General features: G+C 35.8%; 1 protein-coding gene and 2 long non-coding RNA genes across 3 annotated transcripts; all 3 read left to right on the top strand.

The window, feature by feature from the left end:
• Positions 1-15,594: 15,594 nt before the first annotated feature.
• On the top strand, positions 15,595-48,936 carry LOC121254558 (putative UPF0481 protein At3g02645). The gene is made up of 4 exons (XM_041154653.1): positions 15,595-15,674; positions 29,373-29,387; positions 34,074-34,093; positions 48,013-48,936. The coding sequence occupies exons 1-4, from the start codon at positions 15,670-15,672 to the stop codon at positions 48,867-48,869; spliced, it is 897 nt and encodes a 298-aa protein (XP_041010587.1). The 5' UTR covers positions 15,595-15,669; the 3' UTR covers positions 48,870-48,936.
• On the top strand, positions 43,101-46,864 carry LOC121254572. Its single transcript, XR_005938664.1, has 2 exons — positions 43,101-43,181; positions 46,792-46,864. It is a non-coding gene; the product is annotated as an uncharacterized LOC121254572 (long non-coding RNA).
• A 1,150-nt stretch (positions 48,937-50,086) lies between the features above and the next one.
• LOC121254590 lies at positions 50,087-50,645 on the top strand. The gene is made up of 2 exons (XR_005938668.1): positions 50,087-50,211; positions 50,323-50,645. It is a non-coding gene; the product is annotated as an uncharacterized LOC121254590 (long non-coding RNA).
• Positions 50,646-72,089: the final 21,444 nt, after the last annotated feature.

The following is a 72,089-nucleotide window of genomic DNA, read 5'->3' as shown; positions in this document are numbered from 1 at the left end:
CACATGTGTGATGGGAATTTCATCATTTTTTTTTTTTGCGCGGTCTTTGTTGACCCGTTGTCATGATTATCCTCCCTCGGATAAAGTAACCTCTGTTGGTTCCCTTTTCCCCACGTTCTTTCAACCTGCTCGTTTTGCAGAATCACATGTCTCCTCTTGTGGCTAGTGAAACGTGTAGCCCTAGGGGGAAGCGTAGGTTCCTAGTCGTCGCTTTCCTTCCTTATCTTGCTTGCTCTGTACGGTCACCTATTGTTCCTCTCTGTCGGTCCCACTAGCTCATGCGCATACCTCCATCCTGTCTTTCCTTCTGTACTCTTCATAGTTGTCTTTCTTTTTTTCTTATCCTTTCAATATTGCACAACCATAGATGCCCTCTCATCGTACCTCCATCCTGTCTTTCCCACCTCTCGCCAAGTTCGTGGTCACCGACTACCCTAACGATGCGGGTTCTTCCGAATAGGGTGCTTTGCGGTGCACTTCTAGTCCACGCCGCCACTATGTTAGACCTTAAATCTATGTGAGATCTACACGGAGTCCTAGAGTCTATGGAACTAGTCCTGCCTGATCCGTATCAGAGCGTTATGGACTTGGAGGGGTTTGTTGAGCAAGTGGACCTTTACACCATCATGTTCTCGATGGGGCTACAACTTCCTTTTTGCCACCCCCTCGCGAGATCATGGACTTCTTGCGTCTAGCCCCGTCCAGGCTTCTTCCAAACGCCTAAAGGATACTGGTGTCATGCTGCTTGGTGTGGCGCTTGACCCTAGAACCTACAAACGACAAGTACCCAAACCTTACAACTCACAAATTCCTTCACTCCCAAGCATTGGGCCGCAACAAGGGAATTTGTGCAGTTTCTGTGCGCAGACGGGCCTCTGGGTGGCACACCTAGAGTGTTGCTTTTCACACATCAAGGATTGAAGTAGGAGGTTTGCTTTGTTTCTGGGACTGACAAGGAGTGCCTTGTAGGTGAAGTGAGGAGAGGTGAGTTTCCAGTACGTACCATTTGGGGAGTGGTTCTCCCGAGGTGATCCCCTCTACTCACTAAGTTTACTGTTTGGCTTTCATTTACTCATGGGTTAAGGAGAACCCATAGGCGACTTGGTATGATGCCCTTCTCACCTAGGTGAACATTGACCGCTTCCATATTTCTCCAGACCAATCACGATTCATCGGACGCTTGTCCTTTAGAGTTTGGGAAGAAGTCTTGTCTCATGATTATAAGAGGCTTGCCTCCCCCTCTTTAAAATGGGAATAAAAGAGATCTCAACCCTAATACCCAGGTTCAAGCATACAGGAGTGGTCCACAGTTGGATGCATTCGGAGGTTGGTGCTGCCAGTTCCCGTAGGATCCCCGCATCGCCAAGGCCGCCCTTCGTACCTCTGCAGGTGAACGCATCCCTAGCTCGAGCCCAACCCTCTTTTGCTCCCCGTCGTCTCTTCTCTATTGAGGCATCAAGGGAGGACACACTCCTTCTGTGGTCCTTTTGGTGATGGAGCTAGTCCCAAAATGCTCCTCCTTCTCCCTCAATTTTAATTATTATTCCATTGTTTTCTATTAATGGTTATTAAGTTCTTGTTTAAGTTAAAATGCTTTGGTATTCTGATTTGATTTTATTAAGTGTAGAATACAATCAAATAACAAAATAGTTCTTCTGAGCTTCATTGTATCCTGTAGACATTTTGTCTTAATGCAATGCACACCAATCAATTTAAATTAGAGGAGGCAAAAATTGTCTCAAGGAAATCTGTATTATTACATGCCTTTGAAGCAAAGATCCAATTTCATTTTCGTTTCAATCTTTTCCAACAAAAATTACAACCTCTTTCTTGACAACCCTTTCAATTGTCAGATTTATCCATTACAAATATAATTCTCAATGTGATTTGCTTTGTTTTGCTACGTTACATCAAATGATATCTTAATTGTTTTCAACAAACTTGCATTAAAACTAAAGGAGAGAATACATGTTGGCGAACATAATGGTGGGACCCGTGTGGCTGTCTAAAGACTGAAAGGCGACGAATGGGCATTTCCAAACTAGTGGAAGAAAAAGAAAATAGAAAAATAGGAAACCAGATAAATAGATTGGAGAAGGCTAATTAGTAGTGGTTGAGGAGTTGAGCTCCTCCCTCCCTTCTAGCGAAGATTTTCAATGGAGGTTTTTGTGACATATTAATCTATATATCTATAACATTTAATTCTTCAAAACAAAAGCTTTTCCTCTACAATTCTTTGTCTCCTTTCTATACATTTTATATATTATGACTAGTAATCAAAGAAGGCCAAATTTCTTCAGCTTTTCACATTTCGTGGCAAACTCACACCGTTCTTGGCTAATGACTACTTGGGAGTTTGCCTTGCTCTCTATCTCTACCACTCCCAGTATTTTGGCCGTCGCCAATCCTGCCAGTAACGCTTCATACTAAGTTTCATGGTTGGTTGTCTTAAAGGCAAGCTTGATTGTGTAGTTGTGTTCTTTGTGGGACTCCGTGACAATATGCACCCCTACTATGATACCCCATATTTTAGTGTATTTTAATTGAAGAATTATTTTAATTAATTTAAAATATTGGTTCTGTTGTTTTAAATTTATCAGATTTCTTGTTGGACTTATTTTATGATTTGTAAGTTGTGAAAATTTATTATGATGTGCTTTCTTGATATTAATTATTGTTTTGCATTTAAATTGCTCTTTAATTTAAATTAGATTAATGTTGGACTTTAAAATTATTGTAGTGTTGGATTTTTATTATTATTTTATTTTAGCTAGTCATTGCGTTTAAATTATTTTATTCTACTTATTATTTTGAAATTCTTTTCGTTGGATCAATTTTGTGACCCAAGTTGTGAGGATTGGATCTCATTTCTTTTATTCACTTTTTCTTTTTCCCTTTTTTCTTTTTCCCTCTTTTTCTTTTCCTTCTTCTCTTTCTTTTTATCCTTTTTTCACTGCTTTTTCCTCCCATGCTAAACCCTCTCCTCCTGTCTGTTTTCTTCATCCTCCCAGAGCGCCGCTGTGGGCCGTCAGTGGCCATCACCGCCCCTCCCAACTTTCTCCCCTTTGGCCGGCAACCTTCCCCCTCCATTTTCAGCTCCTCCCTCGCCGCCGTTAGCCGCCACACATGGCTTCAAGTCGAGCGGTCTTCATGTTCTAGCGCCGTCGTGGCTCCACCTTTGGCTACCATGCTTTCACCACCTCACCGGCGACCTTCCAGCTACCTAACCCACCATTCCTTAGCCCCGTTCCGCCACCCTTTGGCCTTCAACCGCCGCCTATGCCATCACCCACGGCCAACCACCAACACGCCTAAGCTCTTCCATAGCCATCCCAAGTCTTCGTTTATCCCTGTTCCAAAATTGGGTTTTTGTGACCCATGACCATAGTCCAAATTACATTGTTATGTTGTTGTGCCGCCACCTCTTGCACCTCTTTGATAATTTAAAAATTATATTTTAGCACTGTAAGTAATCTTTCAAAGAATTTCTTGAGATTTAAATATATTTTTACACTAACAAATCTTCTATAGCCTAGTTGGTTGTGCCGGAGATTGAGTCCAAGGAGTATGAGGGTCGGTTGGATATAAGGATGGATTATTTATTGAATTGAATTATGCTTGCGTGCATTTATGTTGTGTTTGGCATCATGACATTTATTGCATCATTTCATGTATGCTCATGTGTTGTGAACGAAAACTGAGTTTTCATGTAAGAGATGATTTTGGGTATGTTTTAAATGAATGGATTGAACGGTTTGAGAGAAAGGAACTGTAGGGATGTTGGTAAGCATGGATGGTGGTAGAGTCCCGCCTACAGTGCATGCGGTAGGGATGGTGGTAGTCCCGCCTATGATTCTCGCCTACGGTGCACACGACAGGGAAGGTGGTACGCAGGGATGGTGGTAGTTTCGCCTGTGATTCTTGCCTACGGTACACGCGGTAGGGAAGGTGGTATGTAGGGATGGTGGTAGAGTCTCACCTCTGAGTCCCGCCTATAGTGTCCGATAAATGATTATGTTGGGCCATTTTCTGGGAAAATGACGGTTTATGATTTAATGGTTACGAGCACAAATTTCTGGTAAAATGGTTGTTTTATGTTTGGATCATTTTTTGGGAAAATGGCGGATATTATTTATGGTGTGTTTTGGGTCAAATGGGATTTTTTACGTGCATTGAAAAATGATCATTTTAGGAAAAAATGAGAGTTTTGGGTCACATTCATATTTCGTCATGTGCACACATGTTTGTTGGATGCATTAATGTATTTTTATCTTGTGGGTTGTTTAGATTGTGACTTACTGAGATTCACGTCTCATTCGGTATTCGATACCCTGTGGTTCCTTTTTATGAAACTGTAGACTTTGATGCAGATGAGGACGACGAGCCTGAGGCTTTGGCTTCGCTGGAGGAGTGATCTGGGGTTGCTCTCGTGTATCGAGATTTATTTTCCCACTTGTTATGTATTATGCCCTTTGTATTATATTTTTGGGATAACTGTATAACTCCTTTCTGTACTACTTTTATTTTGGTAACTTTGTATTTAAAATTCTGGTACTTAGTTGACTTATTTAATTTATCCGCTCTATTTTTGTTGTACACTTTCTGCATGTACACACACTTGGCACTTATCGTTGGGATGCGTGACCTGTATTATCATCATCCCGACGTCACGATTCCTGTGTTTCCGTACGTAGGAGTTGGGGCGTCACATTTGCTCCCTCGCCAACTCAGCAGGATGAACCGTCGACGAAGACCTGCTAGAGCTTTCCTATGGGTGTTGTAAGTACTTCCACCAGGAAGTTGGCAAACTCAGCTACAAAGTCCACCAGCACTTGTCCCTTCACTACAATACAAGGGAGGTACTTTGTATCAAACTTGCTCAATTCGACAACACAATTCATTAGGCAGCCCAAGATGTCTGAGCTTTGCAAGACCTTCTCGAAGCGTGTATCAGTGAGCATCTTCATCGAAAGGGCTTGGAAGTATGGCCTTAGTCGCTTGGCTTCGATCACCAACACGAACACGAATGCCATCATGTCCATACACAGGTACCATGCCTCGGCTCCTCAAAATGCTAGGCTCTTGTAGTATACTGGCTACTGCCAGCCCTCTTTATCCCAAACCAAAACTGCCGGATAGCGTGTCTGGATACTGACAAATACACAACTAGGTTTTCCCCCAATTCTGTTTGGCTGAGGAGTGGGGGGTTAGCCAGATATTCCTTCAATTTACTGAAAGCTTAGTCTCATTCGACAATCCAGTTTTGTGCCTTCCACAAGACGTTGAAGTACGGTAAATGAGAGATGAACCGAATAGGCGACCACTCGCTCGGCCACCTTTTGCACCTCATTGATGTTTCGCATGGGGCATGTTCATTATTGCTTCGACCTTTTCTGGGTTGGCTTCAATTCCCCGTTTAGAGATCGTGAAGTCCAGAAACTTTCCCGACTTTACCCAAAGGCACACTTCAGTGGGTTGAGCTTCATCTTGTACCATTGTAGGACCGCGAAGGCTTCCCGCAAGTCAGCTAGATGATTCTCGGGCCTTTTGCTCTTGACTAGCAAGCTGTTCACGTATACCTCCATGTTGCAACCTATTTGATCCTTGAACATCCAGTTGACTAGTTGTTGGTGCGTTGCCGCCGTATTTTTTAGCTCGATAACAATAGAGTGCTTGGTCTTGCTTTCTCCTTGTCATCCGAGTTCATACGGATTTGGTTTTATCCCAAGTAGGCATCTATGAAACAGAGCAATCGATGGCCTGCTGTGGAATCGATAATCAAGTCGATATGGGGTAGCGGGAAGCTATCCTTAGGGCAAGCCTTGTTTAAATCAGTAAAGTCAATGCACACTATCCACTTGCCATTTGGTTTCTTCAGCAGCAAGGCATTGGATAGCCATTCAGGGTTGTGTGCCTCCCAGATAAATCCCACCGCCAGGAGGCGATCAACTTCTTTAGCTATAATGGCATACTTTTTAGCAGTGAAACTCTTGCATATCTGTCGAACTCTTTTGGCCTCAAAATCGATACACAGGCGGTGTTCAATGATCGCGTGGTTGATTCCTGGCATCTATTCATAGCTCCACGCAAACACGTCTCGGTGCTCGAAGAGGTGTTGTTTCATAGCTTGCCTTATCATGGGCACCATCTTGGTCCTGACTCTTATGGTGTATTTAAACCACACGGGATCTACGAGAATGAGTACTAAGGGTTCACTCATCTCGGACCTCTTCCTCCTAGTCAACTCGGTGGGGTGGCGGTGGAGGTCTTGCGAGGTGGGTTGCTTCCTCAAGTGCTCTCATGTCTTTCCCTCCACATTTTAGTTCATGGGCATAGCATTCCCGAGTGAGCACTTCTTCCCCTTTAACTTTTCCGACTCCATCATTGGTGGGGAACTTCACATTTAGGTGATAAGTCAACTTTATCACCTTCAGCTTGTTCATGGGTCATCCCAATATTGCATTGTATGATGATGGGGCTTTCGCCGCCAAGAAGTTTGTCATTGTTGCAAAGGTCCTGTGGGCCTTCCCGGCTAAAACCGACAAGGTGATTGCACTGACCAACTAGACCACGTCTCCGGAGAACCTTTTGAGTGGCATTGGGGCTGGGTGCAAATGATCAGGGTTGATCCCCATTTTGGTGAACGTGTTCCAGAACAGCATATTGGCCGAGCTGCCGTTATCAATTAGGATCCTCCATGTCACAAAGTTGGTGATCTACATGGTCACTACTACAACACCATTGTGGGGGTGGAACACCCCTTCATCATCTTCCTCGTTGAATGTAATAACGGCACCTTTTATGCACCATCTCTACCTTGTTGGGGCTTTTTTGGCCGCGAATACATCTTCATACTGGGCCCTACGAGCATGGGCCTTCCGTCCTGAGGAGGTCATGCTGCCACCTGTGTACCCACCTACTATGGTGTGGATTTCGCCTAGAGGGTTGTCCGGAAAGGTTGGGACCCGACGAGGTGGGCTTCAACGTGTCTCTCTCATCGTTCTGCTCCTTTTGGGACTCTCACTCTGCTAAGGTCTCATGCGACGTTGGTCCCTTGTGTGGCATTGAGCCAGCAAGTTTTCTAGCTCTTCCATCCTCCACTTCAAGGTGCAGCAGTCTTGAATTCAATCTTGTTCTGTCTATTGGTACGTGCAGAATCGCTGGTCTTTTCAAACCTGTTAAGCGGTTCCCCACAGGATTGCACATGTTCCTTTTCTATGGCCATACTAGTGTGGATCCATCTTGTGTCATGCACTCTAGCTGTGGTATTATCTTTTTGCCTGGTGTCCTATTGGTTCTTCTTGGGTTTTTCATGGGTCTTTCCTCGTGCCAACCCATTGGCTGTTTTGTTAGCCTACTCCAACTCGGTTTTCCTATGGTCCTTCAAGGACCGCGTCTTCTGCATTGGTGAAGCTATGTGCACGGTCCTTGAAGGGTCAAGGGGAAAGCTCATCTTGCAATGTTAGGGGGATAGCTTAGCTTGCAATCTCACCCAAGAACCTGTGAAGGGTCATGTGAGCTTTAAACGTCTCCAAATGCTTGAAAGGATCCTTAGATCTGTCATACATCTCCATTTGAGGGACCTTAAACTTAGGTGGAAGAGGTGCAGCCATGATTTTAGCGTTGCACGACAAGTTTGTGCTATTGAGCAAGGATGACGTGCCCATCTTCTTGGCCATTTCTGTGTACTTGTCAGTGAGGTCTTGTAGCTCGTGATGCATCTATCTTCTCTCTTCCCCAGCTACGTCTACTTTCGCAACACTCCACAATTCAGCGTGCTAGTTTTGGCTTGGTCTGTCATTTCCCTTTAGCTCGCCATTCACTCTCTACAAAGCTTCATTTTCCTACCAGAGACTTCTCACCTCTGTTGTCAGCTTCTTTATCATGTCCTCCATTTAGACAAGCCACGCTTCCATGTTTCTTGATGATTCTTCTGTCTGCATTTGGTTTGTGAACACGTTGCTATTGGCATACGAATGACACGTTATTCTATCGATCCAATAGATGGTACCACTATTGATGTCCTGTTTTGTACCTTGGTCAGCTCCTAAACTCTACTCGTTGGACCTGCAAGAGTCACTAGAGTGGAGGCTTGTGGTGGTGAGAAACACTTCCGATGCCTAAGTTAGTATATGGGTCTTAGTGACTCGACTGGGGAGAATTATTGTAGGAAGTGTTCAAAGATTGTTTACTTGAGCTCAGGGTAGGTTTATATACCTCGGTCGGGATGGTCTCAATTGTTGCTAGTACCTGCCATGCCAATCGTCGTTCTGCCATTTCGTGTGTGTGTCTGCATCCCTCCCACTTCTGTCCTCTATGGCAAGTGAGGGGATGGTGCGCGCACTCTTGCGACTTTAAGGACAAGAGAGTGGTTGGCTCTGGATATTGCTTGCTGTCCTTTCTGACCACCCTGTGTGGCATGTTCCTTATCAAATTGCACGGCTATGGTTCATGCAGGTGATATGACTGTTCCTCTTTCCTCCCTAGATACGTGTTTCGTGGGCCCTACCTGGCCCTTCTTCTGGGTAGGGATGTGCAAACCCTCCGCCCACTCTGACTCCGTTCGACCTTTGCTCCATTTCTGACTCCGACGGCGTAGGAGTTGTCAGAATTTGGAGTCAGAGTTGGAGTCGGAGTTCAAAGCTTCATGGAGCTCCGAACTTTGACTTTTTTTTTTCAAAAAAAAAAAAAAAACCAATGTAGAACAACGTTGTTTTAACTGAATTTAAAAAAAAATAAAAATAAATGACACCATTTCACTTTATGTGGAACGACGTCGTTTCTTCACATGGGGGTCCAAAACGAGGTACCCCCTTCTTCCGTCTTCTTCCCCACTCTCTCCCTTCTTTTGAATCTTCTTTGTTCACAGAATCCCACTTCCCACTTTGAGTCTCTGTTGTTCCATTCCTATTTGCCGTCATGATCCAATGATCTTGTTGTAGTTTGTGCTGTCTAGCCTTTGTCGTCGTTTGCATCGTCTGTTTGCATTCACTTCCATATACATCATGCCCGAAAATTGCATGGTAAGTTCACATTATAGCAGTTGTTTTGGGTCTAGTTGTTGCCTGTTGGGTTGCTTGTAAATGTAAAATGGAATGGATTACGGTGGAGTGAAAGTGTATGCATGGAAGGTGTTTTGAAATGGATTGCTTGTAAATGTTGGGTTGCTTGTAAATGTGGAACACTATGAAATCACTGAAATGACACCAGTGTATGCAGGGAAGGTGTTTTTGAAAATAAAACTGTGAATTGTTTTATTCTAAAGGATACAATAATGCATGAATGATAACATTCAAGGAGCATAATTTCATGAATTGGTATTCATGGAAAACTTCATCTATCTATATATCTAGGAATATATATGATACAAGGCATTTTGAGCCCCTGAGCTACCTGGTTAGATAGACCTAGGACACACATGTCACGTGCACAAAGCAATATGTGATGTTTCTCCAACCAGCAACAACTCATACAAAGATTTGATTTCTCTATTTCCATCTAGCTAGGCTTTAATTAATTTTGATATATCTTCAATTAATCTTTAGTTTGAATTGGTGTATATATATATATGAATTAATTGGAAAAATAAGTTCTAGGCTTCTTGCCCCATATATATGCATTCACCATCTACACTACTGTTTAAGTCCTCGATCTTGTCTATAAATTACTGATAATTAATTTAATTGTCTCCAACTACAAGTAGTTAACTACTTCTAAAATTTTCAGACGTACAGCTAGCTAATCAGTGTATCTTAGCCACAAGAAATCATGAGATGGGTGCTGAGTAGGCCATTGATCAACGTACTCATAGTCATAATATGTGAACACGAAGCAAGTTTTTGTCCACAAATTAGCTAGTTTGGTTGACAAAATGATCAACAAGTTGGATTTCAATTATCACATATGTAAGCCTAACAAGCATTAGATTGGATCCTCAATTAACCTATAATTAATCTACAACAATTTTTCGTGTTTTGCTTTTCTTGGAGTTATGCGAAGGAGATGGTGGAAATAAAGGAGATGTTTATTACCACTAGCTAGAAAATATCATTTACAATTAATACATGGACGTCCATACAGAATGTCAGCTACTTGTGTATCACAACCTATTTTGTAGATAGTGAGTAGATGCTACAAAATCGGGTTATTGGATTTAAAGAAATTATTAATGACAAGGGTGTATCCATTGGTGCGGCGATGGATGACTGTATGAATGACTGGGGAATCCAAAAAGTCCTTTGTATCACAATTGATAATGTCAGTGCCAATGACACTGCAATTGAGTGGTTCAAGCTGAATACGACGGTAAAAGATGATATTATTCATGAAAATGAGTTTATACATGTTCGATGTTGTGCTCATATCATCAACCTTATAGTTGCTAAGGGGTTGAAGGACATTGATGATTCCAATACCAAAGTCCACAACCTTGTGAGATATGTGAGGGCTTCCCCCCAAAGACTTGGCAAGTTTAAGGCGATAGTCGAACAACTTCAAATTCCATGTTCTGCCATGTTGCTTGGACATTCCGACTCGACAGAACTTGACATATATGATATTGATGTACCGTAGAAGTACCAAAGAGCATTTGGGCGGATGGAGGTCAAGGATGGGGGCCTGAGGTATGATTTGCTAGAGTCAGTAGGGGAGAAGGGGGCTCGGTGCGCTGGACACAGTTGATTTGGTGGTTGTGATGTATTTTGTTGATTTTTTGAAGTTGTTTTATGATATAACTATGCGGATATCTGGATCTAAATATTGTATTGTGAATTCCTTCTTTGACGAGCTCTCGGGGCTTCATGACCACTTGAAACCAAATTGTGCTGACATTTTGGAATTGCTATTTGCTATAGCTACAAGGATGTAATCCAAATATAATAAATGCTGGGGGAATATTGAGAAGATAAATAGGTTATTATTTGTGGTTGCAATCCTTGACCCCCAATATAAGTTAGAAATTATAGAATTTTGGATTAGGGATGTCCTCGAGGAAGAGAAAAGAGTTTATTAGCGAGTTGAGAAATGATATTGATGACTTATATAACCACTACAACAACAATAGTCAACCTATTCCAACAAGTAGTAGTCGTAGCTCCTTACGCCTGACCAGCTCGACATCTTCCTTAGATGACAAAGGTGCAGATCTTGGATCATCACTAGTGCGACGGTATCATCAAATCCGTGCATCGAGGAATATTATGCAGTGTAGATCTGAGTTTGAGCGTTATTTGATAGAAGATGTCAAGACACCTAGTGATACATTTCATTTACTAACTTGGTGGAAACTTAATTCCACCAAGTTTCCTATTCTTTCTCGAATAGCCCGAGATGTGCTAGACATTACTATCACTACGGTTGCCACTGAGTTGGCGTTTAGTACCGAAGGTCGCGTCTTGGATGCTTATTAGAGTTTATTGTGTCCTTCCACCATTAAGGCCTCGTTTGCACACAGAACTGGTTAAGTTCAACGCCCATTGGACTAAATACCATTGATGCCGAGAGCTATAAGTTTGAATCAGGTAACTTTATGATTTTAAATGATTATTTACACAATTTTAATATTTTTCTTATTTATTTATAATTTATATGATTTTGTAAACCTCGCTGTGAAGCCCAGGCTAATTGTGGATGACTTAGAGTTTGAGACTGACGCAACGTGGGATGATTACCATCATGCAAAACTCGTCAGAGTTAGAGGTGGAGGTAAGTTCATAATATCACTTGGAGTCTTGGCTGATGGTTTAGAAGTCTATAATTAAATGACTAAAGAAAAGATAGTGCATCTCATCAATAAAAATTAATGGAATCATGCAAGAAAATTAGAAATCACTATCGAGTATCGAGTCATCGTACTCAAATGCATGGATTATCCAAGACTGATGCAGGGCATTGGCCATTGTGACTATTTCACATTTGAATGAAATTTACGACATTATTCAATATTTTGGTATTGTAAATTTAAATTTATTCTGATTTGTTGTTTTAAATTTAAATTTATGAGTTGGGATTTGACGGATTTGTAATTTGATTTAGTTATTGCATTTAAATTTAGCATTTAACTTATTTTTTACAGTATTTTAGATTTTTTTATATTATTAAACAATGGTTAACACTGGGCCAATCGGAGATGTCAGAGCCCATTTTCTCAATAGGACAACTAGGCTTGAGTTGGGCAACTAGGTCTGAAAAAGATCAGTTGCTAAGATCAGTTGCCACTCTGATTAGAGCTCTGAGCTCTGACTCTGAGTTTCAAACTCCGGTCGAAGGCGGACTTTGACTCGGAAAATGTCAGAGTGCGTTTGGATGTTGAAGTGAGTTGATTTGAGTTGATAAAATATTATTAGAATATTATTTATTATTATTATTATTATTTTGGGACTTGAAAAAATTGAATTGTTTATTATATTTTATGTTGGAATTTAAAAAAATTATAATGATGAGTTGAAATGAGTTGAGATGAGTTGTATTTTCGAACGAAGCCTCACACTGCTGACTAGGGCTACCAAAGTCTACGTCAAGGTTCGCGCTAATTATGTGTTGCAGAAGAAGGCTGCTGCATCTATATAATATCTCCTTTAGGCCTTTTCCGTTCAGCCGAAGACAATCATCTGCAGGCCGTTGAGCAACAAAACAAAGTACGTTCCATTTCCTTCTCTCTCCATCTTCGTAGTCTGCCTAGTCTTGTTTCTTCTTTTTTGCTTTCTCTTTATGCTAAAGTCGTACTGTTTGAGAACTCCACGGTAGACGCCTTCTGAAAAGTTAGAAGATTATATGGTACATGGATTTTCCAGTTTTAATAGTTATTTTTGGTATTACCGTTTCAATAGTTACTACATCGATCCTTAGTTTATTAATACCAAATCGTTTCTTTATTTTTTTTAATACATAATCTACATAACCGGCGCGATCCCAATAGCAAGGTTAGAGTTCTCACCCTCCTTTTAACAGAGTAAATTAATAATATTCTCACTCAAGTCAGCTTCTTTTATACCCAGTGTTTGTACTTTGTACCATTGCCCAGGAAATAGGAGAGATCAAGCATAAAAGAGCTAGAAGAGCATCTTAAAACTCTCCCACCCACGGAGGCCAGCTAATCCGGGGTTGCCTTCCGAAATACTATCCATGTTTGATTTAATTTTCCCACAGGAGGGCCCAACCACTTAATTAAGAAAGGTTTTCCTACCACAACAATCTGTTGTGTTATACGAGATCAGATAAGATAGAAATATTGGTTCTGGATGTTAATGATTTGGGCTTAAGGAGAGAGTTCAACTCCCTAAGCCATTTCTTCTGTTTTCTGTAGGGCCTTTATTACCAGCAGGGCCTTTCTGCTATCTCAAGTTTATAAAAACCACTCTTCTGTTCATGTAGTGCCAGCTAATATTTATCCTTTTCAGTCTCTGACAACTAACCCAGTGCCCATCAACTGATTTTTAGCATCTATTGCTGCATCGAAATTTGCCTTGAGATAATCCTTTTCTGGGCTCTTCCAAGTTTGAAACTCTCTTCTTGTCATTCTACGATCTGTTCTGCCCATCTTTTAATAACTGAGCTTGTTGAAACTCCTCCAAACTATCATTTGCTGTTTGCATCACCCTTTGGGGACATGTAAACTGATATTCCAAGATGAACTTATTCCTTCTATGCCAAATATTTCTCATGATTACCACAAGACTACTTGATAAGTACTATACTAGTCAAGAGTCGTGTTTGACCAACCGAACATTGAATGAATAAAAAAAGGCTTTAAATCATAAAGGGATTTCTCAAAAGTAAACTTGCAAAATCATGTATGGCTGGTTATGTTACATTATATTGTAAAGTTACTTAAATTTTTATTATAAATTAGATCTAATATATCATATAAAACTATATTCACATGGAAGTTTTTTTTATAATATTTTTGTAAATCTCTTTGTAATTATAACGTACACTTCTCAAAGGTAGGACTTTCCTTTACAGTAGTGGCATGAATTCAACAAGCAATGGAGGGCCAATTAATAGCAAAACTAGCTCCGATAACTAGCTTCTAAATTTAACTTCCTGTTTATTTAATAATTTCTTCTGTTACATGTACACTAGCTTACAAAGCATCATTCTTGGCTTTTGTTATAGGAAATGAATTATATAGTTTTAAAGAGTGCAAGTCTTGTACAGTCTTTTTAAAAAAAAAAATACACCTTGAACCTAAATGAAAAGTCTAGTTTCTTCTTTTATGGTGGATCCCACTTTTAGTTGAATAACTACACAAAACTTGCATACATGGACATATTAGGCAGATGAAGAACGTATTCCGCTTCTTTATAAATCTTATTAGCTCTAATGTCTTTGCCATTGAATTGTAGTTGATTCATTCCTCACCTTTCTAATTACTTATACTATCTACTTGTTTTTGTCCTTTTTAAGGGCATGTTTGGATGATTATAATTATCTCAAAATTTTATGAATAGTAGTAAAATGATTTGAGTAAAAATATTTTATTAGGTTTTGGGAAAGGTGTGGTGCCCTCGACCCCCACATGTGATTTGGTAGGAGTCGCGACACACACCCCATCGCCGAGTGTAATTGTGTGTGGACCTGAGCAGTTACGTAACGTAAATGAGAAGGCTTACAAGCCTGTGCTGCTTGCCATCGGTCCTTACAACTATCAAAGCAAGGTTGACCAGGGGTTTATTGAAGTGCATAAATTGCGATATCTACATCAAATGCTTAAAAGAACAAAAGGAAATGTAGAAACATACATTGCCACCTTGAAAGAATTGGAAGAAAGAGATCGTAACTGCTATGGAGAACACATTAGCCACACGCTAAAGGAGTTTGTAGAAATGATGGTACTTGATGGGTGTTTCATTATTGAGTTGTTCCTTAAGTATGAAATCTACAAGAAAACAGGAGATTATCATAAAGATGACCCAATCTTTCAAATGTGGTGGGTGCGTTCTAGAATAGCTTGTGATCTACTGTTATTTGATAATCAACTTCCATTCTTTGTTCTGGATAAATTGTTCTGGATGAGTGAGAGTAACAACGCAGTACTTCATAACAGATCCAAAAAGTTAGGAGAACACGTTATCGATATTGATGAGGAGAAAGATGGAATTAGTGTTGAAAGCTCTACCTCCACAGCTCAGGTTATCCAGACACGACTTAATGATCTTGCCCTCGATTTTTTCTCTTGCTTTTTACCATTTGAATGAAATGTCGATGCATCAAGTTATAATTCAACCGAAAAGATTGAGCATCCACTTTGTTTGGCGCATGAAGCTCTCATCCCTCCACTTCTAAACATGGTATGTCAATGTTTAACGGTCGGGTTCAGATTCAAGAACGTAGAGTTTGAGCATCTCCTTGGTCTCATACATGCAACAATTAGTATTTCATTACTTGATATGAAAATAGATCATGTCAGAGAATGTCAAGAGGCATGAGTCAAACTCAAGAAGATAGAGGTATTTAAGTGCGTATTTGGTCTGATTCATGAAGCTATACTTCCATTACTTGCAAAAATGGAAAACATGAGGAAGGCAATTTCGTACACCAGCAAATTTCAAAAACCTAGATTCTAAGTCAATATGGCAAAGATTGAAAATGAAGACTGGAAATCAATTCCGTTTGGCTCAGAGTTTCAGGAGGCTGGAGTTGAATTCAATATAACAATGAAATTTAAGGATGATCTAGTTGAGATTTTGAGCTGGACAACAATACATTATGCCATTGAACTTCAAGAGATTGGAATTGGCTACCAAAAGATATATTATTCAGTTTTCACTTCGAACATAGTAACAACACCAGCCTTCTGTCCGTCAATATATCCCATTTGTCAAATGAAAAATGCTAATATGCCGTCTAAGTTTGCCCCCTCATTTTGACTGCTCATATATTAAATTTTTTTTTTACTTAATGATTTAGAAAGTTATTTTTAGTGTATTGATATATTTTTTATTTTTAAAAAATATTAAAATATATTAAAAAATGTAAAAAAAAAAAAAAAAAAAAAAAAAGAAGATAAAAAAAAAAAAGAAAAAAAAAGTGATTTTGTGCTAGCTAGCAGGTTCTTGTCAAATACTCCAAATTAATATTATACGCATACATAGTGCTTTAGAGCGCCTCCCCTACCCCACTCTTTAAAAAAACTAAGGATTTCATATATGATTTTAGCCAGAAGGGGAGGTGGCATTCCTCCTCCTTCCTCTCCTTCTCTTCTTCTTCTATTCACTCAATTTATCTATCAAGATTTATTTTGTTTAATTTTATTTTTAGCTTTTCAACAGCTATCAAGAGATACGCATGATACAAACAGATTCATAGGCCGAAAATCATTTGGATGAAAGTGATGGTTTTGTGAATATCACCGTGTGCGGTTCTCATACACCAACTCTTCCGGCAACTATTCTCGACACACGCATTAAATCATTGGACTTGCCACTACCAAACCTTTCAGATCTAACATTTATGAATGAAAAGAGACAAGTGTGTTGCCTTAAAGGACTGTTAGAAATTTCAAACTCTACCGGAATTTGTCTAAACTGTAATCCTTCATTTTTTTTTTTACATCTATCTTACTATTTTCCTTTATGATTTCCTTATTGTTTATTAAAATAAAAAAAAAAGTTCATCTCTCGGATGTTTGTCTGTAGAGGTTGAGTCATTTCTTTCAATGAAGGGTGTGGTTGAGTCTCTATTTAACAGAGAATGATATCTCTTAGATGTTTATCTGTATAGAGTTCAGTAATAATGAAAACCAACCTAGTTACAATATGAAATAGTGTATTGGTGTAGCTCCAAATACATGATTTTGGTTTATGATGTCATGTTTGATATGGGGACATCCCATAATGTATCCAGTCATATATGTAAGTTTTTCTAATAAATAAATGTTGACAATTTTCCTTAAAAAAATACCAATCTTCTATTTTTTGCTATTTTCCTCTCTCTCTCTCTCATATCATGCCCCATCCCTAACAAAATTAGGATTTTTTTTGTAACATATTAACTTACATATACCTATAACATTAATTTTTGGAAACAAGATCTTTCCTGTAATATGCTTTGTCTCCTTCCTATATTTTATTTATTATTATAGTGAATAAAATTAAAAAAGAACATATTTTATTATATTTTTGTTTACGCTTTATAATTTACCTGTTAGGGGAACATGTTACGCCGCCATACAAAGAACATTGGTCTGAAAAGTAATTCTGAGAAATAATAATTACAATAGTAAATATGTAAATATCGTATGGTTATTTTGAAAATAAATAAATAAATATTAGATTTATATAAAAAAAAATTTGTTTTTTTATAATAGATTTTATTCTTTTTTTAAGTGATTACACAATATTAGACTCAACAATTGTATATAACATTACATTTTCAAAAAAGTACTACCAATCTTATTATGAGAAAAGACTAATATAACTAGAAAAATGCTTGGATGATTCTTCAACGTGCACCTAAATATGTCTCTATGGTATTTTAATTATTTTTAATAATTAAAAAAATAATTATTAGTGAATTCATATATTTTTTAAATATTTAAATATAATTAAAAAAATATTTAAAAAAATGTTCAATATGCACTTACGCACCCTAGCATAGTCCATATGACAAATGCCGATGTTGTCCAAATGACTAGCACAAGAGGAGGGGAGAATTGAGTTGTATTTCAAAATTTATAATTATAAACCAAATACACAATATAAAAATGAACAAAATATGAAGCAACAGTAAATATAAAGAGTAAGGGTAAGAGGAAGTAAACTCAGTATTTTAACAAAGTTCGACCCCACTTCCTACATCCAAGCATTAAGTTATCCCTTGAGGATTCTCAAATTCACTATTCAACCTCTTTCAAGTAGAGATAGAAACCTATTACACCTTTAAGCAATATTGTTTCAAAGAATCTGTGTAGAACACCTTTTACATTTGCAATTACCTTACACATGGTGATTCAACTTGTGTACAACCCCTTCTACACACACAATGATTATATACATCCTTTTACAGATAAAGAGCTGATAGTGAGTAGGTTATCAGAAAATACTTCACAATGTGTGAAATAAGAATAATACAACGCAAACGATATATCTCTCAAAATGAACAAGGATTAAGACTCAATATTTAGAGAAGAGAGATTGAAAATTTTGAATGAATGTTGCAAAATTTGCAAACATGTGCGTATATTTTTGTTGTTGTATGTTGTGGTAATTTTGAAGATCCCAATTGAGCTATTTATAGGCATATGAGATTTCATTTTCAAATTTAAATAGATTCACATGTCAAAAAGGAGCACCACTCACTTTTCAAAATTTTCAAATAAAAGTTTACCCTTTTTAAATTGTCAAAGATAACATTGTTCACTTTTGAAACTTAATCTTTTACTTTTTGCATATAACAAAATGAGCATGATTTACTCTTCAAAATTTTCAAAAAAAATCATATTCCTTTTGCATATGTCAAAAAGAGCATCAATCACTTTTCAAGTTTTTCAAACCTAATATTTTACTTTTCGTAAATGACAAACTGAGGATGATTTACTTTTAAAAATGTCGAAACAAAATCATCTTCCTTTTGCATATGTTAAAAAGAGCATAAATCACTTTTCAAAATTTTCAAACCTAATCTTTTACTTTTCGCATATGACAAAATGAGCATAATTTACTTTTCAAAATTTTCAAACAAAATCATCTACATTTTGCATATGTCAAAAAAAGTATCAATTAGTTTTGAAAATCTTCAAACCTAATCTTTTACTTTTTGCATATGACAATAGAAACATTATTTACTTTTCAATTTTTTCAAACAAAATCATTTACCTTTTGCATATGTAAAAAAAAGCATCAATCACTTTTAAAAAGTTTCAAACAAAATATACATATGTGAAAGATGACAATCAATCATCTTCTAAAAATTCAAAATTCAAATATTTGATTTTCAAATATGTCATGCACATGTGAAAAATGCAATTTGATACTTTATGAGAAAATATTAATTTTGAGCCTTAATCCAATTTCGAATTTTATCAAGAGCTGTACAAAATTACTCTAAGAGCTTTATTTGTAAGCTTGTTCATTTTTTATTTTTTATTTTTTTGCTTCTACTTGATTCATTGATGTACTTGGCTCAATTGTGTATACAACTTAAGCTTAAAACTCATTTATGCTTAAATTCATTTGTTATCATCAAAATCCATATGTAAATATATAATTAGATGAAACTTAAAACCTTGGGTTCAACAATCTCCATTTTTTATGACGACAAATACTTAGTAGAATTCTAAAGCTTGTAGTAATACTTAAACTTCCCCTAAGAATGTGCATTACTTTTTCAAGCAATAGATAAACATAATTCTAAGCATATATGACGCTTAATAATTCAAGGGATTTTAATTTAAAGCAAAGCATTGGCAAGAACTTGTTAATGTTCTTATTCTAAAACTTCTCGCTCTTATTCTAAAACTTCTCCCACTTTGGCATCATTAAAAAGGAATCGTAGTAACATATGGACTGACGAAAATGGTGCATTTGTAGAGAGCTGAATAATTGGAGACGACCGAGTCCCGACAAATGCTGCAAAGCCTTGAGCCACCCGAGTCCCGAGAAGTGCTGCAAAGCCTAGGCCTAGCTCTGTAGAAGGAGATTTAAATCGCTTGATATTGTTAACAAATGAGATTTTATAGAGATTTGAAGGCTTTCAGTTTCTATTTAAAAAGATCGTTTTCACCCATTGAATACTCCCGAAAAAATATTTCTCACATTGCTCCTTGACCTAGTTTTTGTTTATCCAGAATGATAGTATAACCGAACAACTTTCTTCCATTAATGTTACAGATTTGAATCAAGGACCATTTATGCCTCAACCACTAGTTTTCTCTCATGAGGCCGTCAACACCATGATAGGAGCATATATGCATTTTTCTAGTAGGATTGATTCTGAAGTTGTTACAGAAGCAAGAATACTCAGTGTTCAATATGTTGTCTCTATTACAACCATGTCTTAGAGGTTACTGCGAGGGTGGGCGAGGGTAAGTGAGGTTGATCGGCTTAATAGTTAAATATCTGAGTTGCGTTAAAGGCTTGCTAATAAAACTAAAAAAAATAAAAGATTAAAGCAAGAAAACAATGAGTTGAAGAAATTTGCGGACTAGTATGCTTATGACTTGCAACAACGAATAGAGGAGTTGGATTTGGAGAGAGTTCAAATACAAAGTCAATATCAGCAGATAACAACATAGGTTCAGCATTTAAGAGAAAAATAGGGACAATCTGCAGTTAATCTCGCTAGCTTAGTTAAATAACTTTTGACAACATGCGTCCAACATATCTTGTAATTTTTGACTAGGTAAGATTTGAAGAAATGATAGCTTGTCTTGTTCTCACTTCTCTCTTTATAAAATCAGTCTTGAGTTTCATCTAATTCACATAAAATGTTTTTTACTCTCTATAGTCCATCTGCATTCTCACTCTCTAAGCTTCCCCCCCCCCTTTTTTTTTGCGATGGCTCAGCAATCTTCTTCCAACAATCCCCTTAATCACTATATGAGGTATTCTACACTTCAGCCACCAGTTATTTCTGCATCTACCATAGGTGCCATGATGCAGCATGAGAATGATCTGACTAAGAAGTCAGATAATAATGTCATTTATGAACATGTGAGTCTCGGTACTCGATACTCATCGTCCATTGTCGCATTTTCCTGGCTGTCTAGTGAGGTTGAAAAACTTAACGAGAAGATTGATCTACTTCAATGACTTGCTCACGAGTCTAACAAAAAAATAGAACACTTAAAGCAGAAGAATAAGGATTTAAAATCATTGTTTAACTCTTCATTTCGACTGCCTAATCTTTTAGATAAAGATAGAATGTTGGTATATAAAGAACAAGAACGCTTGAAAAATGAGGTTAAAAGTCTCAAGTTTTTGTAAGTCATTTGAGATAATAAAATAAAAATACTTAATAGATATTCATGGCATGTATTATTCCTATTTGTCTTCTAATCATGTTTATGTTAACAAATATAATAGACTACCAATCATACATCGATATACTTTGAGTCAACTGACTTATCGGTTTCATCATTGTTAAGTTTGGTGGATAGGCTTATTGGTGTTCCAATTTCCTTCGCTATCCCAAAATTTTTGAGTGACTCTATGATATATTTTGATTGATTAATGAATTTTTCACTTTTTGTTTGCTTGATTTACAATCTAAGAAAGAAGTTAATTTCTCTCATTATACTCATTTCAAATTCTTCATGCATACTCTTAGTAAAAACTTGGCACATATTTTCATTAGTAATACCAAATATTATATCATACACATAAATTTGAATCAAAAGAATATCATCCTTTTCATGTGTAATGAAAAGGATTATGTCGATTTTTCCTCTTGAAAAACCTTTTTTAATAAAGAAATCACTGAATCTCAAATACCAAGCTATAGGGGCTTGTTTGAGTCTATATAGTACTTTTGTGAGCTTGAAAACATCATTTGGAGAAATATAATTTTCAAAACCTGGAGGTTGCTCAACATATACCTCTTCATTTATAAAACCATTTAAGAAATCATTTTTATCATCCATTTGAAAAAGTTTGAAATCTTTATAACAAGCAAAAACAAGTAGCATTCGAATAGCTTCTGATTTTGAGACCGGTGCATATGTCTCATAATAATCGATTATTTCTTCTTGATTGAAACCTTAGGCTACAAGTCGAGCATTGTTTCTAGTGATGACTCCGGACTCATCTTTATTGTTTCTAAAAAGCCATTTTGTTCCAATAATAGTATGATTTTTGGGTCTAGGAACAAGTATCCAAACATTATTTCTTTCAAATTGATTTAGCTTTTCTTGCATAGCTAGAATCTAAGATTCATCAAGAAGTGCTTCATGAATATTTTTAGGTTCAATATGAGATAAAAAAGCAGTATGATTGCAAATATTTCTAAGAGATAATTGAGTACTTACACCTCATGAAGGTTCTCCAAGAATTTGTTCCACTGGATGATCTTTCACAAGTTTTCACTATTTGGTTGCATCTTGCATTAAGTTTGAATGATCTTTCTTAATGTTTCCAAATTTCACGTGTCATTCTTCTTTAGATGTAAGATCAATGAATTTAGCCTCGTCTCCCGTCATGTGTCTTGAACACCCACTATCTAAAAATCATTTGCTTTTGCTTATGGAGGTCTTCATGCATATCTACAAAAACAATTAAAATAGTTTTTCTTGGTACCCAAGTTCTTTGGATCCTTCATTTATTAGTATTAGAAGAAATAAGATTTTTATATATCCATATGACCCTAATAGTCATTGTATGTTTTCTTCTAGTAGGACATGCATGATAATTATGACTATTTCTATTACAAAAATTGCAAATAGTCTGTGACATATACAAAGAACTTGAGTGATTGTAATAGTATCTTTCTTTGAAAAATTTTCTTTTATCAAAAGAATTTTGAATACTGGACTTTGATTTAGAATGATTATTAGAGAAGTTTTTATGAGGTTTGTATTTCTGTTTTGACATGTATCTCAAGCCTGCCTTATCAAAAACACATCTTTGACTACCAAGAATTTTTTTAAAATTTCTTTTTCCGTTTGTAATGTTCTCAACAATCTTTTCTAAATCAGTCACTTTCTTTTCAACGAAATGATGTTTTCTTTTCTTAAAACATCAATATCGTTTGTTAAATAAGATTTTTTTTTTAAAGTAGTATATTTGACACCCAATTTTTCAAATTTCTCATATACCTCTTCTAAGATATTTTGCAATTCTTCATACGAAAGATTTTCAATATTGTTAAAATTTATTACCTCAAGGTTATCTTTAGTCATAAGACACAAATTTATAGATTCTCCATTGCTTGCTTCTTCTCCTCCTCTTTTCCATGTGTACTCATGAGTGGTAAGTGACCCGATGAGTTCATCTACTTCGAGTTTCTTAAGGTTATTAGCTTCAAGAATCATCGTCACTTTTAATTCCTAGCGAATTGGTAGAGAGTTGAAATTTTTTTTACTATCTTCATGTTGGAATGGATTTTGTCGAGAGCTGTCAAACTGTTTATGATGTTAGTGAAATGAGTGTACATACTAAAAATAGATTCATTATCATTCATTTTAAATATTTCATATTCATTAGTAATAATATAAATATTTGATTCATTGATTTGCGAAATTCCTTCATAAGTAACATTCAACTTTATATCAAATTTCCTTTACCTTTTTGCAAGTCATTATTCTATTGAACTTATTCCCATTGAGAGCATTATAGAGGAGATTTATAGTCGTTGAATTCAATGTTATAATTCAATCGTCTTCACGATCGAATTTTATTTTATTTTATTTTTTATTTTTTATTTTATTTTTACTCCATCAACAACTTTTGTTTACATATAAGGTTTTATTTGCAACGCATTTCAAAATTTCTTAACCTTGAGGCTGAACGAAAATTTTTACTTTAGCTTTCCAGAATATGTAATTGTCTCTGCAAAATGGTGGAAGTCGACTATTAGATTAACTTTCACCAAATGTAGATACAATGTTAACCATAAGATCTTAACTTAAAAAATAGCCAATCTGATAAAAGAGCCATTGTTCTGATACCAATTGTTGTTCAGATGACTAACATAAGAGGGGTGAATTGTGTTGTATTTAAAAATATGCAATTATAAACCAAATACACAATATCAAATATTAACAAAATACGAAACAGTAGTAAATATAAAGAGTAAAGGTAAAAGGAAGTAAACTCAGTGTTTTAACGAGGTTCAACCCCATTGCCTATGTTTTCGTCTCAAGCTACCCTTTGAGGATTTCCAAATTCATTATTCGACCTCTTTCAGGTGGAGATAGAAACCTATTACACCTTTGAGTAGTACCGTTATAAAAAATCCGTGTAGAACACCATTTACACATGCAATCATCTTACGTGTGGTGATTCAACCTATGTAGAACCTCTTCTACACACAAGGGTTATACACACCTTTTTACTCTTTTACCATATTTTTAATACTCGTTTTATTTTTTAAAACTTCTTTACTTTTTTTTTTTAAAAGAAACTTCTCATTAATAATAACATATCAATTACAGAATTTGTCAAACAAGACATTACCTGAGATAAACTCAGGACTCTCCTCGATCATTACAATCTCATTGCTATAATTAAAACTAAACTTAGCTAATTTGTGTGCAACACCATTTCATGCTCTTGGTACCCATACTACCTTCCAATCTTGTCTTTTGTTAAGCAATTCTTTGATATCATCCACTACTTGCCCAAACCAAAGCCAATTCTCTTCTTTACTATTGACTGCCTTCACAACACTTTGTGCATCACCTTCAAGAATTACATTGCTTAAGTTAAGTTCATGGCACAAAACCGTTGCTCTAAATAATGCCAAGCACTCGGCTAGCACTGGTTTAGAATTAAAAGTTTTTTTAGCGAAGAAAGTAACCAGAACTTCTCCTTCACTATCCCGAACTATAACGCCAATACCCATTTCCTGAACATCTTCATGTAATGCAGCATCTCAATTAGCCTTAATGTAACCTGCTAATGGTGTTTTCCATGTTCTAGTGTTGTTGGAACTAATTCCTCCTTGCTGGCATTCATGCCTTCTCACTTGCACTATCTTAAACTCTTCCATCAGCTCATTAGTTCCCAGTACAAGACCTTTTGGATCAGTCATTCTACCTTCAAACGTAAAATTATTCCTACGTAACCATATTTTCCTCAACATAATAGCTACCCAACAAAGAGTAACATCATTTAGTGTCTTTGTACACCTTATCCAAAGCTCTAAAAAATTCATTTCATTCACATTCCATTTCTACACTGGACTTGTTGCATCATTCGAGATATCATTTGCCGCTACACACCTCCATAACACATGAATCTCTGTTTCAGCCTCTTGCTTACAAACCATACAAATTGGATTGTCTACCACCCGTTTCTTATACAAATTTTGACGTGTTAGTAACAGCCCTTGACAAGCCTTCCACATGAAGCTCTTCACAGTCCTTGGAACCTCCAATTTCCAAAGCTTCTTCCAACACTTTTCCAAACCATTCATACAGAAGCCTCTCCCTACAACATATGTTTCTGATTTAGAGTAGGATGATATGCACTCTTGACACTGAAATTTCCATCACCTGTATAACCCCAATACCTCTTGTCTGGTCCTCCAAGGAAACTAATAGGAATATTACAAATCTATTTTGCCTCTTCCTCAGTAAACATTTCAGCAACTAACTGCTCATTCCAACTGTGATTCTCCTCATCAATCAACTCATTAACTCTTGCATCTCGATCCAGCCTACTAACTTGAGATTGAACATAGAAAGATTTTGGAGAGTGAAACCATTTATGCCCCCATATTTTTATATTTTGGCCATTATCCACCCTCCATCTTAACTCTTTTTTCAACAATTCAATTGCTGAAAACAGACTCCTCCAGATTAAAGATGCACCCCTCCCTAGTTTAGCCTCCATTAAAGATTTCCTCTTGAAATACTTTTCTTGAAAAATCTTTGCCATATTAAAGAAAATGAGTATTAGTAAAATTGTATATTTTTTAAGTTTTTCTTTAATGATTAAGAATGTTAAACAACAATAAAAATAAAATTAAAATTAAATATACACAAAATAGTATAGAATAGGTAAATGGATACTAAGCTTAGAGTATTGGCAATGGCCTAGCCAAATGCCAATGCAAGTCCAAATTTTAGCTAGATGTGAGAAAAAACCTCCACATTAGACTAGCCAATGGTCCAAAGTTTAAGACTTGAGTTACAGTAAATCTTGAGTCATCTCCAAACATGACGAGTTACTGTTCATAATGGAAATCAATATTTTATTATTTCATCTACCTCCATCTCCCTTTCTCTCGTTCTTTTCTCTTTCTTCATACCGAATAGCCCCATTTCCCTCGTCTTTCCTTTCTTCTCCCGAAAGCTCCTAGCACATTGATCCTTTAACTTCGTCTTTTTCAACCCGCTGAATCGCACCCTCGCCGAATCGCACCATTTCTTTCTTTTTCTCTTCCTTTTCTCTCACGCCGAATTGCACCCTTTCGTTTCTCCCTCCCATTTTCGTCTTCTCTCTGCACCATCGCCGAATCACACCCTCACCGAATCGCACCTTCGCCGAATCGCACCATTTCTTTCTTTTTCTCTTCCTTTTCTCTCATGCCGAATCGCACTCTCTCGTTTCTCCCTCCCATTTTCGTCTTCTCTCTGCACCATCGCCAAATCGCACCCTCTCTCTGCCAATGCAAGTCCAAATTTTTTTTCATTTCCACTCTCAGAACCCATTTGCAGACCAACCCACGCCTTTTTCGTTCCCTCCCTCCAAATTTTTTTCCTTTCCATTTGCAGAGAACCCATCGAAGGCATCAACAACATAGAGTATCTAGACTTCTCTCCAGCCATGATTTTTGCCCTAGACTGTCGAGATCAACAATGCCATATTCCCTCGACGAACTCAGGTATTTCACAAGGGTATTTCATGTCTGCAGTATCTGTATTTTTGACGGGTTATTGTTTTCAATTTCTTGAATATGTATTCTGTGACTGGTATTCTATGATTCGAATTTCTGTGATTGGTATTCTGTGATTCAAATTTTTGTGATTGGTATTCTGTGATTGTGATTAGTCTTAGGTAGTAGTCTTAAGAGTGTGTGAGGCAGTATTCTTAATAGTGTGTGATTGGTATTCTGTGATTGTGATTGTGGAACTCAAACGAGGAATAGAGGAGCAATGGTAACAGAAGAGCAGCCTCATGCCATGTTGATACAATTGGAGTACTTCCTTATGGGATACGGCTTGTATAGACCTATAAAAACACGAATTTCTTTGCAAATATGAAATTAGAAAGATCAAAAGGAGTTTGAGGAAAAAAAAATTGTAATTTATTATATCATAGGGGTTTGCATTTTCTCTTTTATTCGATGGGGTTGATAAGTGAGAGGGTAACCATGTTGTTGTATAGATAGAGGTCAAAAAAAGGAAAGATGTACTGTGGAGGGGTGGGAATAGAAAGACAGCATATATTTTCGTTCTTTAATTTGCAGCCATCATTGTTAGTTGAGACGAATGATAATTTTCATCGATAAGACTAATGAATGATAATAATAACAATAATAAGCCTTGGATATGGCTTATTAAATTAAATTATAATTTTAAGCTTTGAGAAACAATAATTTTAAGTAAAAATTAAATTATTAATTAATATATAGAGTATATTTGTAAAATATTAAAAGATTTTTTTTTTATAAAATGTTGTTAAAATATATAATATTTTATTATTATTTTAATTTTAAAATAATTAATTCAATGTAAACTTATTTGAAAATTAATATTATAGTTAAAAATTAAGATTTTAATTAAATTTTAGATTTAGAATATCAATGCTCTTCTCTGTATCCAAAATCATGCGCAATCATGTAACGAATCTTTTTTTTTTTTATGTAATGTAACGAATCTTGACCTAAAAGTCTTTTCCTGGACAGCAGTATACAGCTGTTTTCAAAATGCACCATACGACTAATATGGTTTGTCTTTCGGTGAAAGATGGGACCTGGACATGATTTCTTGTTCGGATGAATCCAAAAATGAGAGGGCTGAGTAAGCTCTTTCACATCAAGCGGCACGAACGAGACAGATCATGTGGTCCATTTATGGCATGTCTCATATTAGTCCTTTTCGAAAATAATGCCTAATTTGTTTTTTAAATTGAGTTGATTTAAGATTAAAATAAAAATTAAAAATTAAATAAATATTATTAAAATATATTTTTAAGATTATTTTTATTTTAAGACATAAAAAAGTTGAATTATTATTTTTTATTTTGTATAAAAATTTTTAAAAAATTATAATAATGAGATAAAATAAGATGAGATGAGATGAATTTAAATAAACTAAAAAAACAAATCAAGTGTTTTCTACTGTTCCAAAATGACTTTCACCCAAAGTCAGACCATGTTGATCGTGTGGTCCATTAAGAAAAAGGAGAATGCTAGGGCATTTCTTTTACTATATTTGATATTTTTATTTTTTATATTTTATATTAAATAGTTTTAATTATTAAAAAAATTAGAAGAACAAACAGTTGCTTTAGTAGTCATTTCTTAAACTATTAAATAAAAATAAAATACTCAATAGGTAATTTTAACGAAAGAGCATTTTTCTTAATTTATGAAAAAAAGATATATATTTTCTCTACGATAATGCTTTGTCTCCTTTCTCTATATTTATTAAGTACACAAAACTAAAAGGAAATATTTTATTATATATTTGTTTACACTTCATCTTAAATCTAACGCCGGTGTTGGCGTGAGTTGTATATTAAAGGAAAATTAGAGTAATTATAAGAAGTGGGATGGAAAAGAATTCTTTCCTTCACACGTTAGCTTAATTATAGGAGCAAAATTTGTATAGCTTAGAATAGAAAATATATTCTGATATGTACTCGCAACATTGCATTGTACAGAGGAAGTATTATGGAAATATACAGAGAACTTTTTGACATGGTATCACAGCCGAGCCCTGGTACCCACACCTCCTAAACCTTGTTTCCCTCACCTCGCCCGTCATGTTGTCGGACTCTGATGAACCCCAGATTGGTGCATCTCAGTCCGATTCGCTAAAGGCACTCGGGCCTATGAAGAAGACATAGAGTACCTATGCCCAAGAGTTGTTAGCAGTTGTATATGCTGTCAAGGTGTGGTGGCCATACCTCTTGGGGCACAAATTCACCATCATCACAGATTAGAAAGCCTTAAGGCATCTATTCCAATAGAAAATAGTCACCCCTGAGCAACATAAGTTCATTATCAAGTTGCTAGACTTTGAGTATGACATAGTCTATCAACGGGGCAAGAAAAACAAGGTGGCTGATGCCTTAAGCCGAAGGGAAGGCAGACAACTACTTGAGGCAGTTGAGGACGACGAGGAGTCATCAAGCTTAACATTGAGTGGGGCTGAATGGAGAGTATGTGATAAGATCAGAGAGACTACCCGATTAGATGCAAGGTCACTTGAGATTGTTGAGCTCTTCGATGCCCAAGGGCAAGGGGTTGTAGGCTTCCAAGTTAGAGATGGTCTCATCTTTTACAAGAATTATGTATATGTGTCGAATGTTCCCAATCTCAGAAAAGAGATTCTTGATCAATTCCATAATAGCAAAAAAGGTGGCCACTCGGGATGGTTGAGAACTTATATCTGCCTGAAGCATTTCTTTTATTGGGAGGGGATCAAGAGTGGTGTCAAGAGACTTGTGGCCGGGTGTGACATTTGTCAAAAGGCCAAGTATGATGCAAGGCCAGCAGCGGGACTTTTCCAACCGTTGCCAATTCCAAACAGAATTTGGGAAGACTTGGCAATGGACTTTATAGAAGGCCTACCCGTTAGTGAAAGACATGAAGTGATTTTAGTAGTAGTAGACCGACTAAGTAAGTATGCCCACTTCATCCCTCTACGTCACCCTTACACATCCAAGTCGGTGGCCAAAGCCTTTGTTAATAACATTGTCAAGCTGCATGGGTTTCCAAGGACAATAGTGTTAGATAGGGACAGGGTTTTTATGAGTTCATTTTGGAAGCAGCTCTTTGAGTTGCAAGACAGCAAACTCAAGACGAGTTCCTTCTATCACCCACAAACGGATGACCAATCCGAAGTGGTCAATAGGACATTGGAACAATACTTAAGGTGCTTCTGTTTTGAGGAGCAAAGGAGATGGGTATATTATCTCCCATGGGCTGAATTCTGGTATAACACCACTTATCACTCCTCCATTGACAAAAGCCCTTTTGAAGTAGTATATGGCAGGCCACCATCACTCTTAGTCAGCTATGAGAAGGGCTCAATTAGGAACAATGAAGTGGAGCAGGAGTTGATCGATAGGGACGAAGCACTGGCCAAAGTTAAACGAGAGCTCAAGAAAGCTCAAAGTCAAATGAAGAAGTACCATGATAAAGGAAGGCGTGCCGTGACCTTCCAAGTGGGCGACTATGTTTACTTTAAACTTAGGAAATTCGGGCAAAAATCCATAAGAAAGACCGCAAGTGCAAAGCTGAACCAGAAGTTCTATAGGCCATTAGAGTATTGGAGAAACTCAGCAGAGTGGCAAGCATTGATCCTATGGGAAGGAACATCAAGGGACAAGGCAAGTTGGGAGGACTATGATGAGCTTGAGAAGAAGTATCTCCACTTGTTCCATCCTTATCTCATAAGCTTCTCTCTGTGAGCCAAGTGACCTTTGATCTTAATTGCATTGTGCTAATGTACCCTACTTTTTGTCTTCTCCAGGACATTCTAACGAAGGAGATCATTGGGCGTGGTACTAAGAGGGGGGACTCTACTTTATGGAAGACTTGAGTGTGGGCCGAGCACATCATATGCAACATTCTCTTGGTGTCAAAGAAAAGGAACTCTGGTTTTGGCACCGTCGGTTAGGACATCCGTCCTTCACCTATATGAAACATTTGTTTCCGATTTTGTTTTCTCAGTTGAAAATTGTTTATTTTCAATGTGAAACTTGCATATTGGCAAAAAGTCATAGGGCTTCTTTTCCATTAAGTTTGAATAAAAAGGATACTCCATTTACATTGATCCACTCTAATGTGTGGGGTCCTTCCCCAATTAGTACTGTATTCAGATTCAAATGGTTTGTATTGTTTGTTGATGATTGTACCCTCATGACTTGGCTTTATTTGCTCAAACATAAAGGTGAAGTACTAGGAGTGTTTAAATCATTTCATGCTATGGTGCAAAACCAATTTTCCGCTAAGGTTCAGGTCCTTCAATCCGATAATGGTAGTGAATATGTCAACCAATAATTTCGTGAGTATTTTCAACAACATGGCATTATTCATGAGACTTCATGCTCCCAAACCCTTCAACAAAACGACATTGCTGAGCAAAAAAACTGACATGTTTTTGAAACCGCTCTAACTCTCTTAGTTGGTGCCCATGCTCCAACTCATTTTTGGGCTGACATCGTTACCACTGCAGTTCATTTGCTCAACCGAATGCCCTATAAGGTGTTGGACTTCCAAACCCCATTACAAGCCCTCTCGACCTATACTCATGTGCCTGTAGTATTGATGCTCCCACCTCATGTGTTTGGTTGTGTAGCGTATGTTCATCTCCATAAAAACTAGAGGACTAAGCTAGATCCCTGTGCTCGTAAGTGCTTATTTTTGGGATATGCTTTTCATCAAAAATGATATAGATGCTATGACCCCACTTCTCATCGCACCTATATTACTACGGATGTCACCTTCATGGAAACTGAAACTTTTTTTCCCCCCACTTCTCCTTTTTAAGGGGAGCCTCAACAGGAAGAGGAAAATTGGATGGAATTAAACTAGCCGAGCTTATCTGAAACACAAGTGGAACCTAGGCAACCAAAACATGTTTCTCTGGCTACTGAACACCATGAAAATGCTCATGAACATAGGCAAGCAGGGCATATTTCTTCGGCTACTAAACACCATGGAAGTGATCACGAAGCGGCAGTTTCTTCCCCCTCTACAGTACCCGAAGACCCAACTCCTGAGAATGATCCTAAGGTAAGCTCCTTTAAGACAAATATCATGGCATCTCCTGTTGGTTATGAGTTACCTGACAAGCACAATCGTGGCAAGCCTCCAAGCCATTACACACTAGACATTGAGGAAAGAAGATCAAGATACCCTATTGCCAATTATATGTCCACAAAGGAGCTGACTGAACCTCTCAAGACATTTGTGCATAGCATTTCTATGCGTCATGTCCCAACAAGGGTGGAGGAAGCCTTGGAAGACCCAAAGTGGACTTAGGCAATCAAAGATGAAATTGAGGCACTAATGAAGAACAAGACATGGAACCTAGTGCCATTACCAGAAGGGAAAAAAACAATGGGGTGCAAGTGGGTGTTTTCCATTAAACACAAAGTTGGCGGATCTATAGAAAGATACAAGGCGAGACTCATGGCAAAAGGGTATACTCAAACATATAGTGTAGACTATCAAGATACTTTCTCACCAATAACTAAATTAAATATCGTTAGAGTGTTAGTATCTCTTGCAGCGAACTTAGATTGGTCACTATATCAGTTTAATGTGAAAAATGCCTTTCTTTATGGCGAACTTGAAGAAGAAGTTTATATGGACATCCCTCTAGGCTACTCAGTGACCACGGGAACTAATGAGGTGTGCAAGTTGCAACAGGCCTTGTATGGGTTAAAACAATCGCCGTGGGCATGGTTCAGGCGATTTAGCTTGGCAATGAAGAAATATGGTTTCCAACAAAGCAACACAGACCACACTTTGTTTGTCAAAAAACAGCAAGGCAAAGTCATGACTCTTATTGTCTATGTCGACAATATGATCATTACAGGAGATGATATTGAAGAAATCTCACGGCTCTAAGGGCAGTTGGCTAGTAAATTTGAAATCAAGAATCTAGGTGGGCTCAAGTATTTCCTTAGGATAGAGGTTGCCAGATCAACCCAAGGCATCTTTTTATCCCAAAGGAAATATGTCCTAGATTTATTATCTGAAGTTGGACTGTTGGAGTGCAAACCAGTAGATACCCCAATTGTCCAAAACCATAAACTTGGGGTATATTCAAACCAGAAACCAACTAACAAGGGAAGATACCAATGGTTAGTTGGTAAATTGATTTATCTCTCTCATACTCGTCCAGATATTGCATATGCTGTAAGTGTAGTGAGTTGATTTAGGCATTGTTCAAGTGAAGAACACATGGAGGCTGTAATTTGGATACTAAAGTACTTGAAGTATTCTCCAAGAAAAGGGCTCATGTTTTCTAGGAATGATCATGTGGGAATTGATGGCTATACAGACGCAGATTGGGCCGGGAACATCTTTGATAGGAAGTCAACGTCAGGATACTTCACATTTGTAGGTGGAAACCTTGTGACATGGAGAAGTAAGAAACAAAAGGTGGTGGCACTCTCTAGTGTAGAGACAGAATTTCGTGGAATGGCCAAGGGGTTGTGTAAGCTTCTTTGGTTGAAAAGATTACTAGCCGAGTTGGTTTTGCTCCCAAGTCTGAAATGATCCTCTTTTGTGATAATAAAGCGCTATAGACATTTCACACAACTCGGTTCAGCATGATAGAACTAAGCACATAGAGGTTGATCGACACTTCATCAAACATAACCTAGCGACCAATACAATCCGGTTCCCATTTGTCAAATCTGAGGACTAGCTTGCAGATATACTGACCAAAGCCGTGTCAAGCAAAGATTTCCACAACTCACTGATCAAGTTGTGCATGAAGGATGCGTATGCATCAACTTGAGGGGGAGTGTTGGCGTGAGTTGTATATTAAAGGAAAATTGGAGTAATTATAGGAAGTGGGATGGAAAGGAATTCTTTCCTTCACACGTTAGCTTAATTACAAGAGCAAAATCTGTATAGCTTAGAATATAAAATATATTCTAATATATACTTGTAGCATTGTATTGTACAGAGGAAGTATTATGGAAATATATAGAGAACTTTTTGGGCCTCCAGTACAGCAAGCCTCGCTTCAAGATCCTGCATGTTGTTTTCAATTCGTCCGAACACATTTTTATTCCAAGTGCGCAGCTCCATCTTAAGACACTTCAACTTTGCCACTGGTTTCACCAAACCTGATTCTTACGCAGGCTGCCCCCATATCTCCTTTACTAGGCTATGAAATGAATCGTGAGAGCACCACATTTTTTGAAATCGAAAAGGAAAGGGACCATACCTCATATTAATACGTGATAATCTCACCACCATGGGACTGTGATCCGAAGACTTCCGTTTAATATACTCAACTTCCGCCATATTGGACTGTTCCAAAAAAGCCATATTCATAAGAACTTGATCAAGTCTCGCCCACTTTCGAGCAGTCCCCTCCTACCCATTGCACCAAGACAGAGGATTGTCATGGTAGTTGAGTTCCACTAGGCCACAAGTATCAATACACTCATTAAAATCATCCATAGCTTGGGCAGCTCGAGGGCTTTTACTTCTCTCTACTTGCATCTAATGCAAGCTAAACACGGGCATGAATTACCAAACAATGTTGTCTTCACAAGTACCATTTTAAGTGAAACAATGTTGTCTTCACGAGTCCCAAACAATGTTGTCTCCTTCCTATACGTTTTATTTAGCATGATCAGTAATCAAAGAATGCCAAATTTAAAAAGACTTCGTGCTTATAAGAAGTATAAAAAATAAATAATGGTTCTCCCTTGCATCACACGAGTGTACGACTAGTATAAATTACAATAAGAATTATTCTTATAAAGCCATATAATCCCTCAAATTGTATTTTTATTAAATGAAAATTAAGTCATATATACAATTATATTAAGTTGAATTTATTGAAACTAATGCATCTAATTAGATCATTAATTTTTATTAATCAAGTTACTCACTTTTATTTAAAATTAAAAGTCATTAACTGATTTCATTATACGATAATATATTTGCCCAATAAGAATGAGTTTACAAAGATGGTTTCACTCAATTATCATCATTATTATTTTTGTTTTGCAACAAAAATGATTAATTTATACTTACTAAAATAAATGAATATCAAAATAAATATTTTAATAAAATAGTGATAAATTTAGAGAATCTATTATTTGGTGTTATTGAAAAGTGACTACCTAAATTTATAAAAGTGAATTCTTTTACCAAATTTTACCTAAACTTTGTTAAATTCGCTACTAATGTTCTCATAAGACTGCATTTTTATAATATATCATTTATATTTCATTTAGATAATGAAATAATTTGATCTTATCTTATTTTATTATTATAAATTTTTAAAATTTTTATATCAAATATAATAAATAATTTAATTTTAATATTTAATTTAATTTTTAATTTTCATGTCAATTTATTACGGATCTGCTTTTTCGATTCACGCGCATTTTAAAATAAAATATTATTTTCTAATTTATATATACCAAAGTGGAAGAAAATAGTAAACAAAATTTAAAAAGAAAATATATTATTTTATATTTATTTGCACTTAACATCTCACAGCTGTCCTTCGGGATATGTCATACAGCTTCTGGGCCTACCAGAGTCTACGGCTAAAGTCAATATTCAGTTGATGTGGTGCAGGTTGCATCTTTATAATCTGTGACCTGACCTTCAGACTCTTCACGTTCAGCCGAAACACGATCATCTGCAGGTTGAGCAATAAATTAGCAAGTAAGTTCCATCTCCTTCTTTCTCCATCTACGTTCGTCTCTGTCTATATATTAAACACAATTAACTTTACGGCCAAGTTTTTTAGTGGTTGAATATCTACATATGAAGCATTTATAAATTCTACGGTTGAAGCATTCAATTAATATTTTTTTTATTTTTTTTAAAAGAAGTTTCTTTTTTTTCCTATTTAATGTTTCAACCTCTTACTTTCACTTTTTTGGGTTTTTATAAATTCCTATTTTTTTTTTCAAGTTTTATATAAACCTTTAAGATTTTTCTAATATCTAGTTTTTTTTTCAATTATTTTAGAATTCTTAGATTTTTAGGGCCAAAGTCAGTTTTCTATTTCTTTTCTGTCAAACTAACGGAACCTTAATAGATGAAAAAAAAGACTTGGAATACTTATGTAATGTGATACCAGTTTAAACTTGTGGGTAACATTGGGGTAGAGCTTGTGGAGCAGATTTTGTAAAAAATAATAATAATAAAAAAAAAAAAAGAGAAATGCTGCATGCTGCATAAGCTGGGTGTTTTTTACCTTCTTTCTTTTTTCTTCTTCTTCTTCTCTCTTTTTTTATTTTTTTACTTAATGATTAAATAAAATTTTTTAATGATGGTATGATTTTTTTTTTTTAAATTGACGAAGAAAAAAGAAAGTAAAAATTAATAGATTATACAAAATTAATCCTACAAATGATGTAGTTTCATTTGATGCATTAGATCTACTTTACAATAAAAGTAATTCTATAAACTTACGAATCATATCAAATCATGTCAATTTATAGAATTATTTTATATAATCATTTTGTGACTATAGTATTTTTCACAAATATCACGTGTCAATCACATCATTAATATTCTAACAATAAAATAAACAGATGTATTGAATTGTAAATTCTTGAAGTTCATATATCAGTTTTGCAAAAGTTGAAAATTGAGATGTCGAGTTACAAAAACGTTAAAACTCATGTATTAATTTTGCAATGAACCATAAATTATATTATAAAGCTCATTTCTTCTTTTATCTTTTGATTTTATGTTTAGTTTTTGTTTGGATTATTTTGGTTGTTTTGGGGGTAAATAATTAAATTGCAATCACAATACTATATGGTGAGATATTGTAAAAACTAAAAGTTTTGTGCATATATATTACAAGTTTATTAGTATTTAGAAGAAATATATGAAAAAGAATAAATATAGAATAAAAAATAACATTCAAGTAATCTAGAGATAAAGCAGATCATAAATTGATGTACACTACTTTATAGAAATTTTTAGTTAAAATAAATAATTTTCATGTGTTTGGTAACTCTCATGATCTAGAGTGCTGAAACGACCTTATTCAATTTACCACAAAACCCTCCATTCTATATAGCTTTATAAAATTCAATCTCTCTGCCACTCTGCAATATTGCTTGAGTAGCTGCATCTCAAGGGCAAATGAAAACATCACATACAGATGCTACACAAAGTTAAATATTGAAAAGTGTATGTAAAATAACTTGAAAGACATGTTGTAAAGATCAAGAACCCTTAATTTATATTGATCAAATTCCTGTGTCAAATTTGTCATTCCTGTATATATTACCATAAAATCTACTTGTAGCAATCACAACAAAGTTCATACCATTTTCATACTCATACAGTCAATTGAATGTTTTTAGGTTCTAAACACAGTTAAAAAATTATCTAACAAATCCAATTGCTACAAAAATTATCTATCATCCCCAAACAGATTTACTATTCAAACTGATGGTCGACCGTTTGAACTAAGATAAATTTCTACTGAAACGTATAATAGTAATTTGAATGGACATTTTGGCAAAAGAATTGCATATATTTTGGACACGATGCATTGAACTTTAATTGTTGGAACCGAAATATTGTCTTTTGAGCGGACATTCGAACTTGCAGCGTTTTGGTTTCATTAAATATAAAAATAGATCATGTGTAAACATTTGTACAAGATGTCCATTGTGTAAAACCATTAACTAGATAAAAAAACTATATTAAAATATATAACATGTTACAAAACAAGAATTAATTTTACTCCATGCCCATAGTCCAAACAATAAGTTATATCTCCTTGTCTCCTTCAAACGAGCATCCACCGTGTTTATATGTCAATCAATGAGAGTCATCAAGCTCCAATCAATATCAACAACAAGGCTCATCCACAATTTAGGAATTGCCGCATGAATCTCTATTGGCAGAATATCAACAATGGCAGCACGTATCTTTGTGCGAACAATATCAATAATGCTACACTAACCTCTATGTGCACAATATCAGTGATCTCATATGTACGTCTAGTTGCTACGGTGGTAGTAATACGTCAGTACTCGTGCCCTTAGCAGGCTCCGATTGCTGCTTAGTATGGAGGTGACCCTCACTTTTGCTCAATGTGAAGATATTTATAAGACCGGTTTGTGATTGCCAACACTCAAAAGATGTGACCTCCACTCCCACAGATATAAGTAGTCTAGAGATCGTCAATGCAAATAGTAGACTACTTCCAAAAAAGTACTTAGACTTATCTCTAATTTGGGACATATAATATAGGGGCAGATCAATCGAATAGCCTCTTGGCAATCACAATATGATCTAGCTCGATCGATGTTGATCAACACTAACATCTGAAAGAATGTTCTGCAGTCAACCTGCCTGATAGCCTTGCTTCCATGATAAGGAGGAGTTGTATTCTCGACCATTGACCGACATACCTCCTCATTGGAAAGCTCGTCCTCTAGGGCAAATAATTCATTTAGATAACCATAAAACATCTAATGGAAAGAAAGCATCATCCACTCCACAATTTGTTTTCCTCTAAGAGTATTTGACGAAGTCTTGCAAAAAAAGAGCCAGCATAGACCTCGATCAGGCATAATTATCTACAGAGTCAACAAGATCATTGCTCTAATACCATGATAAAATCAAGGTGTGAGAAAATTGTACCTTCGTATGTATATCACATTAAAAAATAGATTGTTATATATAAGTTTAAAAGAGCAAATATTCAGAAATTAAGATCCTAAATTAAAGGAAAATAAAATAAAGATCTTAAATAATTCCCTTAATATTCAAAGGAATTACAAATCACCTAAATATAGGAAAGAATATCTCTCAGTTACCCAAAATTAAGCCAACATAATCTTAACAAGTTATTAGTATATATGTTATTTGCGTATACATTAAACAATGGCATATGTTATATTCTCCTTAAGTATTAATACATTTATATTAATGACTTTGATGTCCTCGTATAAGGGGATAAGATAAAACTAAATGGTGTTTATTCTTTTGGCTAGATTGATTTGCTTTCCATAATAGAATGGAAGCAAATGTTGAAAATAACGAGGCCAATATTTTGGACAAGAATGAAAGGGAAGGTAGAAATACTCATGTCGAAGAACCAAAGGTCGGGATGTATTTTTTATCGGAAGAAGAAGTGAGGGAATACCATACAAATTATTCTAAAGAAGTTGGTTTTGGTGCGGAGCGAAACATTCGGAGTGGTGTTTTGAGGTTGCATACATAATAGATGTATACTAGGGATTCTTTTCTGATGAGTAGACATAGTTTTGTCTAATTTACTGCAGGTAAAACTAGGGGCAAATTCGATTTACTTGCATTTCACGTTGTGATACCTTGAGTTGGACATTCACAATGCCCACGTTCTTTAGAAATAAATCTGACAGAAGGGCAGTCGAAAGAGAACCTTGAACATATTAATTTACATATCTTAATTCTCCGAAACAAGAGCTTTTCCTCTGCGCAATGCTCTGTCTCCTTTCTATACGTTTTATTTATTATGATTAGTAATCAAAGAATGCCAAAATTTCAAAAGACTTCGTTCTTATAAGAAGTATAAAAAATAAATAATGGATCTCCATTTCATCGCACGAGTGTGGTTGTAAAAATAAATATATAAATTACAATAAGAATTTTTCTTATAAAGTCATATATATAACCCCTCCAATTGTATTTTTATTAAATGAAAATTAAGTTATATATACAATTATATTACGTTGAGTCATTAAGTTTTTAAAATGCATGCCCCAGTGAAAGATTATAGAGATGTGACTGATTTCATTATATGATAATATATATTTGCCCAAAAATAATGAGTTTACAAAGATGGTTTCAGTGAATCCCAGGGGAGGATAAAGAAGTCCATACGGGCGAGTAGGGATGTAAATTTAAACCGATAAACTGGAAAATCAGACCGGATAGGACCGAACCGGACCGGTTGGTCCGGTTTTTGAACCGGTCCGGTCCGGAACCGGTTCCTATATTTTGAAAATCGGCCAGAATCTGTCCGGTTTCGGTTCCGTAGTTTTCGGGACCGGACCGGACCGAACTGGACAGGTTGAAAAAATATATATAAAAATTAATTTTATATATTATACAAAATATTATATATATATAAGTTTTATATATAATATATAATTATATATTAAATTTTTATATATAATATATATAATTATATATCATATATGAAATAATTTCATGTTATAATTTATAAATTATAACATGAAATGTTAATCTTAAATATGAACATTTGTAATTTGTTTGATTATATGTTATTAATATAATTATATATACAATAATATTATTATAATTTATAAAATAAAAGTTTAATCTTAAAGATGAAAATTTAATTAATCATATGCTTTAAACATAAAAAATATATATTAAATTATTCATAACATTTTATCATAAGAGATAACACTTTATTATATATTTTTACATTTTAAAAAACTGAAAAATTGGACCGAACTGGACCGAAAACCGGTAAAACTGAAGATACCGGTTTAGGAGGATAACCGGAGCGTAATCGGTTTTGAAAAATGTAAAACCAGAACATACCGGTTCGGTCATAAATTTTGTCCAAAATGGATCGGACCGGTTACACCCCTACAGGCGAGCCACGGGGCCTAGCCCATCTGAATTAGAAACTACAGACAAGAATGAGACAAGAAAAGTCAGGAGGTAACGTAGGTGCTGGGGGAGCCAGAAGTAATGTGAGTGCAGAGTCTGTCAGGGAGGATGAGGTCAGGCATGCAAAGGCTTGGCTTTTACCTATAGGGCGCTCACGCGTGAAAAATGATTCATACAAATAGAGGTGGAGGTTCTTCTTCTCCGAGATCTTCTTCTTCTTCTTTTTTGTCTTCAGTTCTCCTTCTTCCTGTTCGACCGCTCCTTCAACCTCAAAATATGGGAGCTCTAGCGAATGTCTCTTCTCCAGTAAATGTATATTCAACATCACCATGGTACAGTGAGATATGAGAGATCACTATAAACAAGAATATTATAGTAAATTTCTCCTCTCCAACCCTGTGGACGTAGGCCTAGTGCCGAACCACATAAATCCTAACGTCATCTCTCTTTATTTTCCATTCACCGTCATGGATGTACATACAACCGTCGTACAACCATATCAAAATACTACGGAGGGCTCTGTACAATGCTAATCGAGCCCAAGTCGCCCCAGTGAGCTGAGAATGACTATTTCTCCCCTTCCAGCCTATTGAGTGATTAAATAATTATTTTTTAATGACGTTATATTTTTTTATTTTTTAAAAAAATATTAAAAAAATACATATAAAAAAAACACACACACACACAACAATTACACTTGCGGGGCTCTCAACTGGGCTCTCAACTGTAGCTGTAGAGCCACCCAATGTTTTATTGTAGATTTGTTTGCACTTTCCATCTTAGATCTGTTCTCGGGGAGATGTCACACATGGCACAGCTGGCTTTGCATAGAAGAATCTACGTCCAAGACAACGTCCGCTGCATGTGGCGCATCAGAAGGATGCATCTTTATAATCTATCCTATAGGCTTTTTCGATTCACACACATTTTATAATAAAATATTATTTTTTAATTTATAAATAACAAAGTGAAAGAAAATAGTACACAAAATTTAAAAAGAAAATATATTATTTTATATTTGTTTGCACTGAACATCTTTGATCTGTCCTCGGGGAGATGTCACACAGCTATCTAGGCATACCAGAGTCTACGGCTAAGTCAACGACTCAACGTTCCCTTGATGTGGTGCATCAGCAGGCTGCATCTTTATAATCTGTGACCTGTCTTTCAGACTTTTTCCGTTCAGCCGAAACACGATCATCTGCAGGTTGAGCAATAAATTAGCAAGTAAGTTCCATTTCCTTTTTTCTCCATCTACGTACGTCTCTGTCTACATATGAAGCATCTATAAATTCTACGGCTGAAGCATTCAATTAATATATATTTTTTTTGTAAAGTTTCTTTTACTTCCTATTTAATGTTTCACCTTTTATTTTCACTTTTTTGGGTGTTTATAAATTCCTAATTTTTTTCAAGTTTTATATAAACCTTTAAGATTTTTCTAATATCTTGTTTTTTTTTTCAATTATTTTAGAATGCTTCTTAGATTTTTAGGGCCAAAGTCCTTTCTATTTCTTTTCTGTCAAACTAACGGAACCTTAATAGATGAAAAAAAAAACAGAAAGACTTAGAATACCTATGTAATGGGTAACATTGGGGTAGAGTTTGTGGAGCAGATTTTTAAAAAATAATAATGAAAAAAGAGAAATGCTACTGCTCCAGCTTGGGAGCTCTTGTTGGGTAGTTTTTTTCGTTTTACTTAATAATTAAATAAGTATTTTTTAATAATATTATAAATTTTTTAAAAATATTTAAATGTGTTAAAAAAATATATAAAATAAAATATACTGTAGAGCCCTGGAGCTCCAGCGGTGACTGTAGAGAGTAGAGCCACAAAAAAAGTGAGAAAGGGCTCTTACATGGCCTAGGGTGTAAATCCAAGCCATCCCTGAGTAAATGAGAAGATGAAAACGGCCAAGCGGGAGCCACCCCTCCTGCAAAAAAAGGGCATAAAGTTATGGTTTATATAGTATATTTATAAAAATTACAAATTAAATTTATTATTTTTTAAAATCACTTAAAGATAACATTGAGAATTATCTTAATAATTTTAAATATGCTTACTAATTAATAAAAAACTTTTTGATAAAATTCTACAATTAAAAAATTATATTATCTTCATTAATTTCAAACAGCCACTGCATTTACTCATTGGCCACGTGAGTAGGCCTTTTTTGTTTTTTTTTTTTCCCCTTTTCTCTTTCCGGGTATAGACATAAGAATTCGCAGAAGTAACTTGAAAGCACTTAAGTTTTAGGGCTAATAATTGTGAAATTAATACCTGAATTGTTTTTGTAATTTGAGATATGATGTATTAGATTTACTTTATAATAAAAATAATTTTATAAATTGACGAGTCATATTAAGTCATATTAATTTGTGAGATTACTTTGTATAATCCATTTGTGACTACAGTATTTTTCATAAATATCACATGTCAATCATATTATTAATGTTCTAACAGTAAAATAAACCGAGGTATTGAATTGTAAATTTCTTGAAGTGTATAAATCTATTTTGCAAAAGTTGAAAATTGAGATCTCTGAGTTACAAAAACGTTAAAATTCATGTACTAATTTTGCAATGAACCATAAATTATATTATAAAGCTCATTTCTTCTTTTATCTTTTGATTTTATTTTTTGTTTTTTTTTTTGGATTATTTTTGTTGTTTTGGGTGTAAATAATTAAATTGCAATCACAATACTATATGGTGAGATATTATAAAAAACTAAAAGATTTGTGCATATTACAAGTTTATTAGTATTTAGAAGAAATATTTGAAAAAGAATAAATACAAAATAAAAATAATATTCAAGTAATGTAGAGATAAAGCAGATCATAAATTGATGTACACTACTTTATAGAAATTTTTAGTTAAAATAAATAATTTTCATGTGTTTGGTAACTCTCATGATCTAGAGTGCTTTTATTTTCATTTTTGTTTATTTATTTATTTGTGCGCAGGGAGCGATCTACGGCGAATGATAAAGCAAGTCCATAATGGCATATTGAAAAGAAAAACATACTAAAACAGTAAGGCCATTTTTACCATTCTTCTGTTTTGCTTTCCTTTTATGCTAAAGCTGTACTATTTGGCAACACCACCGTAGAAGCTGTCTTTCTAAAAAGTTCTAAATATCAAACGGTATATGGATTTTACAGTTTCAATAGCTTATTTTTTTAATACTAAATCGTTTCTTTTAAACAAAAAATAGTAACAAAGATTTTAAGAGCTTCACATAAAATTCCCACTAATTCATCTTCTTTTCCACCAAATCTTTCTTTCTTTCTTTTTTTTTTTTTTTAAGGACGAAACCTTAATCTTATTAAGAAAACAGAGAAAAACCTTTTATAAGAAGAAACTTAGGGAATGGAGGTATTCCAAAACCAAGCTTTAAAACTACAACCTGTAAAACTATAGTATATACAAACAGTATAAAGCAAACCAAACTATCTGGCTACGTGTCTAAACAAAGGTCAGGGACTACTATAGCAAATAAGGGATTCCAGCTAAAATACCCAAACTGCACTTGTAAGGTAGTTGAGAGGGAGAGTGAAAACAACAAGAGCACATGTGGCTAAGCATTTCCTTCCCTATAAATATGGACTATGTTTAATGGAATTAAGGAAGCATGAAAATGCATGATGTCATCTCAACTCTCACAATATTTCTAAAGGCGATTGAGTGCCATTAGTTAACCAATTCACTATAAGGAGAGTTCGATTCAATAATAAAGGTCTAATGCACTGAGCTGGTATGATAAAGTGAAGCCAGTTTTCAAAGTTGAAAATTCTACAAAAGTGTTTGTACCATTGCCCAAGAAACAGGAGAGACCAAGCATAAAAGAGCTAGAAGAGCATCTTAAAACCCTCTTACAGCCAACTAAGCTGAGGTTGCCTTTGGAAGTACTATCTATGTTTATAATTTTAATTTTCTCCACAGAAAGGGCAAACCACTTAACCCAAAAAGGTTTTTCTTGCTTTAACAATCTGATGTGCTATATGAAGATCAGATAAAATAGAGATTTTGGTCATGAATGTCAAAGATTTGGGCTTAAGGAGAGAGCTCAATTCCTTTGGTCATTTTATAATTATGTGAATAAGAGCACTCTCATTGGATTATCCAAAGTTAAAGGACATTGTTGATGAATGTAAGAGAAATTTGACGTTTAGCTATTCTATTCACATAAATCTCCACATTAGAATAGCTATTTTTTCATTATATAATAATAAAATAATATAAGATGAATTTAGTTTTAATTATTCACATAAAATCTCAACATTAGATTATACATTTATTCATTATATAGTAATGAATAACTAATAATTTCAAAAAAATTTAATTTTTTTAATTATTAATTTAATTTATTTTATTATATTTTACTATTCTACCTATTATATATTAATTAATAATCTTATTCTTATTAAATTAATATATCAATTGTGATGTAATATGTGATAGAAAGAAAGGGAGAGAGAAATAATTAATAAAATATGTATTTGATGTATGTATAGTAACATTTAAATTTGGAAAACTTTTGAAAGTCATTGTAGCCAAATTCCAAATATTTAGAATTTGGCTAATCCAATGTGAACATATTTTACTCTCTAATAGCTAAATATTCATTGGATTTAGCTTTTAGCTAATCCAATGAGAGTGCTCTAATAGTATTAACAATCACCATTACATCCTCAAACTTTTCTTTGTTCCTTGCAATCTAGATTTTCCAGTAAATTAGTGATGAAATGAGCTGTGCAAGTAGATTAAATTGATATGATCCCTTGAAAGAAGCCTAGCATAGGGCAGCTCTATCTCTCCAACATCTAGGAAGTGTATTGCCATACAACGCCAACTAGAGCATATAGAGCTCGAAAAAACATGACGAGATGCGGACTGTCTAGAATCATGAGAGAAACATACACATTTCGATGCTAAACGCATTCAGCACTATTGAATTCTATCATCAAGTAGTATTTTGTTATGCCATAGTTTCCAAGCAAATATATTTACTTTTATGGGGTACTGCATATTGTTCCATATAAAATCGGAAGGAGGAAAGTTGGGACAATGGTCTCTCAATAAGTTCCATGTAGACTTCAAAGTAAAAAGGCCATCTACATACTCTAGTGTCTGTTACTTGTCGCAGTCTGATGGAGAATTCGTTTACCTCATGAAGCAAAGCTGTGTTATTGAGTGCTTGAACCTTTGGCATGCACCATCCAATGGTTGAGCATAGATCTTTGACCTGTAAGTAAGAATAAGTGATGACAAAACCCTTATGAACCAAGTATCCATTCCCAAACCAAAAAAGAAGTTGAACCCTCTCGAATGATTCATTGGCTTTATTGCTGAATTATGGGCAGAATCTGCATATAGTCTTCCATGTTGGTGAATGGAAGCTCTTGATAGTAAGGCACTCCACTAATGCTTTTCCACCCAATCTAGGTGCTTTTCCTCTACGAAAAGGAATGGCACAGTATTTCCATTCAGTTCTGCTACTATATAGTACTTTTGCGATTTTGAAAGTCTGAATGGAAAGATAAATAATAATTCCGAGTGTACTATGGATGGAACCTAAGCCACAATACTGAAAAAATCACCCGTCCAGTAATCACGTCTAAACAAATAAATGGAAAGGAATAAACCCCAAAATAAACGGATGCATGATTTTTAGCTTTAGCACCTGTTACTGTAGTGGAATGGAAGAAATTCTTCTGACCAATAAGGCCTCGTTTGGTTGCACAGATTATATGAGATAATATGAGAAATATATTAATAGTAATGAAATAGTTTATGAATAGTAGTTTGAATTAAGATGTTTTATGAGATTTTGAAAAATAAGAGAGAAAAAACTGAACAAAAAATTATAAAGCTAAAAATGGATAGAATATAATTTTTTAATATTATTTTTGTTTTGAGATTTGAAAATTTTGAACTGTTTTTATATTTTGGTTGGAAATTCGAAAAAATTATAATAACTAGATAAAAAAAATGAAAATTTGAAATTAAAAAATGTTTGTATTTGAATGTTGCTTAAATATTGAAATGTGATGATATGAGATAAGATGAATTGAGATATTTGTAAAACCAATGCGGCCTTTCATTAATCCTACTAAAAAATCATGTGTTTCGTACATCCTCCTTAATGGCACAAGATAATCTAATAGAATCCTCCAATCTAATTTAGTGGAAAGCTTCATTTGTCTTAGTCGGTACATGTAATATTTTAATACAAAATAATATAAAATTAGGGACAATTTTTTTTTTGGATAGAAATAGACTTAATTTCATTCAATAAAATCAAAATTATAGCTGTGACTAATCAAATAGGGAAAACCCAGATTACCAGACAAACTACTCATATGTTAGAGGCTCCCCCGCCTATAAATTTGTTTGTAATGGACCTTATCTTAACTTCTATAAGCTCTCTCTTGACAATAGAAAAAGCGCTCTATTAAAACAAAACTAAACGACCTCTTTTCCCAAAAAAGAGAGGTACAAATACTTGGAGCAAAAATTTGTACTATTCTCCTAGAATATAAGTTATGCTCTCTCTATTCGTATTAACAATTAAAAAGCTTGCATTTTTTTCTATCTGAAATTTCCATTAAAATTAGTGAGAATTTGTATGCTTTGTATTAGGAACAGAGACTTGTACTACTTCTCTACAATATGAGCTCGGATACACTCTCCACTCGTACTGAGACAATTGAGAGAAAGCTTGCTAGTTTGACTCAAATTGCTAAACTGCGTTGTATATATAAAGTGCATGAGCAGTTACATAACGTGAACGAAAAGGCTTACAAGCCTGTGCTGCTTCCCATTGGTCCTTACAACGGCCATAACAAAGTTGGCCAGGGGTTTATGAAAGAGCATAAATTACATTATCTACAGCAAATGCTTAAAAGAATGGAAGGAAGTGTAGAAGCATACATTGCCACCTTGAAAGAATTGGAAGAAAGAGCTCTTAAATGTTATGGAGAACACATTAGCCAGACCTCAGATGAGTTTGTAGAAATGATGCTGCTTGATGGGTGTTTATTGAGTTGTTCCACAAGTATGAAATCTATTGCAAAACAGGAGATTGTCAAGATGACCCAATCTTTAAAATGAAGTGGGTACTTCCTAGAATAGCTCGTGATCTATTGTTATTTGAAAATCAACTTCCATTCTTTGTTCTGGCTAAATTGTTTGGGATGAGTCAGAGTAACAACACGCTACTTCATAACAGATCCAGAAATTTAGGAGAATACGTTGTCGATATTGATGAGGAGAAAGATGGAATTAGTGTTGAAAGATCAACCTCCACAACTATGATTCTCCTGAGACGACTTAATGATCTTGCCCTCAATTTTTTCTCTGGCGTTTTACCATTTGAATGGAATGTCGATTTATCAAGTTATAATTCAACCGAAAAGATTAAGCATCTACTTTGTTTGGTGCATGAAGCTCTCACCCCTTCACTTCCAAACATGGTATGGCAACGTTTGATGGTTGGGTTCAGATTCAAGAATGTAGAGTTTGAGCATCTCCTTGGTCTCATACATACAACCATTTGTATTTCATTACTTGATACGAAAATAGATCATGCCAGAGAACGTCAAGATGTAGGAGTCAAACTCAAGAATGCAAAGATATTTAAGCACCTATTTGGTCTAATTCACGAAGCTATCATTCCGTTACTTACAAAAATGGAAAATATGCGTAAGGCAATTTCTTACACTAGTGAATTTCAGAAACCTGGATTCCAAGTCAATATGGCAGAGTTTGAAGACTGGGAATCAATTCCATATGGCCCAGAGTTTCAAGAGGCTGGAGTTGAATTCAATATGGCAAAGAAATTTAATGATGATGTATATGGGATTGACCGTTGGATAACAATACCTTATGCCATTGAACTTCAAGAGGCTGGAATTGAATTCGACAAGGCAAAGAAATTTAAGGATCTACATGATCAAAATAGGAATGAAGACCAGAAGTCAAAACCATGTGAAAGAGGGACGCAAATGGATGGAGTTGAATTAAAGACAGTAGAGAAATTTAAGCGTCTATTTTGTCTGGACAAGATTGAAAACTGGAAGTCAGTACCTTACGACAAAGAGCTTCATAAGGTTGGAGTCGAATTCAACAAGGCAAAGAAATTTAAGCGTCTACTTGCTCTTAGAGAGATTGAAGACTGGAACATACATGGCGCCACAGAGCTTGCAGAGGCTGGAATCAGATTCAAGAAGGCAGATAAATGTGACATGTTTTCCATAAAATTCAACAATGGGCTAATGGAGATTTCACCTTTGAGCATAGGAGATCAAACAGAGACTTACTTACGAAATCTAATTGCATATGAGCAATACTGTGATCAAGACAATGGTTTTAATTACGTCAGCAACTATGTCCGTTTCATGGATGATCTCATTAACACTCCAAAGGATGTTGAATTACTCCGTCGAAGAGGAATTATAAAAAACTATTTGGGTGATAATGAAGTTATTTCCACCATGGTTAACAAGCTTTGTGACAATATCAATTTTTCAACCACAGACTCTATTTATGCTAGAACTTCCATGGATGTGAACATGCATTGCAGGAGACACAGGAATGTATGGATGGCAAAATTAAGGCGCGATTATTTAAACAGTCCTTGGGCCTTGCTTTCATTTCTGGCGGCTGTCTTATTGATTGCACTTGCAATTACACAAACCATATTTTCCATTATTCATTAGATTTTTCATGCAGTGTTAAACTTGATGTGTGTTCTCTTAGTTAATGTAATAAATATCGAGTAATTACTAGGATTTTACAAAGTAAGAGTGGCTCCAAACCATATCTTTTGTTGAGCTATATTTGAATCATGTTTTATTGAATGAAATTGATTGGGACACATGCGAGTGTAGGCTCAAACACGAAATAGGCTAAATTAATGGATAGATTGTTCGTGCATCCATATTAGCCTATTCCGTGTTTTAACCCGTGCCCCTGTCCGTGCAATTAGCACTACTCTGAATAACAATGTGGAATGAAATTTATGATTGCTTAGACAACGCGTAGATTATGCTACTTTTGAGGTCTTCATGTATTGTACTTTTTCTCAAGAACTCTAGTTAGTACCATCATGTATATGCTAAATTTCTGTTTGCTTGCTTAGAAAATTTGGTGCGTCCTTAAGGGGTTGATGGGCGATGGAAGCACATAATGTGGTGTGACCGCACTAGAATTCTTGGTCCTTCACCTAGCCGTATGGACCGTAGGACTCCTTCACATTTTCCAAAATTCTTCTTGGATTGTATTGGATCGGTTTTGGCGTTGAAGTTAGACAAAAATGATAATTGACGGGTGAGTGGTCTTGAACATGATGGATTCACCATGGGTGCAAAGGCCAATATTGAATTTGAAGGATGGATCAGAGATATTGGGTTTGGCATAACTATAATTGAAATACGAATGTTTTCGATTGGCTCATTGAAAAAACATTTTTTTTGTTGGGAAGTGGGATACGAAATGATCCACCCATGATTTAAAATAAATAAATAAATAACTGAGCGTCAAGATGAATTTCCCTTTGTTTTCATAGAGGTTTGAAAACAAATTCCCACCTTTTTTTGTGGTCTGTCATGGAAAGTGCAGTCATTAAATATTCAATGCTGATCATCATGATCATGTTATTTTACCTTTGGTATTTATTCTTTCAAGTCATGAATAATCATAATTTCATGCGCAGGGACAGTATTCCACTCAAAGTTTAGCCACTTGTAATTTCTGTACTAACCCATTAACCAAAATTAAGTAATTAATTCCCAATCAGAAATATATATAACTTCCGACTCGAAATATATATGAATCCATCTTTTGACCAATTATATATATGGTCTGTGTATTGTAGATATTGCTATATAATTGGCCCTAAATCTCCATATCTAGTCTGATCTATTAATTCAGAGACGAGGACTTTGATCATGAGTAGCAGCTACATGGTTTACAGGGCCTCTACGTTCCTGATCTTCATTTTCCTATTATTAATTTCGAATGAATTGGCTCCATTGGAAGCCAGAACAAACATCCCAGCCAGTTAGTGTCATTTTCAGTTACCATATACGAAAGCTAATTAAGAGTCTTTCAATCAACTTTCTCTTAGTTAAAAGTATTGAATAACCATATATAGTTTGTTTGTTGTTGCAGAAGTAAAGACAAGATACTACAGAGAGTTCAATGATCATAAAATCCGGGGTTCTGATCATGGTTCTCCATCTGATGGAGAAAGTCCACCAGCCAACAGACATGATGGCCGTAGTGCTCAACACCGCTGGGGAGAAGGTGGAGTCTGAATTATGTGGAGCACTGGCCTATGGCATCAGCTGATCCATGGCCGCAGCTTATTTTGTGTGTGTGTGTGTTGTGTATACATGATCAGTACCAGCGGTGATCTGGTGGTAGTCTTTTCTTTCTGTTTTTAAAGCAGTGGTTTTGACTGAAATAAAAGGCCGCTGGGTTTTTGTAGAGACAAGAAGCCAAGCTAGTAGACTATGTTGTATCAAGAAATTATAAGCCAAACTACCTCCCCCCAATACGTTTCTATTGAAGACTGATGCAGTTTTCTATACAAGCTATATTTAGTTTTCTGCTATTATTAATCATCTGATTTATTACTCTACTTTGGAACTATATGTTATTGATGTTCTCCCCTGTTTTCTCAAGATGGCATAACAATAGAATCAATCAAAGAATTGTTGGTTGAAGTTCTCCCCTGTTTTCTCCTCTGGTTTCATTATTTTTCTGTAATCTGATTTCTAAAACCAACAGTTTCTTTATTATTTTACAATCAATATACTTCTTGTATAATAAATTTTTGCAAATCTCACACACACACAACCTGATCTTAAAAGAGAAGGGAGAGGTACCATTCCAGTTTATAACTACAAGTATCCCTGCTAGCTCTTCCATTGAATAGCCGCAAATCTCAAACTGAACATGAAGTCCGATATATATATATATAAGATACCAAAAACAAGTATATATCCTGATCTTGAAAGGAAGAACGTCTGATGTTAGATGCCAGAGTTTACATATTGGTAAATCCAACAAATTCATCAATGAAGATTGCACAAATGCATGGATCATTTCCCTTATTTAATTTATTCCCACATTAATAATGAAGAATGCTTGGGAAAAAGAAAAAGAAGTAGAAAAGGCTGAGGAATATTGATGATAATACAAGTCGAAAAAAGGCTATATAATTAACTTCATTACTCAAATGCCATGCAGCCATGTCAGCTCCGGGCGATGCTCATAGTCAATACACATGTACTGTGTAATGCCCCGGTTCCGGATGGGTCGGAGAGTTACTCATTGTCACTCAAAATCATGTCTCAAGCATATAGTCATAGACTCCAAAGTTTTCAATGACACATGCATACAATTCATTGTTTCAAATCAACTACTCCAATATGATTAATCTAAATATTATAAAATCTTGAAATTAACATCAACCTTCCAAAATACAAAGTCGACAGGGCAAGACAGAGTTATTGAATAGAATCTCTAATAACCAAAATATCGTCTTTGTACTTAATCCACTATACTCACGTAGTCTTATACTTGATTTATAGTCTTGATCCTTAGATGTACCATCAAAAAAATCTGAAATGTTGTGGTGATAAGGGATGAGCTATCAACAACTCAGTAAACAAAACATATATACTAGCATGTAAATATGAGTCTTTTTAGAAAGTTCGAAAACATTTGATTTTCATATGCAGATTTCAAAAACATGTTATCAGAAAATAAGAGCGACTTTTCAATTTTTCATAATCAAAAACCAACTATTCATATTCAAAAACCAACTGTTCATATTCAAAACCCACTTTTCATATTCAAATACCCTTTTCATATTCAAAAACGATTTGGCAGAACATAAATGAACATCTTCTTATTATCAAATCATATCATATCGTATCATATCACATCACCATATCATATCATATACCATAATTAACCCCTGTGGTAGGGTTGTGGTATCCCTAATAGCCAAACCAGACAGTATCATATTGTGAAAATTTCCTTTATTCATTCTCGGAACCCTGAGTGTGCACACAAGAAAGAACACAAAAAATATCACTTTGCTTCCAAAGTGAGTGCACTCATATCATATCAAATCGAGTTGGTACCAACTATATCACATAACCAGAATCATCATATCATAACTATAATCAGAATCAGAATTAAAACATATAAGTATGCTAAAAGATTTTCATATGTATATCACATCAAACCACGTTCTGAACATATTCATATCATTTTTATATGATAAAAAACAGATCCAAGACATTTTCATATCACCTATACAAAAATTCTCAAATTTCATATTTGCTCTTTTGCACATTTCATAAACATGTCAAATATTGCTCATGTCTATACTATTCATGTCAAAAAATATTTTTCTCTTTCATACAGATTTCATGAGTGAATGCAAAATATATACTGAGATTGTTTTTCACATTTTCTTTTTAAAATAACACGCATATTTTATAAACTAACCACAGTTATTTTATTTTTTTTTGTGCAAATCTAGCATACGAGTCCCACTTAACTGGACTTTTGAACTTTTCTGAATCTTCCAAAATCGTGCTAAATGAAATTAATCGTCAACTACAAAATACTAAACATTCCCAAATTTCTTAAAGGACTTACTAAAACTCTCAATTTACGTAAATTCATACTATGGAGATAGTCAAATAAATATTCAGTTTAATACAAAAATCAACGAATGCTAATATTTTAAATTATTTAAAATACTAGTAACATATTTTTACTTTTAAAATATAATTTGGTAAAATACTTGGCCTACATTCATCCTGTAAAAGCTTGTAACTAAAACTTAAATTCTTAAAATAGGCTTACTTTCCTATAATTAACATAGTTATTGAATCTTACAAAAAATCTAATAAATACTAATATCTTTTAAATATATTCTTAACTTATAATGATATAATTTTATCAAATATGGCAAAATAACTTAAAATTCATTTTGAAAATTAACTTAATCATATTAAAAACTCATATCTCTATAAACTATTATTAAAATGATAATTTAATACTGCCAACATATAATGTAGTAGGAAATCATAAATTTTTTAAGCAATAGTAATTCATAAAATATTATTAATAATACTTATATTAAAAATCAATGCAAACTACTAATCATATCTAATTTAAAACTATCCAAGATTTATTTCATATAATAGGCTTAAAGTGTTTAAAATAAAAGATTAAACACATACAAATTACTACCAAAATCCAATTGTAAAATTAATACTAAGTAATATAATTAAAGCCTTTGAATATTTTCTGTGAAATCAAGTTTATGGACTAACATCTTTATCTAAATAAAATCATGAAATTTTTAAAAAAATAACTAAACACAACTCAAATTAAATAATATAACAGTATTTAATTACATTAAATTAAAGCCCAATATAGAAAAAAAATGGTATCTCTAGAATATAACCCAATTAAAATACTGTTTAATTTAAATTCAAGCCTAGTACATGTAAAAGGAACATAGCATACAAATTATACTCAGGATATAAACGTAATTAGAAAAGAAGAGACTACCCTTATATAGAAATTAAAGCTACGGGAGTGTGGCATATCTATTTAATTATATAAAAGCCAAATTTTCAATTGCTGACTTGGCATTCAACCCGCACTATTCGGCTTAACTGCAAAGCCAAATTTCATTTGTACACTATACAAACCAGCAAACCATTAAATGCAAAGTCAAGCGGTGGTTTGCAAAGTTGCAAACCATGCAATGGTTTGTCGACACGCTTCAAAACAAATGGTCAAGTGGTGCAATGATACAAATTAGAACTTGACGTCAACTCCTCGTCGTCACCTCTATGTCCCTCAAAAGCCGCTTAAAGAACCCATCCTTCTAAGAATCATCATCATCTTTCTTCGTCAACTTCCTGAAAAGCAACATATCTCGAATCTTTGAACCCATCTCATCCTCGCCTCTACTCTGCGGAAGGTCAGAGATCGATCAGCGAGAAAGATCATCAAGGCTATAGGTTGTATCGGGGACGGAACTTGCCAGAACAATGCGCTCATGAAGGCCACTAAAGTACTCGAACATCGACGGGAAAGGAACCTTGTAGCCAACATTATGCTTCTAAAGTACTCGAACACAGCAATGGACTCGATAGTGGCTGCCCCATCAACGTCCTCTTCCTATTTACAGGCAGCCATCACAATACTTCTACACATATCTCTTAGGACAATCCCAACATCTGCTCTTCTCAAATCAGCAAACACAGCACCATCTACATTCACCTTGAGAAAACCCTCAGGTGGAGCTTGCCATTTACAAACCTTTAGCATCTTCTGGACTGTTGCATTTTGCACTTCATTAAAAGCTTTGCACAGGGATAAAGTGTGGTCAGCTGCTTGTACTGGTTGTATCAACTTTGCCTCCATCTGCCAAAGATTGCGCCGGTACCATAAGCTCCAGCACAAAATAAAGAACACAGTTAAATCATTTTCACTTCCTTGCCTATGAACCCTTCTCACCGTATCAATAAAGCTAAAAGAGGATTGAAACTGTTGTAACATTGGAAGAAATTTTGCCACAGATTAGAAATGGTAGAATAAGTGAGCAAAGCATGACTGATATCTTCCTCATGAACATGGCAGAAGCCACAAAGAGACTCCACTTCAACCTTTTTCCTCTTGAGATTAGTGAGAGTTGGAAAAATATCCTTGCATGCCTTCTAAGCAAATTTTTTTTTATCTTCCTAGGAACTTTCATATGCCATATCCTCCTCCACAAAGTTCTGTCTTGCATCTGCATAGATGATTCCCCCATACATCCAGCCATTAAATTCTGGATAAGCTTGTACGCTCTCTTGATAGAAAACTTACCACTTGCTTCCTTATCCCATATCCATCTGTCCAACACTTGAGTTGGAACCAATCGAATTTTAAGGATCTCCTCAGGTATGTTTGGATTAAAGAGAGCTCTAACTACCTGTGCATTCCAATTTTTACTAGTAGCATCAATTAGACTATTTACAGTCTGCTCCTCATCAACAAATGCCCCATTTTTGCTGTCCAACCTAGGATGCAAAATTCTTGGTCCAGCTAAACATGGTACTTTCCAGATCTTCACTGCCTCCCCACTACCAACCCGCCATTTACATCCTTCCATTAGCCATCTCCTTCCCTCAAAAATACCCCCCCCCCCAGGCATAGGATCGATTTCGCCCCAAAGAAGCTTGGAAAAAAGTACCATTTGGGTAATACTTAGCCTTAAAGATTATGTGCAATAGAGAATTTTCATTTTGTAGCAGCGCCATCCTTGCTTCGCCAAAAGAGACATATTAAACGTATAAATCCTTAAAACCCATCCCACCTCTAAATTTTGAAACACACAAATTCTTCCAACTCAACCAATGGATTTTCCTTTCATCAACCCTTTGACCCCACCAAAACCTTGCCATCATCATCTCAAGCTCCCGGCAAAGGGTCAACGGTAATTTAAAACAACTCATTGAATAGGTGGGTATGGACAAAGCCACTGCTTTTATAAGGATTTCTCTACCCCCTCGAGAAAGAAGTTTTCCTTTCCAGCTTTGCAAGTTAGTCCACACCCTAGTCTTAATCCCTTCAAAAGCTTGAGCTTTAGATCTTCCTACAAAATTTGGAAAACCGAGGTATCTATCATAATGCTGGAAAGTGTGCACACCCCATAATTGCAGCAGCTCATGTTGTTGAATAGCATCCACATTCTTGGAAAAAACCATGGCTATTTTGCTTTTGTTCATCATTTGCCCTGAAGCTAGTTCATATTCATCCAAAAGGCCCTGAATAAAACTGATTGTGGCAGCATCATCATGACAAAAGAGAATATTGTCATCGGCAAATAGGAGATGAGTAACCATTGGTGCTCCTCTACAAATTTTAACTCCAATCAGAGTCATGTTCACCTCAGTTTCCCATAGCAAAGCTATTAAACCTTCAGTGCAGCAGAGAAAAAGGTAAGGGGAAAGAGGATCCCCTTGCCTAATCCCCCTTCTAGGCCCAATGGGGCCATGTGCAGTCCCATTAATTAAAACTGAAAAATTAACAGTTTTAATACACTCCATGATAAGGTTAACAAAATTGGTTGCAAAACCCAATCTGAGCATAATTTTTTTCTAGAAAACCCCATTCAACTCTATCATACGCCTTGCTCATGTCTAACTTAATAGACATATACCCTTTCTTCCCAATCCTTTTATTCTGCAGAAAATTCACTAGTTCATAGGCTCTCAACACATTATCACTAATCAACCCCCCTCCCCCCAAATGCACACTGTGATTCAGAAATTATGGCAGGTAAAAAACCCTTTATTCTATTCACAATGACCTTAGAAACCAGATTGTAAATCATATTACACAAGCTTATAGGGCAAAAATCAGAAACAAGCTCGCATGTTTTCTTCTTGAAGATCAAGCTAATGAGTGTATGATTGAGTTGAGAGGGCAACTTACCAGTATTAAGTGAGTCCAACACAGCAGTTATGATGGAATCTCCTACAATGTGCCAGTAGGATTGGAAAAACAAAGCAGACATGTCGTCGAGTCCTGGTGCCTTGGTAGGGTGCATTTGATTCAAAGTTGTTGTTACTTCAGCTGCGACAAATGGCTTTGTTAACTCAGCATTCATTTCTACCGTTACTCTTCTATCAACAAGACTCAATACAACCTCATGATCCCCTGATGCCAAAGTAGTAAAGAGGTTCTTAAAATAATCAACAACCAGCTTATCCCATCGTCCATCCTCATGCCATGTTCCACCATCATCCTTAAGACTCCGTATAACATTCCTTTGCTTTCTGAAGGACGCCTTTGAATGAAAGTATCAGGTATTTTGATCCCCCTCCATCCCAAAAGTAGCACCCCTGTTTCTCCAAACTTGGTTTATAATTTGTTCACACCTCTCCTCTCCCACCCACATGGCCTCAAAATGAAATTGTTTCTTCATAAGTGGCCTATCCCAACAACATAAAGACTCGAACATCACAGGCAAATGGTCTGAGTATGCAATAGTTACATGCAAAACCACAGCTTGCGGGAACAAACAACAGAAAAGAGAATTCCCCAAATACTTGTCAAGACGCTCTGAAATATTACCATCACCTTCCCTGCCATTCCACCATGTAAATCTTGGTCCTCTAAAACCCAAATCTTGCAGATTACAGTCTGTTAACACCTCCCTAAAAGCCCCAATCTGAGTAATAGATCGAGGTCCTCCACCACATTAAAATCGACCCCTAACAGCCAAGGAATTTGCTCGATAGAATTAAGGGTTCTAATGAGATTCCAAGTAGAAGATCTACTGGAAACCTCCGGGTTGCCATACAAACCCGTAAATCGCCACTCCCGTAGATCCTCAGTTTTAATATGAACATCAATATGATATCTCGAGAAGGATTTAAGTTCAACACCCAAATCAGAATTCCACATCAAGCTTAACCCTCCACTACGACCAACCGAATCAACTGAAAAACAGTTTGTAAAACCCAATTTAAATTTACAAGCTTCCATATCTCGTACCGTAAGCTTCGTCTCCTGCAGAAACAACAAGTCAGGTCCTTCCCTCGTGATTAAATCATGAAGAGCTCGAATTCTCAGTGGGTTCCCAAGCCCACGAGAATTCCAGCAAATTGTTTTCATGGCTGTCGGTAGGGCTGGACATCAGCCCCTACCGTTGAAACGATTGGTACCTCATGAAGATCACAAATCTGGATATCTTCAGAAATGCGTCTCCACTTCTTCACCAGACCCTCCTCCAGTTTCGTTGATGACTGCCTTTTTGCATATGGGGTGAGAGTTTTGGAAACCCCCGAGATCAAGGACTTCCTCACGTGCTGCACCTTGGCTTTTCGTGTACGAAGAGATTGAGCCGGGCCTTGTATAACAAATTTCCCTCTAGATAGAGGAATAGATGAGGAGCCCACAACGCCACGGTCCACATGTGTAAGCATTTTATCTAGGCCCATTACCTGCTTGTGACAACCCTCGGTAGTCGTCTTCTGCACAACAAAGTCCACTGAACCCCGAGAACTACTCGTAGCATTAACACTACCCCCATTTGCCATTATAGCCGCATTAGAAGCATTAACCGTCCCAGGTAACCTCTGCACTATCTCTACCTGTAACTGACTTCCCCCCACTTCCGAAGTTACTAGGCCTTTCGAAACAGTTTCAACTACTTCCATAACCATTGCAGGTCCCTTTGAAGCCAATAGTGACTCACTACCCTGACCTTCCGCACTAAGATTGACCACCATAGACGGTTGTCGGTGACCATTTTGATCCGCCCCAGAACTGCGATGACCAAGATCGTGCAGCCATTGACCATAAGGCAAACTTCCACCCACTCCCTTCACATGATCAATTTGCTCACAGTCCCGTTGTTGATGCCCATTCTGACCACACATATAGCAGAATTCTGGTAGTCATTCATATGAAAATCGTACCCAATAATCCCCAGTCAACCCCAAACTAAGTCGTTTCCCCCTCAACAAAGGTTTAGAAACATCAATGCAAACTCACACCCTCATGAATTCACCCCATTCATACTCATCCTCACGCAAATCCACTTCCAGAACCTTACCCAAAGCTTCACCAATTTTTCGCCAGATCTGCTTACTACGAGCCATAAGTGGGAGATCGTGAATGCGAACCCAGAAAAGAGCTTCCGTCAAAGTAATTTGATGAGTTTGGAGGAGCCCATCAAATTGCTTCAATAAGACCAATTGCTTGTCAAAAGACCATGGCCCATCAAGGAGAACTCTCTCCTTATCTTTGACATTCTCAAACTCAGCGATAAGGAAAGAAGAGCCCAAATCTTACAACCTAAGAGTCCCTGCTGGTCGCCAGATCTTCCTCAGATCCTGCTTAAAAACCTCCTTGTTATAGTGTTTAAGACTAAGTAGCTGTACTATCAAGCATTTTTCGCCATGAACTAAGTTTTGCTGGACTACGGCATCATCAATGGAGATAGCCTCCTGTTCTTGCTCCGTTAACGATAACTTATCACACAACGCTTTCCAACTCATCTGCCATGGAAATAAAGGAAGAACCCGCAATAGGCAGGAGAGCAAGCCTCTACTCGTGAGAAAAATGAGAAAAGGTGAAACTAAATCATAGAAGGGAGGGTTGTTGAGAATACATAATAATAACATATTTTGAGATTGTAAATACATTACAAATAAGAAGAAATGCCACATTACAAATTCACTTCAATGCCACCAAATTTATTAGTTACAAAATGGAATACATTATCATAACATTACAAAGCACCAAGTTACTAATGGTATATCACATGACAACATTTTATGGCAGCCTTAATTGACAACGATTTGGATTTAAACTAAGTGACATGCCATAATACAAATAAGAAGAAAAGTGGGGACAATAAGCATAGAGCCCTATATCTAGTAATCCTCTTATATTGTCCTTGCACACAGAGATGACATGGAAGTAGTTTTGGTTGAAGGATTTTCTGAGCCAGAATGCTTCTCGTTATTGGCCTTGTCAACTGAAATTGAGATAAATCCGTTAAAGAGTACAAATTTAGACCATACTTTATTAGAAATTGAGGTTTATATTATATGATATTTTGATAAATGGCATAAGGACAAAAAAATCATTTTGTTTTAGGAAAGCAGATCCAACTTTTAAATTTCCTAACCCACAATAAAAAAGATCCTAGAGAATTCATGAGTGTGCAATCATAAACTCATTAGGCCAAGGCGTAGTGCTCCTGCATTGTCCGAAAAAATTAATGATCCGTAAACCGACCGCTAGCATTAAAAAGATCAAAATGTTATCCAGCACAACATCCAAAAAAAAAAAAAAAAAAACAACCACCATTAATTTACGAGGGATTCTTTTCTGATGAGTAGACAGGATAGTTTTGTTTAATTTACTGCAGGTAAAACTAGGGGCGAATTCGATTTCCTTGCATTTCACGTTGTGATACCTTGCGTTGGACATTCACAATGCCTACGTTCTTTAGAAATAAATGTGTGGGGCATCTGACAGTAGAGGAAAGTTTGTGTTGCACCTATAGAAGGGCAGTCGAAAGAGAACCTTGAACATATTAATTTACATATCTTAATTCTCCGAAACAAGAGCTTTTCCTCTGCTCAATGCTCTGTCTCCTTTCTATACGTTTTATTTATTATGATTAGTAATCAAAGAATGCCAAAATTTCAAAAGACTTCGTGCTTATAAGAAGTATAAAAAATAAATAATGGTTCTCCATTTCATCGCACGAGTGTGGTTGTAAAAATAAATATATAAATTACAATAAGAATTTTTCTTATAAAGTCATATATATAATCCCTCCAATTGTAATTTTATTAAATGAAAATTAAGTCATATATACAATTATATTACGTTGAATCATTAAGTTTTTAAAATGCATGCCCCAGTGAAAGATTATAGAGATGTGACTGATTTCATTATATGATAATATATATTTGCCCAAAACTAACGAGTTTATAAAGATGGTTTCAGGGGGTAACGTGGATGCTGGGGGAGCCAAGAGGTAATGTGGGTGCAAAGGCTGGCAGGGCAGTTAGACTCGCAAAGGTTTGGCTTTACCTGCAGAGTGCTCACACGGGAAAAATGATTCATATAAATAGAGGGGGAGGTTCTTCTTCTTCAGGATCATCTTCATCTTCTTCGTCTTCTGTTCTCATTCTTCCTCTTCGACCACTTCTTCAACCTCAGAACATGGGAGCTCCAGCGAATGCCTCTTTTCCGATAAATTTATATTTAACATTACCATTCTACAGTGAGATATGGGAGATGATGAAAGATTGTAAACAAGAATATTATAGTAAATTTCTCCTCTCCAACCCCCGTGAACGTAGGCTTAGTGCCGAACCACATAAATTCTAACGTCATCTCTCTTTATTTCTTCAACACATATTTTTCATTCGCCGCTATGGATGTACGTATCGCCATTGTACAACCACACCAGAATACTGCTTGGGGCTCTATACAATGCCGATCGAGCCCAAGTCGTCCCAGTGGGTCGGGAATGACTCTTTTTTCCCTTCCAGCCTATTGAGTGATTAAATAAATATTTTTTAATGATGTTATATTTTTTTATTTTTTAGAAAAATATTTCAAAATGTTAAAAAAAAACATATAAAAAAAAAAACACAACAATTACACTAGCGGGGCTCTACAGCTACAACTGGCCTTGCCTAGCAGAATCTACGTCCAAGACAACGTCCGCTATATGTGGCGCATCAGAAGGATGCATCTTCAAAATCTATCCTATAGGCTTTTTCGATTCACACACATTTTATAATAAAATATTATTTTTTAATTTATATATACCAAAGTGAAAGAAAATAGTAAACAAAATTTAAAAAGAAAATATATTATTTTATATTTGTTTGCACTTGACATCTTTGATCTGTCCTCGGGAATATGTCACACAGCTGTCTAGGCACACCAGAGTCAACGTCTCAACGTTCCCTTGAAGTGGTGCATCAGCAGGCTGTATCTTTATAATCTGTGATCTGACCTTCAGACTCTTTACGTTCAGCCGAAATACGATCATCTGCAGGTCGAGCAATAAATTAGCAAGTACGTTCCATTTCCTTCTTTCTCCGTCTACGCACGTCTCTGTCTATATATTAAACACAAAATTAACTTTATGGCCAAGTTTTTTAGTGGTTGAATATCAACATATGAAGCATTTATAAATTCTACTGTTGAAGCATTCAATGATCTTTTTTTTTTTTTTTTGTAAAGTTTCTTTTACTTCCTATTTAATGTTTCACCTTTTATTTTCACTTTTTTGGGTGTTTATAAATTCCTAATTTTTTTCAAGTTTTATATAAACCTTTAAGATTTTTCTAATATCTTGTTTTTTTTTTCAATTATTTTAGAATGCTTCTTAGATTTTTAGGGCCAAAGTCTTTTCTATTTCCTTTCTGTCAAACTAACGGAACCTTAGTAGATGAAAAAAAAAGACTTAGAATACCTATGTGATGTGATACCAAGTTAAACTTGTGGGTAACATTGGGGTAGAGTTTGTGGAGCAGATTTTTAAAAAATAATAATAAAAAAAAGGCTTGGGGGCTCCAGTGGGTAGTTTTTTTCGTTTTACTTAATAATTAAATAAGAATTTTTTAATAGTATTGTAAATTTTTTAAAAAATATTTAAATGTGTTAAAAAATATATAAAATAAAATAAAATATACTGTAGAGCCCTGCAGGAGCTCCAACGGTGACTATAGAGAGTAGAGCCACAAAAAAAGTGAGAAAGGGCTCTTAGAGCATTGGCATTGGATTGGCCAAATATCTTTTCATCTTTATATTTGACTAATTTTAACAATAACTGGCTCACATTGAATTAGCCAAAGACTTTTCATCTCAAATATGAGTTATAGTAATTTTATTTTTCTTTTTAAATATGAAAAGTCTTGTAGCAAGTCTACATCTATTGTTTATTATATTTCGGCTCATTCTCTCTCCCGCAACTCTTTTCCTTGATATCGTGTGATGAAATTTTATTTATTAGATGTGAAAATGAAAATAAATATAATTATTGGAGATTATAGGAGGTTATGAAAATAAAATTAATTAATTATAAAAATATAAAAATATAAAATAATAATATTTTATTATTATAAAGAGTATGATGACTAATCTAATATAGACTTTAAATTTCACATAATTAGCTAAAAGTAAAAAAAATTACATATTAATCAAAATTTAAAAAATAAAATAATCAATCCAACACCATTGCTCATGGGCTAAGGTGTAAATCCAAGCCATCCCTGAGTAATGAGAAGATGAAAGCGGCCAAGCGGGAGCCACCCCTCCTGCAAAAAAATGGGATAAAGTTATGGTTTATATGGTATATTTATAAAAATTACAAATTGAATTTATTATTTTTAAAAATCACCTAAAGATAACATGGAGAATTATCTTAATATTGAAAATTGAAAATTGAAAATATTGAATATTGCAAATATTGAAGTGTATAAATCTATTTCTTGAAGTGTATAAATCTATTTTGCAAATATTGAAAATTGAGATCTCTGAGTTACAAAAACGTTAAAATTCATGTACTAATTTTGCAATGAACCATAAATTATATTATAAAGCTCATTTCTTCTTTTATCTTTTGATTTTATTTTTAGTTTTTTTTTTTGGATTATTTTTGTTGTTTTGGGTGTAAATAATTAAATTGCAATCACAATACTATATGGTGAGATATTACAAAAACTAAAAGATTTTTGCATATTTTAAGTTTATTAATATTTAGAAGAAATATTTGAAAACGAATAAATACAGAATAAAAATAATATTCAAGTAATCTAGAGATAAGCAGATCATAAATTGATGTATACTACTTTATAGAAATTTTTAGTTAAAATAAATAATTTTTATGTGTTTGGTAACTCTCAACTAGAGTGTTTTTATTTTCATTTTTGTTTATTTATTTATTTGCGCGCAGGGAGCGATCTACGGCGAATGATTAAGCAAGTCCATTATCGTATATTGAAAAGAAAAACATACTAAAACAGTAAGGCCATTTTCACCTTTCTTCTTTTTTGCTTTCTTTTTATCCTAAAATCCATATACAGATGCTACACAAAGTTAAATATTGAAAAGTGTATGTAAAAAGTTCTAACATCAACCGGTATATGGATTTTACAGTTTCAATAGCTTATTGTTTTTAATACTAAATCGTTTCTTTTAAACAAAAAATAGTAACAAAGATTTTAAGAGCTTCACAAAAAATTCCCACTAATTCATCTTCTTTTCCACCAAATCCTTTTTTTTTTTTTTTTTTTTTTAATAATTTTTGAGGCCGAAACCTTAATCTTATTAAGAAAACAGAGAAAAACCTTTTATAAGAAGAAACTTAAGGAATAGATCGCTGGTATTCCAAAACCAAGCTTTAAAACTACAACTTGTAAAACTATAGTATAAAGCAAACCAACTTGTAAAACAAAGGTCAGGGACTACAATAGCATGTAAGGGATTCCAGCTTGATCCAGTGTAAAAATACCTAAACTACACTCATAAGGTAGCTGAGAGGGAGTGAAAACAAGAAGCTGAGCACATATGTGGCTAAGCATTTCCTTCCCTATAAACATGGGCTATGTTTAATGGAATTAAGGAAGTATGAAATTGCATGATGTCATCTCAAATCTCACAATATTTCTAAAGGCGATTGAGTGCGATTAGTTAACCAATTCACTATAAGGAGAGAGTTCGATTCGCTGGTATAATAAAGTGAAGCCAGTTTTAAAAGTTGAAAATTCTACGAAAGTGTTTGTACCATAGCCCAAGAAACAAGAGAGACCAAGCATAAAAGAGCTAGAAGAGCATCTTAAAACCCTCTTACAGCCAGCTAAACTGAGGTTGCCTTTGGAAGTACTATCTATGTTTATAATTTTAATTTTTTTACTAGTACTATCTATGTTTATAATTTTAATTTTTTTACTTTAACAATCTGTTGTGCTATATGAAGATCAGATAAAATAGAGATTTTGGTCCTGAATGTCAAAGACTTGGGCTTAAGGAGAGAGCTCAGTTCCCTTGGTGATTTTAGAATCATGTGAACAATAGTATTAACAATCAGCAGCAGAATCCTCAAACTTTTCTTGGCTCCTTGCAAGCTAGATTTCCCAGTAGATTAGTGATGAAATGAGCTGTGCAAGTAGATTAAATTGATATGATCCCTTGAAAGAAGCCTAGCATAGGGGCAGCTCTATCTCTCCAACATCTAGGAAGTGTATTGCCATACAACACCAACTAGAGCATAGCTCGTGAAAACATGAGATGCGGACTGTCTAGAATCATGAGAGCAACATACACATTTCGATGCTAAAGGCATTCCCCACTATTGAATTCTATCATCAAGTTGTATTTTGTTATGCCATAGTTTCCAAACAAATATGTTTACTTTTATGGGGTGCATATTGTCCCAGTTATTTTTTAATTTTTAATTTTTTTTTAGAAAGAGACGAAGGCCACTTGTCCATGAGTGACCCCCTTCCAATTTTATTAAAAAAATCCTCACTTATGGCGGAAGAATATCGTGATAAAAAAAACATCAGGATCAAAAAATCAAGACCCAACCCCACAAAAAACTAGTGTCTATTGTAGGGGAAATCCCAACTATCCAAACATAAAAGACCTCTAAGCCTTCCCGTACCAACATCTTCCCCAAAAGAATCCAGAGACCCACCACTAGCACCAAGTTTAGCCAATAAATCAGCTACCATATTAGCTTCTCTAAGCACCAATTTAAACTGAACATTAAGCTCCTAACAAGACATTGAGCTTCCTCCCAAAAAATCCCAAAGGTACCAATAATTACAAACACTTGAGACAAACCATCCCACTATAACACTGGAATCCGACTCTACCACAAGATTCCTCAACCCAAGTTGCTTACACATCCAAAGACCATCAATTACAACTCAACATTCCGCAATAGCATTTGTGGCTTGCCCATAGCAATAAGCAAACCCACCCAAAACACCACAAATGTCATCTTTAACAATTCCCCCTCCGCCGGACATCCCAGGATTACCACAAGAATCGCTGTCAACATTTAGTTTCACCATCCCAGCCTCCGGCAACACCCATGATATATATAGGCGTTCTACTCTCCAAAGCCACCATAGGACAATTTAACTTTGTTAATACCGCAACATCATTGGGGCCTAATTTTTTAAACTTCCTGACCATGCCCAAAGATTCTAAAATAAAGCCTTTTACCATTCGAATAACATTCTTCCAATCAAAATTCAACCCCTCCATACGAGCCGCACAATGAGATTTCCAAAGTGCCCAAGAAATAATGATAGGAATAACACCACGTAACCAACGCACTTGTGGAGATTGCGAAGCACGGCACCACCATATATTCATCAACCTAGCCCAAACCCGTGTAGAAGGCAATTGAATTCCAATAATTGCTGCAAAATAATTCCAAACCTTCCTTGGCCCCTCCCCCTCACAAAGAATATGATCCACAGACTCAACTTGGGAAGAGTGACAACAATGACATTTCAAAACCATTGGGATACCAAGTTTCTTAATTACCTCATCCACAGGGATAGCACTACGCCATGCACGCCAACATAATAAAGATATCTTCTTAGGAACCGAAGCTTGCCATAGCCATTTCTTCCGAGGACAAATAGTACCATGAGTTCTAACAATATTCCAAGCTAATTTAGTATTAAAACCGCCATCTATAGAATGTTTTCATACCAAAAAATCAGGTCCCTCGCGAATGTGAACCTGTGATATCAAAATTATGTTCACAGTTTCGTCATCCACCATCTAATGTAGCATCAGAACATTGCACTCCGCCCCTTCGAATATATCTTGGACCTGAACTCCTTTATCCCCCACCACCAATTGTCGATCAGCAATAGCACCATCGCCCAGCAAGTTATCAAACCAAAAACTTGAAAAGCCATCGTGAACCAACCAGCTTGAGTTACTTAAAGCCAAAGGGAGAGCCTGAATGACCCCTCGCCAAAACCGAGACCCCTTGGACCTTCAATCACCGAACCAATATGAGAGCTTCCCACATATTTAGACCAAAAAAAATCTGACCAAAGGGAACCACCCTTCAACAATATCCAAGCAAACTTCATGAATAATAAGCTTTGTACCTTGGACAAATCACGAATACCAAGTCCCCCCCTCCTCTATTGGGAAACAAATATTCCGCCATGAGACCCATTTATGCTTCTTAGTTTCATCACTAGAACCCCAAAGAAAATTTGAGAAATTGTTTTCAGCTTCCCAAAGATTCCTTTAGGCAAATTCATCACCGACAATAAATGAATGGGCATACTACTAAGTACATGCTTAATAAGTATAATTTTACCACCAAAAGATAACAATTTACTCTTCCACCCGACCAACTTTTTTTGCACCCTAAACAACAAAGGCTCAAACAATCTCATATTCATACATCCAACATGTAACAGAATACCCAAATATGTACAAGGCCATGCACCCTCTATAAAATCCAACATCCGCTTCAAATCCTCTTTCCGACCCCATGGAATTTTAGTCAAGAAGAAGATAAAGGACTTTTGTGGACCTACTAACTGACCCGAGATCTCTTCATATTTTTGAATCACCCCCCTTAAATTTCGAATAGAAACGTTACCCCCATTAGCAAAAATCAACAAGTCATCGGCATACAATAAATGAGAAATACGCACACCCCCACAAGCATTAAAATACTTGGCCCTGTGAAAAAGCTTTATGGAGCATTCTTGAAAGTAGTTCCTTCGACAAAATAAATAGATACGATGACAAAGTGTCGCCTTGACGAAGTCCACGGGAAGGCTTGAAAAAAACCTCTGCATCAACCATTCAACATAACTGAAAAATAGGAGAGGAAATCGCATTAAAAATCAAAGAGTGCCACTTATATGAGAAACCCAACCTCCGCATCACCTCCAACAAAAACCTCCAATTTACACGGTCATATGCCTTTGCCATATCAATCTTCAGGATAACATTACCATCCCTAGTTTTACAATTCATACCATGCACAAGTTCTTGAGCCAATGCCATATTTTCAAAGATGCTATGCCCATGATTAAATGCAGCTTGTTTTGGCGAAATAATACCCCCAAGAACTGGAGCCAATCAAGAAACCATGATTGTAGCCATGATTTTATAGACCACCAAACATAAACTGATTGGTCGAAATTGCCATAACTAGTTGGAGCATCCACCTTAGGAATCAATACAAGATTAGTAGCCCAAAAAAAGTAGTCAATGGAATCCCCTCAAAAAATTCCCTAGCCATGTCCAGAATATCTTGCTTCACCACCTCACAATCTAGCATGAAAAAACTAGCTGAGAAACCATCCAGACAGAGACTCCCATCCTGTGGAATAGAACACAATGTCGCTCTTACTTCTTCCAAAGATGGCTGGGAACATAATGCCTCATTTTCCTGATTCAAAACCACTGGCAATAATAAGCTTAGAGCCTCCACATCCAAGTTAACATCTGATGTCAACAAGAGCTCCTGAAAGAACTGAACAACTTCATCATGCATGGCTTCAGCCGAATCCAAGACCTGACCATTACTCAAAGTCATATGCTCCACAATCAAACTCTTCTTTTTAACACGCATAGACGCATGAAAAAAAGCTGTGCTTGAGTCCCTTTCCTTGAGCCATTTAATACGAGATTTTTGACAACCCAAAATCTCTTCTCTATGAAGCCATTGAAGATGATTTTGTTTACAAACCAGTAGCTCACTTTCCCGTTCCTGGGAATAATCAACAGCAAGCATATCCTCATGTTCCACCATCCGAGTTTCCACATTAGTCGATTCCACTTCAACCCACCCAAAAATATCAATGTTCCATTTCCACAGCATGTTTTTTAAAATCTCAGGTTTTCTACTAACTCTCACCATAGGAGAGCCATCCACATTTTGATTCCAAGCCTCCCGAACCAACGGTAAAAACCCCTAATGGGTTCCCCACATATGCTGAAATCTAAAATATTTATCGCCGTCCCTTCTCTCCCTCTTCAAATGTAGTAGCATAGGACAATGATCGGAAGATGTCCGCGGAAGATACTCCATTTGAGCCTCCTCAAAAAAATTCACGAACCTTGACGAAACAAAAATACGATCCAATTTCGCCCAAATCCATCTACCTCCAAGCCTCCCGTGACACCAAGAAAATGTATTCCCATCAGAAGGAAGATCAATCAACCCGCAATCATGAATACAATTGTTAAAATCCAATTTTGCACGAGGAGCTCTCAAAAGACCTCCCATTTTTTCATCATCCCTATGAACAATATTAAAATCCCCCCAACAAAATTTGGCCAAGTACCCACATCTAAAGCACGAATATGATCCCACAACTCCAGTCGTTTCACCCGAAAACAACTCGTGTAAACAATAGTAATCAGAACTCGGACATTCCTACAAACAAACCACCCATACAGTGCTTGATCTGACATAGCAACAAACCCAAACTCCAGCTTGTCATCCCAAAACAATCAAATTTTACCACCTACTTCAGCATTATTTATAAAATTAGGCCGATGCAACCACCTAGCCCACCGCCTACATTTATTAGCAACAAGAAAAGCTTCTACCAATGCCACCATAGACGGACAACTTTTATTCAAAATACGCCGAAGCCTACCCTTTGACGAAAGAATACCCCTAATATTCCAAATAAGAATCTACATAATAAAATTAAAATGGTTTCCGGGACCGAGTTTTCCTTTCTAGGACTGTCATCGGACTTTTCTTCTTCACTCCTCTTAGACGCTTCAACGACACATTCAACTCCGAATCAGAATCAAAACATTTATTAGTTAATTCCTCCAATTCATCCTTAGGTTCGCCCTCAGATAATGAACGACTCTGTTTGAAAACCCCAACCCTTGTTTCATCTAAACGACTAAGTTCAAACTCCAAAGCTTCATCCACCACGTTGAGCAAGCTCCTCGGTGAAACACTCTTCTCAAACACATGATCACCCTCAACCTCATATTCAAAATTTTCCTCCGATAGCTGAAACCAACTGCACACTGATTTATTAGGAGAAACCAATTGACCAACCCCTACCATATCAACCATAGGCTTCTTGGCATTCACTTTCAATGGCTCCATAGAAGGAATAGAATTTGGAGGGGAAGAAACATCCCTGTCACCCCTTATCTCTGATTGGGCTTTGTCAAATATCTTACCCTTCGAATCCACAAACATCAACTCTAGCCTCTTCGAATGCATCTCGCTCTACCTCTTATTAATAATTGTTAACAATTCAGCTCTTCAAGCAAGTGAATAAATTCCCATATCATCTTGCACCACTGGATTCTTGATACCAATAGACTTCCACATTTTCTTAGCAACATCACCTCCTTACTCCTTTCGTGTTCCACCCACAAGTCCCTGTTTCACCAGCTCTTTACCACGCCCACAGTTTCTTGCCTGGTGTCCTTGCTTACGACACAGATCACAAAATTGAGGAACCGACTCATAAATAACCTCCTGAAAATGGCTATTAGGGAGCCTCGGATATCCCAACCAAAAAGAATGTCTCAACGGCTTTGAGACGTCCAGTTCGACACAGATCCTTACTGCCTCTGGCCAAGAAACATAAGTAGTCGCATTACCTTGTTTCAAGAATCTGCCAAAACCCCCACCAATGCTTCTCAACATCGAAACATGAAACAAATTCGGAGGGAGTCTCGGAAGTGTCAACCAAATAGGAACAAAAGGGGAGTCCTCCTCCTTGACAAAATCCCGTGTCCAATAGAAAATCCGATAAAGAACACCCGCGATTTCAGTGTTACACCGAGCCATGGTCCCAACCAAACGAGGGTTTCAAAGCTGTCCCATAACTGGCATCGACTTCAATCCCCATCTGTTTTTGATGTACCCATGAAGATGATCCAAAGATGGCCTTTGACGCAAGAACTTTAGACCACTGCAAATCGAAAAGGCTCAATCGACTGTTTGATTTCCACTTTAGAGAACAAGAAGAACATCTCCCCTTCACAAAATCAAGGCTACTTCAATGGTATATCAACCTTAGGTAACAGCTGAGGTCTCTCCACCACTAAGTCCACGAAAGTCTTCCCTCTTTATGCTCTTAAAGGACCTTCTGAAGTGCCCACCGTCATCATCGGCGGATTCTGAGCAAAACCGAGCACAGAACCACCATGCCTCACCAGCGGCGCAGAAGGTCCTGCGGCTGGGGCCATAGGGATGCCCAAAATCACGACCTAATTCCCCCCAAGCTGAGAGAAAATTTTAGGTGCCACGTCAGCTAAAATAGCTTTGTTTACACTGCATATTGTTCCATATAAAACTGGAAGGAGGAAAGTTGGGACAATGATCTCTCAAGGAGTTCCATGTAGGACTTCAAAGTAAAAAGGCCATACTCTAGTGTCTGTTCCTTGTCGCAAGTAGTCGAATGGAGAATTTATTTACCTCATGAAGCAAAGCTGTGTTACTGAGTGCTTGAACCTTTTGGGATGCACCATCCAATGGTTGAGCATAGATATTTGATCCATAAGTAAGAATAAGTGATGAAAAAGCCCTTATGAACCAAGGATCCATTCCCAAATCAAAAAGAAGTTGAACCCTCTCGAATAATCCATTGGCTTTATTGTTGAATTCGTGGCAGAATTTGCATATAGTCTTCGATGTTGGTGAATGGAAGCTCTTGATAGTAAGGCACTCCACTAATGCTTTTCCACCCAATCTAGCTACTTTCCCTCTACGAAAATGAATGGCATAGTATTTCTAGTTAGGTCAACTACTTTTGTGATTTTGAAAGTTGGAATAGAAAGATAAAAAATAATTCCCACTACAGATATTGGAAACTAAGCCACAATACAAAAAAATCACTTGCCAATTGTCTAAACAAAGTAAATGGAAAGAACGAAACCTCAAGTTAAAGGGATGCATGATTTCTAGCTTTAGCACCTTTTAGATTGGAATGGAAGAAATTACACAGACCTCTAAATTGACAAGTATCCCTTACATGTTAGTGACAATTTGTATGCAAACACATGGAGTGGATATTTGTGCTATTTCTCTAGAATATGAGGTCAGCTCTTTATTCGTATTAACAATTAAAAAGCTTGCATTTTTTTATTAGAAATTTTTGTTAAAAGTATTGAGAAATTGTATGGTTTGTATTAGGAATAGAGACTTGTATTAGTTCTTTACAATATGACCAGGGAAACACTATCCACTCGTATTGAGTAATTTGAGAGAGAGCATGCTGGGTTGACTAGAAATGCTAATGAGTGTCGTATGTATAAAGTGCATGAGCAGTTACGTAATGTAAACTAGAAGGCTTACAAGCCTGTGCTGCTTGCCATCA

The sequence above is a fragment of the Juglans microcarpa x Juglans regia genome, chromosome 1D (assembly GCF_004785595.1).
Source record: "Juglans microcarpa x Juglans regia isolate MS1-56 chromosome 1D, Jm3101_v1.0, whole genome shotgun sequence".
NCBI lineage: Eukaryota > Viridiplantae > Streptophyta > Magnoliopsida > Fagales > Juglandaceae > Juglans > Juglans microcarpa x Juglans regia.
This window is presented reverse-complemented; position numbering and strand designations above follow the sequence as displayed.

Coding starts and splice junctions, on each gene's coding strand:
- LOC121254558 (XM_041154653.1), top strand. Junction 34,094..48,012: donor AAGTACCATTTTAAGTGAAA/CAATGTTGTCTT, acceptor ATGTATATGGGA/TTGACCGTTGGATAACAATA.